The following is a 72,089-nucleotide window of genomic DNA, read 5'->3' as shown; positions in this document are numbered from 1 at the left end:
CAATACTCGAGACGTCTCGTGTCTCGTTCCACCTCTAGTCTCAGGCTAGGTTGAAGTGAAACCAGCTTATTATGGAGATACTCTTAGTTTAATCATAATTTTTGGGTGATGTCAGTATTTGTACATTTTTCTTCAATTCTTCAACAATATCCGCCGAAATGTTTGCCTAAAATTATCTCCGGTCTAACTTTAATGAACGATCATATTTTGTCCATGCTACTACGTGGTTAATTTGTCACGGCTTCAGTTCTTTGCGGGGTGAAAAGTATTCACTAAAAATTTAATATTGAAGAAAATAATTAAAAGTAACATGATAAAATATTTTTCAATATTTGTATTAGCAGCAGTCCCAGTTTACTATTATCTTGCTGTATGTCCCTACGTGTAAGTGCAACATACTTGTTAAAGCCTTCATCATGCCTTTTGAACACCTACAACTTCCAAAATCATCTACGAGCTTGAGAATGAAAAAACATGCTTATCAGTAATAAAAAAGTGGTTTTTAAAATCAATTTCTATTTCCCAGATTTTTACTTATCAGGTAGTCCCGAGTAACCACAAAAATTAGGGGTTTCTATAGTCTTTCATCCAGTACTGTGACCTATACACAACCTTGTGCAAACTATTTCTGAAATCGTATTGGCTATAGAGTCATGGCACAAATAAATTGTCAAGTGTTTTTTAATAATTACAGAATTTTAGCTCATGACTGAGAATTTTCTAGCATATTTCTCACTCTTGTCACGCCCAAACAACGTTATCAACATATTAATGCACCTTTAGTATAACATCCATTCTAAAGGGTTTCAGTGTACATAGATTCTGATGTAAGAGTTTATTTTAAGTAGAGTTGGTGTCACAAGAACAAGTTTGAAGCTAATGCTAGAGATAAGCTCTGTTTTCAAAAACATTTTAGCAACTCCGTATGACCAGGAAGCTCACGATGATCACTACTGGGGTGAACATGATGACGATGCCGAATAGACGGATGAGAAGACACAGTAACTGGCCATACAGAACATGGACTGGGATTGAATAAAAGTCTATGGACCTATATATGGTGCAATTCATAGTGTCAAGGGTAGAGGTGGACAATTGTATGCTAAAAATTGCATGAGGATTCGCTTGATCAGCTCTCACAATATAGGCAGTATATGTTCGTAAAAGTTCTGGGCAAGTGCTTTGTTTTTTTTTCGGAACAGCATTCATGTAGTGCACATGTTTGTGCACTACCAGCTTTTTGAAAGAGAAAGCTTTCACATGAGGTTCATCTATGGTTTGCGGAACTGGTGAAGTTGGAAAAAACACCTCTGAAGCCTTAAGTAGGATTTCCGAGCTTGCATGATCAATATAATTTATTACTAGCAAATAACTTGTTTAGTGTAACTACACCTAATATCTAGTATGCATCACTTGGACTGAAACGCACAGTCAAGCCTACACTTCTCAGAGTCGTCAACCCATGATTATTGATTTGGAGTTTCTAATCCTCGTTTTGAGTGTTTTTTTTCTCTCTGTGATTAATAGGTATAACTGAAAAGTTTAATAGAGGTATGATACTTATATTATGTCAATAGAGGCTTGGCATAGGATAACTAGTTGGTGATGATCAGAACGATAATTGTACTCTTATAGATAAAATATTATTTTGAACTCGTCACTTGACAGATATACCGGAGTGAATTTGGTGAAGAGAATGCGAGGGAATATGAACTGGTCCAAAGGAACTGCACAGCGCAAAAGGTGATAAGGCTAGGGAGGACGAAAGAAAGATTACCAACCTACCGGAGCAGGGTACGGCAGCTCTGTTGACTTTCTTAACCCCTTCTCATTTCTAGCTGGTCTATTATGTGACTATGTTAGTCCTATCTCTTCATTTGTGTTTAGTGTGCTATATATCTATGTTAGTCGTCTCTCTTCGCTCCTCGCTGTTCTCTTGTATGACTATTTTGGCAATATTTTCTCATTACTAGCTAGTCTGTTGCATGACTACGTTAGTCCTCCCTCTTCATTTCTAGTTAGTATATTGTATGACTACGTTAGTCCTCCCCCTTCATTTCTAGTTAGTATATTGTATGACTACGTTAGTCCTCCCCATTCATTTCTAGTTAGTATATTGTATGGCTGTTAGTCTTGTCTCCTTATTTCCAGCTTGTCTGTTGTATGACTATAATGGTTGTCTTTCTTCATTTCTAGCTGGTCTGTTATATGACTACGTTGGTACTCTGCAATCATTTCTTGCTTGTCAATTGTATTAGACTGTATGACTATGTTATTAATATTTAGTCTTTTGTAGCTGGTCTGTTGTATGACTATAATGGTTGTCTTTCTTCATTTCTAGCTGGTCTGTTATATGACTACGTTGGTCCTCTTTAATCATTTCTTGCTTGGCAATTGTATGAATGTATGACTATGTTATTAATATTTGGTCTTTTGTAGCTGGTCTGTTGTATAACTATAATGGTTGTGTTTCATGCATAATAGCTATGTTAGTCCTCTGTTCTCACTTCAAGCTGGTCTGTTATTTGACTATGTTACTCCTCTCTCATCATTTCTAGCTTGTCAGTTGAATGACTATGATCGTAATATTTCCACATGATTAGTTGGTTTGTTGTATGGATAGGTTACTTCTCCTTCATTTCTAGCTGGTCTGTTATATGACTGTTAGTTGTCTCTCCATAATTGTAGCTTGGCAGGTGTATTACTATGATAGGAATCTTTCTTCATTTTTAATCGGTTTGTTGTATGAATAAGTTAGTTCTCCTTCCTCATTTCTAGCAAGTCCGTTGTATGACTATGTTTGTCATCTGTCCTCCTTTCTAGCTGGTCAGCTGTATAACCATGTTAGTCTTCTCTGCTCATTTCTAGCTGGTCTATTGTATGACTGTGTTAGTAATCTTTCCTCATTTCTAGCTGGTCAGTTATATGACTTTGTTAGTGCCATGTCCTCATTTCTAGCTAGTTTGTTATATGACTATGTTAGTCCTCTTTCCCCACATCTAGCTTGTCAGTTGTATGACTATGATTGCAATCTTTCCTCATTTTTAGCTGGTCTGTTATATGGCTATGTTAATCGTCTGACCTCATTTTTAGCTTTTCAGTTATATGACTATGTTAGTCCTCTCTCCATATTTATAGCTTGTCAGTTGTCTGACTATGATCATAATGTTTCCACATGAGTAGTTGGTTTGTTGTATGGATAAGTTACTTCTCCTTCATTTCTAGCTGGTCTGTTATATGACTGTGTGAGTCCTCTCTCCATAATTGTTGCTTGTCAGGTGTATTACTATGATAGTAATCTTTCCACATTTTTAGTTGGTTTGTTGTACGGCTAGGTTAGTTCTCCTTCCTCATTTCTAGCTGGTCTGTAGTATGATGATATTTGGGTTCTCTCCGCGTTTCTTGCTGGTTTGTTTCATGATTATGTCAGTCCTTTCTCATCATTTCTAGTTCGAGTGGTGCATGACTATGTTAGTCGTCTGTCCTCCTTTTTAGCTTGTCAGTTGTATAACTATTTTAGTCTTCTCTGCTCATTTCTTGCTGGTCTATTGTATGACTACGCTAGTTATCTCTCCTCATTTCTAGTTGATCTGTTCTATGACTTTGTTAGTCCTCTTTACCCACTTCTAGCTTGTCAGTTGTATGACTATGATCGTAATATTTCCACATGATTAGTTGGTTTGTTGTATGGATAGGTTACTTCTCCTTCATTTCTAGCTGGTCTGTGATATGACTGTTAGTTGTCTCTCCATAATTGTAGCTTGTCAGGTGTCTTAGTATGATAGGAATCTTTACTCATTTTAGTCGGTTTGTTGTATGGATAAGTTAGTTCTCCTTTATCATTTCTAGTTGGTCTGTTATATGACTATGTTAGTCATCTGTCCTCCCTTCTAGCTGGTTAGTTGTATAACCATGTTAGTCTTCTCTGCTCATTTCTAGCTGGTCTATTGTATGACTATGTTAGTAATCTCTCCTCATTTCTAGCTGGTCTGTTATATGACTACGTTGGTACTCTGCAATCATTTCTTGCTTGTCAATTGTATGACTGTATGACTATGTTATTAATATTTAGTCTTTTGTAGCTTGTCTGTTGTATTACTATAATAGTCGTCTTTCATATTTTCTAGCTGGTCTGTTACATGACTACGTTGGTGCTCTGCAATCATTTCTTGCTTGTCAATTGTATTAGACTGTATGACTATGTTATTAATATTTAGTCTTTTTTAGCTGGTCTGTTGTATGACTATAATGGTTGTCTTTCTTCATTTCTAGCTGGTCTGTTATATGACTACGTTGGTGCTCTGCAATCATTTCTTGCTTGTCAATTGTATTAGACTGTATGACTATGTTATTAATATTTAGTCTTTTGTAGCTGGTCTGTTGTATGACTATAATGGTTGTCTCTCCTCATTTCTAGCTGGTCTGTTATATGACTACGTTGGTCCTCTTTAATCATTTCTTGCTTGGCAATTGTATGTCTGTATGACTATGTTATTAATATTTGGTCTTTTGTAGCTGGTCTGTTATATAACTATAATGGTTGTCTTTCATGCATAATAGCTATGTTAGTCCTTTGTTCTCATTTCTAGCTTGTCTGTTATTTGACTCTGTGAGTCTTCTCTCTCCTTATTTCTAGCTGGTCAGTTTACGACTACATGTGATAGTAATCTTTCCTCATTTTTAGTTGGTTTGTTGTATGGATAGGTTAGTTCTCTTTTGTTATCTCTAGCTAGTCTGTTATATGACTATATTAGTACTCTGTTCTCACTTCAAGCTGGTCTGTTATTTGACTATGTTACTCATCTCTCCTCGTTTCTAGCTGGTCTGTTGTATGACTATGATCGTAATATTTCTACATGATTAGTTGGTTTGTTGTATGGATAGGTTACTTCTTCATTTCTGGCTGGTCTGTTATATGACTGTTAGTTCTCTCTCCATAATTGTAGCTTGTCAGGTGTATTACTATGATAGGAATCTTTCCTCATTTTTAGTCGGTTTGTTGTATGAATAAGTTAGTTCTCCTTCCTCATTTCTAGCAAGTCCGTTGTATGACTATGTTTGTCATCTGTCCTCCTTTCTAGCTGGTCAGCTGTATAACCATGTTAGTCTTCTCTGCTCATTTCTAGCTGGTCTATTGTATGACTGTGTTAGTAATCTCTCCTCATTTCTAGCTGGTCAGTTATATGACTTTGTTAGTGCCATGTCCTCATTTCTAGCTAGTTTATTATATGACTATGTTAGTCCTCTTTCCCCACCTCTAGCTTGTCAGTTGTATGACTATGATTGCAAGCTTTCCTCATTTTTAGCTGGTCTGTTATATGGCTATGTTAATCGTCTGTCCTCATTTCTAGCTTTTCAGTTATATGACTATGTTAGTCCTCTCTCTTCATATTTCTAGCTTGTCAGTTGTCTGACTATGATCGTAATGTTTTCACATGACTAGTTGTTTTGTTGTATGGATAGGTTACTTCTCCTTAATTTCTAGCTGGTCTGTTTTATGACTATGTTAGTCCTCTCTCCATATTTCTAGCTTGTCAGTTTTCTGACTATGATCATAATGTTTCCACATGACTAGTTGGTTTGTTGTATGGATAGGTCACTTCTCCTTCATTTCTAGCTGGTCTGTTTTATGACTATGTTTGTCCTCTCTCCATATTTCTAGCTTGTCAGTTGTCTGACTATGATCGTAATATATCCACATGACTAGTTGGTTTGTTGTATGGATAGGTTACTTCTCCTTCATTTCTAGCTGGACTGTTATATGACTATGTGAGTCTCCTCTCCATAATTGTAGCTTGTCAGGTGTGTTACTATGATAGTAATATCTCATCATTTTTAGTTGGTTTGTTGAATGGATAGGCTAGTTCTCCTTTCCCATTTCTAGCAAGTCCGTTGTATGACTATGGTAGTTTTCTGTCCTCATTTCTAGCTTGTCACTTGTATAACTATGTTAGTCTTCTCTGCTCATTTCTAGCTGGTCTATGGTATGACTATGTTAGTAATCTCTCCTCATTTCTAGTTGGTCTATTAGTTGTTTAGTTGTTTATTTTTTATGTTTAGTTCGTTTGTTGGATGGATAGGTTCGTTTTCCTTCCTCATTTCTAGCTAGTCTGTAGTATGATCATATTTGGGTTCTCTCCGCGTTTCTTGCAGGTCTGTTTCATGATTATGTCAGTCCTTTCTCATCATTTCGCGTTCGAGTTGTGTATGACTATGTTAGTCATCTGTCCTCCTCTCTAGCTGGTCAGTTGTATAACTATGTTAGTCTTCTCTGCTCATTTCTAGCTGGTCTATTGTATGACTATGTTAGTAGTCTCTCCATATTTCTAGCTGGTCTGTTATATGAATATGTAAGTCCTCTCCATATTTCTAGGTGGCCTTTTGTATGGCTATGCTAGTCTTCTCTCCTCATTTCTAGCTTGTTAGTTGTATGAATATGATAGTAATCTTTCTTCATTTCTAGCTTCTCAGTTGTATGACTATGATAGGAATCTTTCCTCGTTTTAGTCGGTTTGTTGCATGGATAGGTTAGTTCTCCTTCCTCATTTCTAGTTGGTCTGTTATATGACTATGTTAGTCATATGTCCTCCTTTCTAGCTGGTCAGTTGTATAACCATGTTAGTCTTCTCTGCTCATTTCTAGCTGGTCTATTGCATGACTATTTTAGTAATCTCTCCTCATTTCTAGCTTGTCAGTTGTATGACTAGGATAGTAATCTTTTCTTAACTTCTAGTTGGTTTGTTGTATGGGTAGGTTAGTTTTCCATTGTCATTTCTAGCTGGTCTGTTTCATGACTATGTTAGTCCTCTGTCCTCATTTTCAGCTTGTCTGTTATTTGACTATGTTATTCCTCTCTCCTCATTTATAGTTTCTCAGCTGTATGACTATGATAGTAATCTTTCCTCATTTCTAGCTGGTCTGTTAGTCGTGCAGTTGTTTATTTGTTTATGTTTAGTTGGTTTTTTGTATGGATATGTCAGTTCTCTTTCCTGATTTGTAGCTGGTCTGTAGTATGATTATAGTTCTTTCCGCGTTTCTTGCTGGTTGTTTCATGATTATGTTAGTCCTTTCTCATCATTTCTAGTTCGAGTGGTGTATGACTATGTTAGTCATCTGTCCTCCTTTCTAGCTGGTCAGTTGTATAACTAGGATAGTAGTCTTTCTTAATTTCTAGTTGGTTTGTTGTATGGGTAGGTTACTTTTCCTTTGTCATTTTTAGCTGGTCTTTTTCATGACTATGTTAGTCCTCTGTGCTCATATTTAGGTTGTTTGTTATTTGACTATGTTATTCCTCTCTCCTCATTTCTAGCTTCTCAGCTGTATGACTATGATAGTAATCTTTCCTCATTTCTAGCTGGTCTGTTAGTCATGCAGTTGTTTATTTGTTTATGTTTAGTTGGTTTGTTGTATGGATATGTCAGTTCTCTTTCCTGATTTGTAGCTGGTCTGTAGTATGATTATAGTTCTCTCCGCGTTTCTTGCTGGTTGTTTCATGATTATGTTAGTCCTTTCTCATCATTTCTAGTTCGAGTGGTGTATGACTATGTTAGTCATCTGTCCTCCTTTCTAGCTGGTCAGTTGTATAACTAGGATAGTAGTCTTTCTGAATTTCTAGTTGGTTTGTTGTATGGGTAGGTTACTTTTCCTTTGTCATTTTTAGCTGGTCTTTTTCATGACTATGTTAGTCCTCTGTGCTCATATTTAGGTTGTTTGTTATTTGACTATGTTATTCCTCTCTCCTCATTTCTAGCTTCTCAGCTGTATGACTATGATAGTAATCTTTCCTCATTTCTAGCTGGTCTGTTAGTCGTGCAGTTGTTTATTTGTTTATGTTTAGTTGGTTTGTTGTATAGATATGTCAGTTCTCTTTCCTGATTTGTAGCTGGTCTGTAGTATGATTATATTAGGGTTCTCTCCGCGTTTTTTGCTGGTTTGTTTCATGATTATGCTAGTCCTTTCTCATCATTTCTAGTTCGAGTGGTGTATGACTATGCTAGTCAACTGTCATCATCTCTAGTTGGTTTGAACAACAATATAACTATGTTAGCCGTCTCGCATTTCTAGATGGTCTTTTATATGACTATGTTAGTCCTGTCTCCATATTTTCAGCCAGACTGTTATTTGACTATGGGAGTCTTCTCTCCTCATTCCTAGCTGTGCTGTTGTATGACTATGTTAGTCCGCTTTCGTCAATTTTAGTTGATGTGTTATATGACTATGTTAGTCCTCTGTCCTCATTTCTAGCTTGTCAGTTGTATAACTATGGTAGTCTTCTCTGCTCATTTCTAGCTGGTTTATTGTATTACTATGTTAGTAATCTCTCCTCATTTCTAGTTGGTCTGTTAGTTGTTTAGTTGTTTATTTGTTTATGTTTAGTTGGCTTGTTGTATGACTATGTTAGTCTTCTCTCCTCATTTCTAGCTGGTCTGTTGTATGATTATAGTAGGGTTCTTTCCGCGTTTCTAGTGTTGTATGACTATGTTAGTCTTCTCTCCTCATTTCTAGCTTGCCAGCTGTATGACTATGATAGTATTCTTTCCTCATTTCTAGCTGGTCTGTTATATGAATGTTATGTGAGTCCTCTCTCCATAATTGTAGGTTGTCAGGCGTGTTACTATCATAGGAATCTTTCATCATTTCTAGTTGGTTTGTTGTATGGATAGGTTAGTTCCCCTTCCTCATTTCTAGTTGGTCTGTTTTATGACTATGTTAGTCTTCTCTTCTCATTTCTAGCTTGTGAACTGTATGATTATAATAGTACTTGTTGCGTAGTGATACTATTGCAATTTATACTGCTCATCAACACGTTATGTAACCAGGTTGCCGACCTGGATCAATACTTCTTTCTCTTACCTCGTGGACATCGCAGAGTACACACCTGCATTTCATAAGAGATAATAAACCAAACAAACAGCAATCTAATCTGTCTGATCCTGTTAGTAAATGATAATTGCCAGCTACTAACTGACAGACACAACAATGGCGGCGAGGAACAACAACGGATCTACGTAAAGATAAAAGCTAAGTATTTAAGCATTAATAATTTGAGAATATTTTTTGTTTCACCTTGGGATAGGGAATAATACAGAGTTTAGTGAGCTTAGAGGCCCACCCAAATTTGACTTAGAGGGAAATGCTAACGCTGTTTCCTTGCGGTGGAAACAATGGCTGGAAGAATTTGAAGCGTATGCCGATTGTAGAGGTTTGACAAATAATCCAAATGATGGTGAAAATGATGCAGATTTGACAGAAAAACGTGCTTGACGCAAAGCTTCAATGCTGTATACTGCGGGTGCCAAAGTCTGCACTGTATTTAAAACCTTAGACAATCAGGTTGGAGTTGATAATTATCAAGCCGCCATAGACGCACTTGCTAAACACTTTGTCATAGCCCCTAACCCTACTTTCCAAAGACACTTATTCAGAAAATGCGCTCAAAAATCTGATGAGTCAATAGCGCAGTACGTAGCACGGCTACGGGACACTGCAGAAGGGTGCGAATACGCCAATGTTTCGATAGAAATTAAAGACCAAGTGGTCAGTACTTGCAGGTCAGATATTTTGAGATCAAAACTGTTGGGTAAAGGCTCAGATTTGACACTGGAAAAACTGTTGGAAATCGCTGCCAATATGGAAGCTGTTGATAGCCAAAGTAGGGAAGTGAAGGCAGGCTCAAGTACAACACAAGTGTATCATGTGTCTTCCAAGACTAACAATAGCTATAGGTCGAGTTCAAACAGCACACCTCAGTCAAATGTTGAATGCTACAAGTGTTGTAATTATGGACATGTTGGTAGCGACCCTAAATGCCCGGCTAGAGGTAAAGTTTGCAGCAAATGTGGCGGGCGAGAACATTACGAGTCCAAATGTAAAACTAAAAATGGCAACCAACCTAGCAGAGGTCGAGGTAGAGGGAATTTTAGGGGGCGTGGCCGCGAAAACCGTAACCAGGTACATCAGTTAAGTGACCAGTCCCAAGCAAACCCTAATAACCAAGCTAACCAGCCTAGTAATCAAGACAGTCATGTTGGTAGCAATGGGAATATGTATGCCTTTATTGTCAATTCAACCTCGTCCAACAGAGACAAAATCAACGTAAATGTCGGGGGTGTGGTTATGAATTTTATCATCGACTCTGGCAGTGACTGCAACCTTATAGGTCGAGACCTGTGGGAAAACGCTAAAAAGCAACAAATTCCATGTACCAGTAAAAAGGCTGATAAAGCCATATACCCATATGCTGCTGACCAACCTCTAACCGTAATAGGGATTTTTGATGCAATTGCCAAATGTGAAGGCACAGGTGGTGGAATCCAATCGGAGTTCGTAGTAGTGGACCACGCTGCGGACGCACTGCTAGGTAGGGAAACTGCCAAGGCTCTAGGGGTACTAAAAATAGGCCTACATGTAAACAACTGTGTTGATCTTGTTTATACAGAACTGTGCAACAAATACCCAGAAGTGTTTGATGGGGTAGGCCTACTCAAAGACTATGAACTGAAACTAAAAATAGACAAATCAGTTAAACCTGTCATTCAGCCCTATAGGAGGGTCCCTTTTGGCCTACGAGAGAAGGTTGAACACAAACTCCAAGAATTAGTTGACAGCGGGATAATTGAGAGGGTAGATAAACCATCTGATTGGGTTAGTCCGGCGGTTATAGTACCTAAACCGAACGGAGACATCCGCTTGTGTGTTGACATGCGCCAGGCAAATACTGCAATAAAGAGGCAGATACACCCTATCCCCACTATAGATGAGATGCTTTTGGATATGAATCAATCCAAAGTGTTCAGTAAACTAGACCTAAAGTGGGAATTACATCAAATTCAGCTACACGAAAACAGTCGAGACATAACTACATTTAACACGCATATCGGATTGTACCGATACGAACGCCTTATGTTCGGCATTAACGCTGCGCCGAAGGTTTATCAGAGCGAAATCCATAAGATCGTTGCTGGTATCCCGGGAGTCACTAATATGAGTGATGACTTGGTTGTACATGGCTCGTCAAAGAACGAACACGACCAAAGGCTAAACGACGTTTTCAAACGTCTGTCAAACTGTGGACTCACTCTAAATAAAGAGAAGTGCAAGTTCGGTGTAAGCGAGATGGAGTTCCTAGGCCATAAACTCTCCAGTAATGGGGTGGCCCCAGGTGAAAATAAAGTTAGAGACATCCTGAATGCCACACCTCCAAGGGATGTTTCCGAAGTTAGATCTTTTATGGGCCTTGTTATTTACTGTGGAAAATTCATTCCTAACCTAGCCGAAATCAGGGAACCTCTCAGAAGGCTTACTTGTAAAAACGTTCCGTTTGATTACGGGGTTGACCAGATCCAAGCGTTCAATCTTCTCAAAAAGGCCATAGCAAGTCATGTAACATTGGGATTCTTTGATGTTAAAGCAAAAACAAAGGTCATAGCTGACGCAGGGCCTGTGGGTTTAGGGGCAGTTTTGGTACAGGTCCAATATGGGGTCCCTAGAATTATTAGCTTTGCTAGTAGATCGCTCACTGATATTGAACGTAGGTATAGCCAGACTGAAAAAGATGGTCTCGGGTTAGTGTGGGCCTGCGAAAGGTTTCAATGTTATTTGCTGTGGTTGAAGTTCGATCTGGTTACTGACCACCAACCTCTCCTCAGTATTTATAGTAAGAAATCCAAACCCAGCGCTCGTATTGAAAGATGGGTGCTAAGATTACAACCTTTTGACTTCAATGTCGGTATGTTAGGGGAAGAAACAATATTGCTGACCCCTTGTCTAGGTTAATGACTGTAGACACCAGTAAAACTCTCACTATGACACAGTTAGAAGACTTGGCAGTTCGTAGGGTAGTGATTGATTCCACCCCGCGTGCTTTAACTGCTAGGCAGATTGAGCGAGCCGTCGTTAAGGACGGTGAATTAACAGAGGTGATGAAATGCCTCGAATTCAGAAATTGGCACGACTTTAAAGGTCCTCCCCTTTTTAAAACCTTGAAAGACGAATTGTGCGTCGTGGGGCGGGTGCTTTTGAGAGGGGATAGAATCGTAATTCCAAAAACCCTGAGAAATCAAATCATATGTCTTGCTCATGAAGGTCACCTGGGTAAAGTAGGAACTAAGCAAAATCTCAGAACTAAAGTTTGGTGGCCTGGTATGGAGGCTAAAGCCGAAAAGCATTGCAAATCCTGTCATGGTTGCCAGATCACAGGGCGAGGCTTAAATCCTGAACCGCTGCGTTCCACTCCTTTACCAATTGCGCCCTGGCAAGAAATTTCAGCCGATTTTCTTGGACCACTCCCTTCGGGAGAATACATACTAGTCGTCATAGACTACTACAGTAGGTTCTACGAAGTAGCATACATGAAGTCACTTACCGCAGACAAAACTATTCTCCTCATTTCTAGCTGGTCTGTTATATGACTATGTGAGTCATCTCTCCATAGTTGTAGGTTGTCAGGCGTGTTACTATCATAGGAATCTTTCCTCATTTTTAGTTGGTTTGTGGTATGGATAGGTTAGTGCTACTTTCCCATTTCTAGCAGGTTCGTTGTATGACTATATTAGTTCTCCTTTCTCGGTTCTAGCTTGTCAGTTGTATAACTATGTTAGTCTGCTCTGCTCATTTCTAGCTGGTCTATTGTATGACTAGGTTAGTAATCTCTCCTAATTTCTAGTTGGTCTGTCAGTTGTTTAGTTGTTTATTTTTTTATGTTTAGTTGGTTTGTTGTATAGATAGGTTCGTTTTCCTTCCTCATTTCTAGCTAGTCTGTAGTATGATTACATTAGGGTTCTCTCCGCGTTTTTTGCTGGTTTGTTTCATGATTATGTCAGTCCTTTCTCATCATTTCTCGTTTGAATGGTGTATGACTATGTTAGTCATCTGTCCTCCTTTCTAGCTGGTCAGTTGTATAACTATGTTAGTCTTCTCTGCTCATTTCTAGCCGGTTTATTGTATGACTATGTTAGTAATCTCTCCTCATTTTTAAATGGTCTTTTAGTTGTTTATTTGTTTATGTTTAGTTGGTTTGTTGGATGGATAGGTTAGTTCTCCTTCCTCATTTCTAGCTGGTCTGTTATATGACTATGTTAGTCCTCTGTCCTCATTTTTAGCTTGTCTGTTATTTGACTATGTTATTCCTCTCTCCTCATTTCTAGCTTCTCAGCTGTATGACTATGATAGTAACCTTTCCTCATTTCTAGTTGGTCTGTTGTATGGCTGTGTTACTCCTCTGTCCACCAACCATTTGAAGTTATGAAATGTTGCATGATTACAAACATCAGATTTGTGTTCCAAGTTTCATCTCTTTTAGACCAGAAGAAAGTGATGCTAGAGAACCTGTGACAGTGCCAGCTCAATTGATCTAAATATACTATTACGTTATCCCAGAGTTTGGCTCACCCTGCCCGTATCTATGACTAGTGTGACAGCAAGGAATAAATTTGCATCATGCCCACAGCCTGACCTTAGGTCTCTTGTAACATCAGCACTATTAATCATTTAGCGGTTTTTGTATAGTTCTCTCCAGTTTACTTTATTGGGAGTTATCTTATCAAACAGTGTTTTCACAATCAGCCTATTCTCATAATTACTTAATTTGCAGAAAGAAACTTTACTTTGTTTCAGAAAGAATGGAGTTTTATGAAGATGAGTTGGAAAACTCTGTTGATCATGTGCCAGATAATTGTGAGCCTAATTTCTTCATCAACCCCGCTGTTGGCCAATCACTGGTAAGCACACCCTTCCGTTAATAATTTGAAATCATGTCCAACCAATAGTCCACCACCCTCAACTTCGGCACTGTGTCTCAACTGATCAGCATCCATAAGTAAGATAACCCTTTTCACTATCTAAACCTGATCTGTTAAGATTAGGTCAAGGTGAAAGCATAATGGCACTCCCTAGTGGAGTAAAAAATATGCACCTAATTTGCTATTATGATGTTACTTTGTTTGAGTTTAGTTTACCAGAAATGCAATTTATTCACTGCGAACCTTATTTCTATTGATTCAACTGTGTTTGGCTGAATTTGATAATGATGATATTGCATAAGCTGAGAAGTGTCATATTGTCATTCCATTTGTGTCAGACAAGATTTGGGAATGTCTGAGTTGACAAAGTTTCTTTTGCCTATTGCGTCATTTCATACGCAATGTGTTCATGCAACTTGGTGGCTGGGAGCTTATAACTCTCAAGTCACCCACTCTATTCAGGGTTTATCATTGTTTTGCTAAAACTTAGAGACTATATGATATGTTACTGGTACAGTGCACTTGGGATGAGAATGGCCCTGGCAGAAGTGGAGTTCTTAACAAGAAATACCAACAGATGATCTTGAACAGCTTGACATGGATTACTATCCGGCCTCTGATTCGGGTATGAGGTGTGGGTGGGTCAAGGTGAGACAGTCATAAGAGAAGCTTTTAACATCAAAAGCTTCAGTTAGAATAATCAGCCAAATTGTAAAAATGTGGAACTGAATGGCTTCGATCTGCTTAACTGAAGTCCAGGATTGATTGGTCAGCATGTTATTAGCAGTTACTATATTCACTTTATTGACTTACCATCATAAAGTAGTAAATGACACAACATGTATTTCAAACAACGATTTCAAATAGCACTTTTTCGTTGTAACATTTCACAGAACACTGTTTTTGCACCCACATATCGCTTCATAGTTTTGCTATCAGCTCCTGCTTATTGTCATCATTTCATAGAGAGTCACTACTATTTCATGATTCCTTTTAAACACCATTATATTTAAGAACGTTTATTCATGGCTCCCAGTTTGTGGAGCACCTGTCCGTGATTGCCGTGATATTCTGCTGAATTCCCGTGTCAGGTGTCATCAATTCACTCCAACTCTTTTATGTATAGATTATATATGTATGTATATATTTAGTCTATGTATATATATAAATGTATATATATAGTTATATATATATTTATATACACATGTTTATTCAAATATATATAATATTCAATTTCTGATCAAATATAAAGTTTTGATCTGTGCTGCTAACAAATCTATCTAAATTTGCCATGTCATAGTTGGTATCTCGTAGCAGTTCTGTCTGTGGAAGCTAGTCTAAATCTCTGCACGGTGATATAGAACCAAGTTGCTCTAGTCTCTTACCAGAAATGTTAATGACTTTGTCTTCTAACAAAATCAAAGCTTTGTTGAAAATTTTGTCTGTAAAATCTAAAGAGATCTGTGGTTAAAGTTTACCTCAAGGTTGACTTTTAACAAAATTCACATTACAGTTATTTGGTATCAAAAGATTCACCATGTCATACTCTGTTGTTTTGTAAGTCCCAAATATGTGGGAATGTGATTACAAGCTCTTAATAGCTCAAAAACGAAAAGCCGCCATAAATTTGAATCCCATTATTTCTCCGACGTAGTCGTGAAATATATTTATTGTCTTTATGATATTTATTTATGATGTTCTCACGGTAATTGAAAGGTAATATAAAAAGCTCAATATAAAACTTATAGTAGCACTAGTTTATGAAAATCACTTCGGGTTTCACCGAAGACCCCGTATCAAATATAGATACTCGCTACTTTACAGTTTTTTTTTCGGTTTGGTCTAATCAGCAAGTCTTAATCTGATCATATGTCCCAATACTTCGCAAATAATTTCTGCAGCACTTTTTGATTATCACATGTGACCAACAGGCGCGTCATGATTATCAGACAATGATATGTACTCCTTCAAGCTAAGGCTAAAAAATTACACAATTTTTTACGGTAAGTTACAAAATATCACTGCTAAAGGTGACAGGATTACAATGATGATAAAACAGACGCGTAAGAACAATAGACATGGCTTTATTAAATGTGTGAAGTATATTTATGAAAATATCTCGACGAATAAGGTTGCATGAAAGTGTAAACAGAAACCATCCCCCACAACTAGTCACATTTGAGCCGTTTTGGAAAGAGAATCCAAAAATCCAAACAAAGAGAATCCAAAAGATGTTTTAAAACAAATGTTAACAAAAGATATTTCAGTAATATATGTTGACCCACTACCAATATCTAATGGCAGCACAATTCCAGGGTATAAAAGTGATAAAACTCTTGTACGTGTCAGGGGGTGTCAGCTGTAACTGATAAATAGCTATTTATATTGAGACTGTTTATATAAGGCAGATAAGAAACTAGCAGACGTGATTTTCCACATTCTCTTGCCTATTTGTTTAATGGTTAATGGTAATGATTCTAATGGCAGCACAATTCTAGGGTATAAAAGTGATAAAACTCTTGTACGTGTCAGGGGGTGTCAGCTGTAACTGATAAATAGCTATTTATATTGAGACTGTTTATATAAGGCAGATAAGAAACTAGCAGACGTGCTTTCCCACGCTCGCTCGTCCGTGTATTTGCTTACTGACTGCGTACATTATTTATCATATGCTGATATTAATGGGCAGAAGGGACTATTTTATTTATTATAATTTCTGGCGACTACCTCAAAGAAAGCATCACCTCTGTCAGACTAAATAATCCCAAAAATAACCATTTAAATAGCATTTCACTAGTTGCATAGAAGCAATTTTTCTATTGCAGACTTATCTGTTTGGACCATGACTTGTAAACTTTAGCTGTGATGAAAATGCAATAAAAGCAGATAATCAAACAATTGGTACAAACTGAATCTCTATTTTTTACTGATAGACCGTCCTTAATGAATCTATCAGTTCGTATTTTATTTTAGTGTAACGGTGACACCAACAAGACTAAAAATACATGTAACAATGTTCAACAATTTGTATATGTGTAATTTATGAGTATGGAATACAACAGAAAAACTACAATAAAGGTACAAGTATATACATAAACATTTGACCAGTGTCACTACCAAAAGTTGAATGTTATTACTGTTATCTCTGAGAAAAAGGTTAGAAGAGATAAAAAATAGAAAAGCGAAAAAAATGAAACCTATCTATCGGTTTACTGAAACCAACTCAGTTCACAAAGTTTAGTAGAAACTAGTAGTTCAGCAGTTCAGTATAATTGAAGTATAATCCAAATATACTTGCACAGCTGTTCAAGTATACTTGGTTACTTTGTAAAAAGTAATCAAGTATGACATAGCCCTTCCAAGGCTCACCACTAACTAACCACTAGTCCAACGTCTGCTTATAAAAGACGTTCAGTCTAGCACAACGAATACTGTCAGTGTGTGTGGTCTAAAGCTGTACTTTAGCCAGCAGGTCAAGTGTACTTATAATAAGAGCATCTGTTAGTAAGCTCTCCGTTAGTAATGATAGATATACATGTATATGCATATATACATATATATATATATAAATTGTTTCCTCACCCCGGTTAACCTGTATGGGTGGTAATTTCTGCCATGGTTCGATTCGCCAGTAACTGATGTTTGGCTCCACGGGTGTTGTGCCCAATTCCTTTCTGAGCCCTGGTCATATAGTGTTTCATGTGCTATTCCAGTTTGTCTGCAACTAATCCTGAGAGCAGTTTCCAGGTGGTGGGCAAGCACGTTATTGGTTGATAGTTTTTGGGAATTGGCCCCTGCTTTGGATCTTTTATCAGAAGTAGAGTTCGTCAATTGGTCAGCTATTCTGGATGGTCATATTGTTCTATTAAGCATTTCATCTGCTTAGCCATTCTAGTGTGAAGTAAGTTAATTTCTTCATCCAGAAGGCTTGAGTCATGTCATGGCCAGGTGCTGCCCAGTTTTTTATACGCTGTACTCTGCACTGATGTCCACTTCGCTGATGGTGAGTCCTTGCTGAGCCACAGTGTGTTGATGGCTCTCTTTAAGCCTTTTCAGTCAATTTGCAGTGGTGTTATGAGTAGTCTCTTTCTCCCAAATGTCTTTCCAGAACTCTGACATTGGCCTCTGCAGTTCACCTTTGAACTGTGAATACACTCTAGATGGATTATTGATGAACAGTTTGTTCATTTTCTTTTTATCCCGCTCATTGGTGTACCGCTTCAGTCGTGCCGAGATTGCTACTAGCTGCTGTTTGGCTGATTCTAGAGCTTATATTGTAGCTTCCCTTTTTGGACGCTCCAAACTGTGGTTAGATCTCTCACTAAGCGTACTAACTTTCTTGCGCAAGTCCTTGATCTTATTTTGTAGCCCCAGCTGCCAGGATGGAATGGCTTGAAGCCTTGTTGGCAGTGGCTTAATACCAATCTCCTCCAAGACGGTTGCTGTACTGTAGATTAGGGCATTAGTCTCACTGGTCGATCCAGTTGAGATAGAATCCAGTGCCAAGTTAACGTCTTCTAACAGTTTCTTAGGTATGACCTTGCTAACTCTTCGTAGTGGTACCCTGCTTCCATAATCATTAGCAACTGGCATCTTGTTGATGATATTTTCCGCAAGCTCTTTCACCCTTGGATCAAGGTCAAAGTGCATGTTTTCTTCAAAACTTGATTCAACACAAGATGGTGTATGTGTGACAGTGTGTGTTGATATGCACTCTTCATTGGTCGAGGTTACTTGGGTAAACTGTTCCCTAATTTCATCTACCTCAAGTTCCGATATGAGGTGCCGCTTGATTATGTTACTCCTCTGAGCTACAAGTTGCTTAGCGGTTGGTGGCAATTCAGGGCGCATGTTTATCCACAGTTGACGCATCCTTCCCTTGTAGCCCCACTTTTGAGGTTCACTCATAAAGTAGCACTGCATGAGGTCCATGTTATCAGTTTGAGTCCATTTCATCTGTTTTGAACCATTAGCCCATTTTTCACTGCTTTTTCTTGGTTCAGCTACAGGCAGCGCGGACCTTGTTTGACCGGGCGACGTCTGAGCCGGCATGGCTTTGGTTATGGCACTCATCATAGAGGCTGTAGACGTTATACAAGCAAGGGTCTTGTCTAAGGACCGCCAGGAAGGTGCAGTTGTTACTTGCGCATAATATGTATGTGCATAATATATACATATATATGTATATATATATATATATATATATATATATATATATATATATATATATATATATATATATATATATATATATATATATATATATATATATATAGTGCACCCTGGAGATATGATTACATGATAAAATCACCTAGTTTGTTTTAGCTTTTAGATGTATTGATGTACATACAGGGTTACGATATGAAGTCTATTATATAATGTGTACTTAGTTATATGTACAACAAACAATCAGCTTTCCTTGGTTGATGGTAGTCAAAGTACATAATAATAAGACTTATGACTGTCAGGTAGACTGTCTGTGACCTACTTATCAGTATTATGGTAAGTGAGTAAATATTTGATAGTGTATCTCCTACTTCAATCATACGCAACTGTATGGTAACAGTGGTATTATTAATAGCAAAGTCTGCTCTTAGATAAGGTATAATGTGTGCTAACGTGGAACACTGTTTAGCAAGGGGTTTTGACAGCAATGGATTCGGTTGAAACTGCATTTGTATATTGTACTTCTCGAATGAATGCCTTGCATTGCCTAGGTAATAGAAAGGTTTTTAGACAGAACATTTATTTTCGCTTAACATATATAGCATTTACCATTTGAGACCTCAAACTTCATACTCGACAGAAGTGTTTTTGTGCAGTTCAAATGAATTAAGAAAAAATATAACTACTTCAAATTTTTCAAACTTTTTAAGCAATTGTAACTTTTAAATTTCATGTAATGAAAAAATAGTGTTGTTGAAATAAACTAAAACCAAATATATAACTGTAAAAATGTTTAAATGTCGAAAAGTTAGCAAGTATTGGCTAAATAAAGTCTGTTTTACTGCAATTACAATGGTGAATTACATGTATGTTGTGAGTTTTTGTCAACACCTCCATCAAATTTATTAAACAAAACTGATTGATACCAAAAATTTTATTAAACAGGATGCTGTCTTTGGAAATTACTTGTTGAATTCCCGTTTTCTCTTCATGATTTTAGAAAAGCATTGAGCACCATCTGGTTTCCTCACAACACTAACTTTTTTAGAAATTAATTCTCCTGATTAAGAAAATTTCCATAATAAACAATGAATTAAGCATTTAAGCATATCATTTGTGCTCTATAAATAAACTCACATTAAATGTTGGAAAGACTAACCTTATTATAATTGAGAACTTCAAAATATAAATACTTTTCATAGAATGATTTCAATAAATAGCATTATTATAAACCATGCTGAAAATATCCTATTCCCTGACGTAATTATTGATTCTTCATTAAATTGACACTTTCATGTTGCAAAACTACGGTCTGAGCTTTCATCTACACTGTATCTCCTGACTAAATTTTTCTTAATCTTAAGTAGCTTCTATAATTATTGATTCTACATAAAATTGTTCCTTTCATATCGCAAAGTTATGGTCTTGCATCGATATATTATATAAATGCTATGGGTTCGATTAGCATGCTGGATATTATTGGTTATCGCTCTTAGAGTGTCTTCGAACAGACAGACAGACACTGCTTTTATTATAGCATATATTTCAGATTGTATATAACATCACATAATATAAAACTAGTTGTTTGGTTTTATTCACATAGAGTATCTATATGTAAATAAAATTGAACAACAACTTTTATACTGTCTAAAATTAGTATAAATTCTCAGTATCTATATGAATAAAATAACTAATTTTATACTGTCTAAAATTAGTATAAATTTTTAGTATTTATATGAATAAAATAATTAATTTCATGGCCGATTAGGTGATCATCTTCTTGATTAGTAACTACCTCTCTAACATTGATATGAAGGATGAGAGATTCAAGGTCATTTACTCGGCATCTTCACAATATCGACCCCTTCTCACAAGATTAAAGAAAACATAAAGTTATGCATGCGATAAGTGATGAAAAGCAACATCTTCAACGCAGCAGCAAGCAATCCTTTGGCAAACCAAAAGAACATAAAGGAGATCCAGAGACTTGCCTCTAGTAAAGTCTATTAAAGCTAAAAGTAGACTGCATTCTGTAGAACAAGCCAAAGAGCTAGTTACTTACGAGCTACCTGCTTAGCTTCTTACGAGCCAAAGAGCCTAAGAACTAGATGCGTATTGCATTGCTGTGATAGCTAGAGACAGGTTCACACTATATTACCATACATTAGAGTTGTCCTCTCGACGATTATTTGTCGACTGTGCGCAACGTAAAGCAATGGCTTCGCTGATGTCATCATCGAGGTAATGTGGGTACTTTGAAAAGGGTTGCAACTGTAGAACTTCCCGATAGTTTGTCGAGCATCCATGACAGCCTCAGCAATGCGTACCATTTAGAAAATAATGGTTGGCCTATGCGGATTGCTTGAGCTCTGTTCTATGTTTTGTATATTCCCTTTCTACATGTATATTCCCTTTCATGACTGTTGCTGTAGGACTAGTATTCCATCATTTTTGCAACCACAATGTCTAATGATAACACTATTATACCAGAGCCTATTTACAGGTGCAAAGGGGATGAGTTTAGTGGATAGTGTCATAATGGATAGTATGAATATCATTATTATAGATGATCACCAAATTTCGGCCAAATAATTCTGCTTTTCATTCATGTCGTGAATTCGATCAGAACCAATGAAAAAGTAGGCACAGGTGGCCGTACCTTAAGCAACATGGACCACTTCGGTGATGATAATTACCCATTGCGGCTTGCTTGATTTATGTTTTCTTACATGATCGTTGCTGTGGGATCAGTATTCCATTGTTTTTGTGACCGCAACATATAACGAGAACGCTATACCATAGCCTATTTGCTGATGTAAAATCATATGAGTTTATGATAATATGATTATCATTATTATAGATGATCACCAAAGTAGTGTGTGATTACCACTGACATACCCTAGGACACTTATGTATTCGCGGCATCTAACTTTCGCGTTTTCGCGGTGTAACCCTCTCGCGAAAATTTAATGAGCGAAACTAAACTATCATAACGAACGAGCGAAAACGCGAAGTTAAATAGCTTTGTTCGTTGATATCCACAATAAAATCGTAATATTAGAAATGCAGGCAACTTTCGTCTGTGGTTAGGATAAATGGGAAATTTCTGGTAAACTCATTATAGCTAATACACCAACTGAGCAGCATGGCAAAGCAAAATCAGTTTAGTCACCGAATTTGTAACTGATGAGGATGAAAGTCTGGTAGGTGAAGTCGTAAAATTGAAGAATTATTATTGCTGTGATGAATTTTATTACTATCCAAAAACAATATCAACCCTCATCAGGTCCAACCACATTATCTCTTTCACTGCCGATCATTTACAAATTCGTTACTGGCCTAGTGCCAGCCATTTTACCGAAATTGCCGATATTGCTTCATGATATGTATACAGTATTTTTCAAGTTCTACTTTAATTATTTGTATAATCACAAAAATCTAAATTGTCTGTTATGTCATCAACAACTAATTACCTGTTTTATGACTCGCCCTGGGTAGTTAATGAACTCACAGAAAAATGTTCGTTTTTAGATTATAAATTCTCAAACAAAAGTTTAAAATTGCTTCGTTGTTTTAGGCTGATTTTATAGAGAAATCTTCGGACAACACAGTCAATTTGATAAAACACTTAAAGACCGTTGGTTATGTGGTCAACAAGTAATAAAATCAGGTTACCAGACAATTGCTGAGAAAGTCAGAAAATGCGTTTATGTCAGTGGCCCCTAGAAAACGCATAAATGTGTTTATGGCGGCGTAACGGTTATACAGTTTTGGTTGTGAAGTTGGTTGTTACCTATCTATTTTCTTCTTCTTGGGATTTGAGTGTGAAAGTCACGGCGGGAGGGACCTAGACGTCATTGATAGTCTAAGAAACAAATGGCAGCAAGTGATCAAATTGAATTGTCGATCTCACCCACACATTTCAACCTGTGGTTTCCAAATACGAACTATTCCCAAATTGAATTTTTTTCTTATTAGTGAACTGGACCTGAGGAATGTAATGTTTTTTCCACTGGATTTATTTTCACACCACTATATTTTCACACTCATCAGAGCCGTGAAATTAAGTTGCAGCGAAATTTTACTCTGTGTGCTACTCACGAAACTAAATACTAGCAAAATATATGTGTCCTAGGGAATGGTGATATTGTGTGAACCAACATATAGATGTTGTTGTTAACAAAATATATTTCAGTAATATATGTTGACCCACTACCAATACCTAATGGCAGCGCATATCTAGAGTATTAAAGTGATAAAACTCTTGTATGTGTCAGGGGGTGTCAGCTGTAACTGATAAATTGCTATTTATATTGAGACTGTTTATATAAGACAGATAAGAAACTAGCAGACGTGATTTTCCACACTCGCTCGCTTGTCCATGTGTTTGCTTACTGACTGCATACATTATTTATAATGGGCTGATATTAAGGGGCAGAAGGGACTACTTTAATCATAAACTCTGGCTACTGCCTCAAAGAAATGCATGTGATGGTATGAATATCAATATTGTAGACGATCACCAAAGTAGTGTGTGATTACCACTGACATCTGGTGATATTGTGTGAACCAGTCTTTAGTTGTTGATAGCAAAAGAGATTCCAGTAAGAGTAGTTGATCACTACCAATACCTGTAAGCAGCACAATTCTAGGCTATAAAAGAGATAAAACTCTTGTATATGTCAGAGGGTGTCAGCTGTAGCTGATAAATAGCTATTTATATTGAGACTGTTTATATAAGGCAGATAAGAACCTAGCAGGGGTGCTTTCCCACGCTCGCTTTCTCTAATTGGCACTTTCTCTAATCTTAGCATTTTTCCAATTAACTACAAAATATTTTTGCAGCCATATCTGTCATTACTTTGTTGTGTAAATTTTAACAATAATTATAATGTTTACGAAAATCAAAAATAGCATATAAAACCAATAACAGGGTCATAAATTAGCGCCACTAATGCATCTAGCCATTTATATTTTATCGTAAAACATGACACAAGGCGCAACGTTAAAGCACAAAGTTACAAAGAGTAGTGGCATAGTGTTTACATTTTATATAAATATATATTTATATATACATGTATATATATATACAGTGGTAATACAAAATATGGAACCGCCTCAAATTTTTGTTGCGTAACACTGAATTGGAGTTGTATCTTTCTCATAATAATTTATTTACATAATTATCCTAAATTATAGGTTATTTGGAATGTCACAGTGTTGGCTTTTTGATAAAACTAATTAATAATTAATAATTTTCTATAAAATATTTTTCGAGGTTTACTGAAGGCTGTTAAAAAGTTTTGAAAAGTTGTCATTTCTATCAGTTGTCATTCCTATCAACTAGTGTCTGAACAAAATTAATTAAATGCCTTTTTTCGACAGTGCAGTTATTGTGAACAAAACTAAAGACAGGTTTTAGTGGCTTTGAAAAGAGATGTTTTGGTCCATAAAATGATCAATACACTTGTTTGTTCGACATTTATTGTCAATCACTGCTCGGCAGCGCCTGGGCATACTATCTGTCAGCTCTGAAGCTCTTCAGGTGTCACTACTCGATGCTAGGACTGCACAATCAGCTCCATCAATCTTCTTTTATGACTTGGCGTGTTTTTAGTTACGAGATTGCCTATTATGTTTCAAAAATCCACATTTGTGTTAAGGTCTCATGACTCAGCAGGCTAGGTCAGAGTCCTCACGTCATTGTCAGCAAACCACTTCTTGACTCTTCTGGTTGTGTGTCATCGAGCATTATCTTGCAGGAACAGGCATTTTCTATCAAACAAACTTCCAGCAGATGGTATCATCACATCTTGTAGTACTCCACAATATTTCGTTGCATTTATCATACCATCAACAAAATGTAACCTACTAGGACCAGCAGCGGAGAAACGAACCTACACATAAAAAAGGAACTAAGGTGGGATGCTGTATCGTAGGCAGAATATATTCTGGTTTAAACTCTTCATTACCTTCTTACATAGTTTTTTCCAGAGTGGTTTTGTTCAGTAAATGTGCTCTCATCATTGAATACTACTGCTCTCCATTCTTCGGGTGACCAATTAACATGATCCTGTGCCCATTGTAGACAAGCGTTTTTTGCCGAGATGATAGAAAAGGTTTTCTATTGACTTTATGGCCTCTTATTAAGCCATTATTTCTCAATTATTTGTGAACAGTTGATGGTGCTGACTCTGTACCGGTTGATTGTTTCAACTTTCTGGTCAGTTTTGGACTGGTTACATGTTTATCAGCTAAGGAAAGTCTTACTAGGCATCTGTTCACTCATTTTGTTGCTCACTTTTTCCTTTCTCTATTAGTCGTATTTTCAACTTAACCAGTTTCATTGCATCTGCCTATTGTTGTAATTACGCTTATCCTAGAGCAACCAAGCTCTCTTACAATTTCCCTCTGCCTATGAAGGTGAATTATTACAGCACGCTTTTTTGTGCGATGTTGAAGCATAATGGTGAAAGTCCTAGAAGGACTTTTACCCAGAGCAGGAGGGCTTTTTAATATTACATTAGTTGCATTGCATTATATAATGTCCAATGTCTCACTCAATGAAAGTATTGTCTTAAATGTTTGTTAAATTTAGTTAATGAAGTTTTTTAGAAATCTACACATTCATTAGACTCCTTTTTATGAGATATAGTGACTACTTATAGGATACCCTGACTAGTTTCACCTTCAACTGCTTTAAAACTGGAATTATGTTTGGATGCAAAAGAAAATTACATAATGTGACAGCTGATAAAATTTCCTTTCTATTGATACATAATTTTCTACATCCAGACCAAATACAGCAAATTTGAAAGCCATTATAGCACATTATCCAACAAAACACCGAGGTGGTTTTATAATTTGTATCAATACTGTAAATGTAATGTGAATTTTGTAGCACGCAAACCTTTAAAGACTACTATTAAAAGTAATATTAGTTTAACTATCTGTTTATATTGAATTTCTATTACTGCTAAAATTTACAATTTAGGTACCAAGAGATAAGGCTGCAATGGAAAATAAGTTCTAGCACAGTAGTGGAATGCTATTTAAATGCTTATCCTCGGGTTTGTTTAGTCTGACAGTGTTGATGCTTTTCTTTGAGGTATGATTATTATATTTATAGTTGTAATGGGGTAAGAGCCAGAGTTTATAATGATTAAAGAAGTTCCTTCTGCCCCTTAATATCAGCCCATTATAAATAATGTATGTAGTCAGTAAGCAAACACATGGACAAGCGAGCGTGGAAAATCACGTCTGCTAGTTTATTATCTGCCTTATATAAACAGTCTCAACATAAATAGCTGTTTATCAGCTACAGCTGACACTCTCTGACACGTACAATAGCAATTGTCTTAAATGTTTGTTAAATTTAGTTGATTAAATTTTTTAGCAATCTACACATTCATTAGACTCATTCATTGAAAAAATATTAATATAATATTAATATTAATGTATTAATATTAATATTAATATTATTAATTAATATTAATATTAATGTAAAATCAACAAATGCGTATCAAAGGAATGTTACAAAACTTTTAACTCAAAGAAACAAATCATGTAAAAATGCTGCAAAGGGTTGGCTTTCAGTACATTCACCATAGAACAAATATATTCTCTAAATTTTCTGTAGTTCATACGGTTGTTTCATGCAAATATTCTAACCTCATGCAATGGCTTTGCGTTGTTTGAACCATTATGTGGGCGGGAGTAGTATATAGAGAGCAGATCTACACACAAAAGTGACGGATCCAGCGGGGGGATAGAAAAAGGGGGTTGTGAATTAAATTGGCTAGGGGTGTAGATTGAATCGTGTGGAGTTGAATGAGATGTTGGGGTTTGGGGGGAAATTGTGGTGTAGAGTAGGGGGTTGAATTCGAGGGGTTACGGATCCGCTCCTGGCGTAATCGGCGGATTATCTGTGGATGAGTCATCGGATTAGCGGGGGATGAGTCATCCGATTGAACGCGGATTATCGCGGGATTAGTCGGGGGAATCGTCGCGGATTAGTCGGTCGAATCGTCGCCGATTATCGGTGGAATAGTGGGGGTGAATATCTGGGACATCGAAGGCTGGATGGTTTTCCGGAGTGGATCTCGCGGATTATCGAGGAGAGCGAGAGATTACCTAGCGGATGAGTGAGGGGGTTAATATCTGGGACACCGAGGGGTTGATTTTCCGGAGATTGTTATATATTTGGTTGAATGAGAGATAAGTTTTTATTATAAAATATAAACTATAAATGTTACAAAAAATTCAAAATCATTCTGTCATTCGTTTTAAAAAGGAAAGTTTTGGAATACATCTTTCATCAATTTCTGTGTCACATCGAAGAACTAAAATAAGAGTTGATTTTCCCAAAGAATTGAGAAACTGAACAGGAAGTAACAAATCTAATCCTTCATTATTTCCAATATTATCATATATGAAGGTATCTTTAGGTGTAGTAGAATTTGAAATAGGTTGAAGATTACAGATAAAGTCAATATCTTGAAAATTCGATCCTGGAGGACATTGCAACATTGAAAGAGTAGAGTTATATCCACATAATTCTCCTCTGTAGAATAATTTGAAATCAATTAGAATATCGATTGTGGAATTTTGAACTGAATATTCACATTCAGAATATGTTAGAACTTGCTCCGATGAAGCTGACACTATAGGATTAAGGTATAGGTTTTTTCCATCTGCTTCATCTTCATTTAGTAGTTCTTTACACGCAAATCTGTGATTGCCTGGTAATGGATAACCACAATGAATGTAGTCCAATGGAAATATTCTTCCGCATGTTTCATTATTCTTGTGATATAAAGTAGTTTCTTCGAATGGAAGTAGTAATGAAACTTCAAATTCATTGAGTGTTCTGCTTAAGCAGTTATTCGCATCGGTAACATATTGAATTCTTTGATTTCCATTTATTATTCCCGTAAAGCGTAAAATGAGAAATATTATAATGTGCAAATTCATTATAGTCATAGTGTCTTTTTAAAATACTACTCTCTTGACTGAAGTAGGCAAAGAAAATGCATAAAAAAGTATGTCAATATAATATATATAGTTCATTCTTCAAAATTATCTTTAAATACTATACAAAAAAAAGTTATTCAATTCTATTTGATGAGTCAATCCTTCTTGGATATAAAGTGATTAAATATAAAGAATTATGCAAAGTCTAACTGTGATGATTATCAATTCTTCCCATTGATATGTAGGAGTTCACTGAAGTAACGATTTGTAGCATGTTGATCATCGGCTTCTCCTCTCAAATATGGATAAAGTCTTGTTTCGGTTAATATTATGTTTGAAGGTGTGTTCCAATCAAGTGAGGATAATAATGATAGTTGGACTTTGCCACTCCTTGGTCCGATTTGAGCAGATTCCAAACACGTTCCAATATCGAGTTCGGCAAAAGTCTCATGAAGTTCTTGTCGAGTCAATCTTTCATTTCCATATCGTATTTGCATTATTCTAATACAATATTGACATCCTCGAGCTCCCTCGAAGCATCCACACCGACTTTCTAAATATGTTACGAAACGTTTATAGATATAGAATCCGATAACATAGTAAAAAGTTTCTTCAGTAACTCTTCTGATGAATTTTTTTGTGTTTTTCTTTACAACCACTCTTGATAATTGTCCATCCTTAAGATGAGCTGGAATAAACTCCTCTAGAAATATAACCGACATTGTTTCTGTTTTCTTCGTTTTTTTTTTTTGGTCCCTTCACCAACAGAGCTAAATTGAAGAATGGTGGAGAAATCTAGAGGAGTAGACTTAATATCATTCCGAATCTTTTTTTTTTATTTTCATCCAACAGATTTTTCATCTATAATTACATCATCAATTTCATGCTCGATTTCCTCTTCCACGCTTTCTCCGATTAATGGAAATTGTGCTATATGAATGAGTCTTCTAAAGAGCAGTTGTTTCGTTTCATCACGTTGAGTAGGATGAGTCATGTAGTGCCGAATTCTATTCCAAAACACGGTTTCAAAAATCGTTTCTTCCATCGTTTTAAACTCGGTCGCGATAAATCTTTTAATCCATTCTAAATCAACCTCTTTTCCAATTTTACCTTCTCGAATGGTAGCTTCAAGATCAACCCATTCAAAGGTCATCTTCAAATCTGAGGGTGTTATCGATATTTCTTTTACACATAATGTTGATTCCAAACATTCCCTGCATTCCAACGCACTGCAGACACAGTTGGACTTTAATCTTTTCAATGACACAACTTTTCTAAAAGCAGCTGATCCTAGAATGTAGTATAAACATTCCTCGGTAAGATGAGTACGAATTTGTTCATTTTTGTCAAGATGAACCAAGATGTTATCTGGGATTATTTCTGCAACCTCGAATGGAACAAAATCTTTAATCAGAATGTTTTGAGTCATGTTACTATGAGAAAGTCTACATTCGAAATGATTTTACATTGGATAGTATATTGAATCGATATGAGCTTAGTTATATATTATTGATATTGTATATACGAAAAGAAGAGCCAATGAAGAAAATAAAATTTTATAGTAATAATACATCGAGGAGCAAAACTCTACTATCATATATACTTAACAACAAATTCACTTCTAAAAATTATGCTAAAATATATTCTGTGCTCACTCCATCGTTACATACTCATCTTTTTGAATAAAAATATGTTAATCCAGTTCTAAGTTGAGTGTATGAGAACACTCTATTGTCTTTTTTTACAAAACCTTTGTTTACCCCTTCCTTAGGAGATCTTGAATGTAATACTTTTAAAAAAGTGTCTTTTGTAAAACTATTCGTAGTTTTACTTAATCCTTTACTGCTATGCTTTGTAGAATGAGTTTCATCATTCCAGCAAAAGTAAGTCTTAGAATTTAAGGCTACTATTCCATGTCCTGAAAATTCTACTTTGAATAAACCAGGAGTCCTTATATCATATTGATATACTTCTTTGCAACAATTTTGTAATTCCCACAACTTTGTAGGAACAGATTTACAGAGTTGGAAATCATCCGCGTGTCGATCGCAATACATCCTAGGAAACCATTTTCCATATTCTTTGTAGTATATATCAGCGATCTCTTTTCTAACGATATTATCCATAGGTGCTGAAAGAGCCATGTAGGCACTATCTGTATCCATCGCCACATACTGGAAGTCCTTTCTGTCGAAGTATCTAAAATAAAAAATTTCAATCCTTAATTCTTGTTATCTTAGTATTATAATACTCCCATTTCAAAAATTATCATTCAAATGTTTACCATTATACATATTTTTTCTAAAAGATACAAATGAGATTACTTACCTATCCATGAAGTCATAGTAGAACTCCAACATCCGAAGTTTAGCCAGTTGTAATATGGAGAATCCGATATGTACAGGTATATCCATTTTCATCTGAATAAATATATACAGTCCTATTAGATTCCTTCACATATATTAGCTCAAGTAAATTTTTCATTATGATTCAATTATATCAATAAGATAATAAATATATACTACTAACCAAAGGCTTGTGTTGAGTCAACTCATAGAAGCTATCAACGATTTCCTCCAAAGATTCAAATCTGTGTGATCGTATTCTCAAGGATGCTTCATAATCTCCTTGAATATACTTGACATTTCGATGTTTTAATTTCTCAGTGATTGTTTTCCCGTACGATGAATTTCCAATGAGTTTATTGGTTGTGGCTATCAACTCTTGGTCAGGATCTTTGTCACCAGCTCTTCTAGCATTTGAGACAGATTCTCCAAATGACTGGAAAACTCTTCTAGGGGTGTATTCTATGACTTGATATATTTTGGTTATAATCAATCCATGATTAAGATACCATTTTGCTAAAGTGGTGAGTAGTAAAAATTTTTCTCCAAACATACTCCCCACCAAAGTTCGTTGTTCTTGAGGTAGCATTCCTTCCTTTTCAGCAAATTCTTTCATACTTTCACTAAGATGATTTCTATTCAAAGATGTATTCTTGAAAACGGGGCTCATTTCTGAAAACTTTTCGTATAAGTTTTCAGGAACAGATATATCGCATTCAATGAATCCATATATCTCCCCTTTTATAATCTGCTGAATAATCTCATCCTCGGTGGCAAAGGAATTGGAAGGATAAAACTCTTCGTTGAAGATACTAATAAAGTTCTTAATCTCGGTGTTATCCTCAATCATCTTGTTCCATTCACACTCCCAGATTCTTACTAAACGATATCCAAGTTCTTTAACATATTCTTCCTTCTTTATCGTTTCCTCCAGAACTTCACTCATGGGTCGATTCTTATATGGATGTATACTTATTCCTTTGGTATTGTTACAGTTATGTCCATGCCAGAAACATCCATGAAATTGAAACACTGTATTCGATTCTTCACAATATCCATCAACAGGAAGATTATGTTGTCCAATTCTAAATTCTTTATCGTTGTTTTCATGTAAGATTTGAATATTGTCCTTCCAAATCAAAAATTGTAACCATCCATGAGCAGCCATGCTATTTTTTCGAGAATGAGTGTATGCAAATCCATTTTCGAATCGTCTTATTCTAGGGTTTCCAGTAGGCATTTCTTGCATCATACTCCACAAATATAATGCATTTGCATCAACTCCTAGAATAAGTTCACAAAGTTTGGATTCCTTTCCAAACTTTCTTTCTCGAATCAGTGTTTTCTTCGACTCATGAAGTCTGTGAAAAACAATGCTAGGTCCACCTACGATATTGTCCTTGATAGTAAAGTAAATATCTTTATCACTTTCCTTGATCAGACAGACAGGTTGACAAGCTTTGAAATGATGTGATGAGATTGTCTGATGATGAGAACTCATAGGATGAGGAGGCGAATCTGAAAGTTTCAACATCCATTTTACTGCCAATCCAGGAAGTGAAATGGCATCTTTCAACATATCGATTCCCATGGTTCTGTAAACTTCTTTTTGTTTTTCTACGGCTTCAACAAATGGTACTACATCGAGATTGTTGTACCATACTAGAAAATCTTTTAACGTTTTCATCTTCTCTTGTTTCCAAATGTTTAAACAGATTTCATAATCAGCATCCGAAATATGTTCATCTCTCAAAGAACTGTAAAAGCATTCTTTAGCTGGTAGAAACGGTTGTTTCAACTTCTCAAGATCATCCATATATTCATAAGGATAGAATCATTTTGTTGAGAGCATTTGAAAGCTTTGAGATACTTTGCATAGGAAAGTCCTGGAGCAATGAAGTTGGAAATATCCAAGAATTTGAATCTTCTTGATTGAATACAGCTCATCTTGTTTGTTCTTTTCACTACAAAATCAAAATCTTCGTCTTCTGTGTCTTGAAGACATCGAAGTAGAGGTCCTTTCATCACATTCAGGTCGTAGTTTTGTGAATTAAATTCTAGAATCGGAATACATGAGATGAATTTGTCGAAACGATTAAATAAATGACAAAATTCCTCTCTTGAATGGTATACTCGAGGATTGGAAAATTTGCAGGATTTAAATCTTTCTTCAACTTTTCCTTGCTTTTCAGCTTTTGCCTTCATCAACTGTCTAATGTAGTAAAGTTTTTTTTCAAGGATATCCCGGGCTTCATCAGCAATTTGGGAAATATACTGAACAAAAGAAGATATACAAGAATCAGTATCTCCCTCACTTACAAAACACTTTGGATCCTTAAATCCGGGTACATTTGAACAAACTGATATACTCATCAATTCGTGTCTCGATGTGAATGTAACCGAATTGGAATTTGGTGGAAGGTCGGATTTTGGAAGATAACACTCGATATCATAGGTGATTAAAAAGGGATAATAAGTATCTTCCTCAGCCACGGATATTCCTATCTCTCGTTTCAGTTGTTCGAAAATTGTAGGTGTTGCCTTAAACTTTCCTCCTTCGAAGATGAAGTTTGTTACTACTTCTTGACTACATTTATGTCTATTGAAATTTCCTCTTTTTGTAAAGCTCACTTCACAGGAAGGACAACTAAACCCTTTAGTATAAGCATTAACATCCTTGATGAAACTGAAATGAGAGTTCTGCAAATCGAGGAAGAGTTCCTTTCCCTCTTTTTGGGACGATGTCCAGATGACTGTTGAGGTTTCATCAGCATTCAGAGAAAATATGGTTATACGGAGGTCAAAACATTTCTCAAGAGAAATTAAGTCTCCTAACTCAATTCCAGGAAAATTATTCATCAGAACTTTGTTGGATGAGGAAGAAGAAATGTGATTCGAGTACTTTTGAAATAGCACCTTCACAAGTTGCTGTTTTGGTCTTTGTCTGGTGCAACTACATCGGTTTGAACACTTACACATTACCTTCAATGCTAAACATCTGAAGAAACAGAGATTGTCTGTGTAAGGAGTGCAGCTACGAGGAATGTTATGCATAGTGATTACATGTCGATTGTTAAGAATGTGAGTCGGAAGATCTGAAGCCATTCCTATTTGCCCCATTCCAATCAATTTATAGAAATATAATGAAATATTGGTAATTACATTCAATTTCCAAGCTGTATTCGGGCGTTCTCGAATCGCTATAGCAGCAAAATCTTGTCTTGTCAATTCTTCAAATAAATTCTGTAGTTCCGGTCTTGTTGTAATCAGTTTTGCTTTTTTGAAAATTGTAGCATTATTCGATGAAGCATGAAAATATCTTAATTCTCCTGAAGTTTTATGTTCAAGAATGCATCCCACACTACAATTTAACTTAGCTCTTGTTTGTAACCCATTCCAAGTTGTCAACATCTCGTTCCATATTATTTCCGAATGGTTTGGAGTTGGAAGTTCTGCTTGAGGAATATTTCCATTCCATAAATTTACGTTTAACGTTTCAACAACTCTTCCTCGTCGTCTTTTTGTTTTCATAGCATTTCAATATCTTCTTATTAACTCATCCCATTCCTCATCATCATTAACCCTATGCGTACCAAGACCGACCTTTGTCGGTTTACGAGCAATGTCTCAGCGTACCAAAACCGACAAACCCGACATTTTTGCCGTTTTCGATAGACCTTTTTTAAAACGTTGTATTTATTTTAAAAACAACGCTAATAATTAAAATTAAAAATTTGAGCAATTTCAGTAAGTTTTTTACTACTGTTTTGAGGCTATAAATAATAAATTTTATGCGCATGTGCAAAAAGAACACGTTGTAAAGATTTGATCTTTCTTTATGGAAAGCTGATCAACATGTACGTTCGTAATTATTTGAGCTCGGCTAAAAAATATGTTTAGAGGATGATATCGACTGGTTCGAAAGTGAAGAAGAGGATTTCAGTTCAGAAGAATGTGGGGAAGACGATGAAAGTGAAAAAGAAGATCGCCAGAGTGAATTGGATTGCGAAAGTGGGATTGAAACGGCCGGCGTTGAAACAGGGAATAATGACGGATATCAAAGAGGAGCTGATTTAAAACCAAAATAATTACATTTTGATGACAGCATGGCAGGAGATAAGTTCGAATACTTAAACAGGTAAGTATTTTTTATTATTTGAAGCTTTTTATAACATTGGCCATGATAAATGTAATATTTAACGAAACGAATAAATATGGCTTTCAAAACCATCGCGATGCTTCGGAGCCTGTTGATGATAAATATATGTGACGAGTTATTGGTTTAGTTTTGCATATAGGTATTCTCAAAAAGCATACTCTGTTGTCTTACTGGTCCACAATCCTTCATCATCTACGCGGATTTTTAATAAAATTGAAAGTAGAAAGAAAAATAGAAGCAAGTTTACCTTTTACAGACAATTTTGAAGACCCGGCTGGCAATAAATTGTTCAAGTTGAAAAATGTTTTTGCCATGATATGCGACTGGTTATATTCTGTTTTGCTGCCTGATAAATTTCTATCTATAGATGAAAGCTTGCTGGCATGGAAAGGCCGGCTCTACTTCAGACAGTGTATTCCATCTAACAGATATGGATCAAAGTTATTTGCTCTCCGATGCTGTCTCTGGCTATGTGCACAAGTTGTCTGTATACATGGGTGATGAGCAAGTAAAGCTGAAGGTACCGGCAGCAGATTCTCTTGTGGAATATCTCTATGCGAGTCATATTTTGATCCCGACCAAGCAAAATAAATTTATTTACAAATTGTATTTTATTTAGTTTCTGCAAATGCTTCCTCGCTTTGTATTGCTAGCTTTTGTACATACGTTCGCTGAAATGTCATTATCTATTGTATTTGTTGTGTATTGATATGTTGTATTTGATGCCCATTGCTCTTATCACCCACCTTATCAAAAGAGTTCAGTTCTCATATTGCTTTGCCATCTAGCAGAATGATTTCTCCATCATTTGCTGTAACTGCTCATAATAAATGTTGCTTCCTGTCTTTTGCTGTTTCACAAAGTGTGTGAGTACAGGCTCACCACTCAATTCTTGTGCACAACCAGTTAATCCTTGCTGCAGCACACATTGATCTTAGCTGCATCACACCTGAATCCGTGCAATGAGTTTATATGCAAAATTGTTACTTGAATCTATAATTTCAAGAAATGCACATAAATCTGCCAGTAAAAAATCATATCTGTGAATATATTCATCTCAAGTTGCAGTCTCGACAAGCTGCTTGAAGGAAAATGTCTCAGCTTTCAGATGCATATTCATTTGCAGTCTTATGCCAATTTGCACGAGAGTTATAGCAGAGTTTGAGAAGCCATGTCGGGTAACAGTTGCACTGCTTATCGCCATTGCGATATGAGCATTTCGAAGGTCTGCTCCCGCAATGCACAAGCACCTAACTCAACTTTTGATGTGCTTGAATAACCCAATTTTTTTGCTAACTTGTAGACATATGACACCGTGCATATGTTTATCATAAACCAGTTTTGGCAGAGATATTGCTTTTAAAAATATATTTGTAATCGATATTTCATGATAAAGAGGTGACAACTTTGTTAAATCAGATTTTTGACTAAAGTGTGCACAGCCGATTTGCAGGGAATAAATGGCTGTCCGTTGAGAAATTTTTAAGCTTTCAAATGCATATTCATTTATAGCTCCATGCTAATTTGCATGCGAGTTATTGCCAATTTTTAATCGGCCATGTCAAGCCTCGATTTTCGCAGGTCGTTAGGGTCACGCGGTGAAAATTTGGAAAGGCGCTCCTGCATTGTAACGGAGCTCATATCTACACTTTCAATGCTCTTTGACGTCCAGTTTTTTTTGCAAATTGTTGTGAAGATATGAATCTATGCAAGAATTATTTAGACAACACTGTCAATTGCCTTTATCAAATAGAAAAATACAATTAGAAATGACGTACAAAAATAAAAAAATCGTTGCTTCAGCAAATTGAGACTTCTGTTGGTAAATATTTGCAAGCTATCTACATAGAAGAAGCATCAGCTTGTAGATAAATTTCTCAGCTTTCCTATGCATGTCAATTTATGTAACTGCCACAATTTTGATGTAAGTTACTGCAGTTTCTATGCGGTCATGTCGAAAACTCAAATCGCGCCAGTTATTGGCTGGTACGCTAGTGGTTTTTCCATCGTAACCTCGCGGTCGCTAAAGGGTTAACAGGAATGATATCCTGATTATCTTGTTCTCTTTCATTTTCGATAGGAACGATGGGCTCGACTCTATCATTAATACCAACTAAATTGTCATCATCAGCGTCCACTTCATTTTCGTTTCTTTCGATTTGATTTGTAGGTTGATCAGATAAATATCTATTTTCTTCGATTTCATTTGTATTTTCTTCTTCTGATACATCTGATTCATCGGATTCATCATCAGCAAGATTTCGAGTAATAGGAGTTACTGTTATCTTAGATCGACTAAGATCTCCTCTTCCAATTTGAGTTGAAGCAGAACGAAATGAAGAATGATGAGAAACAATCTTTACTTTTTCGAAAATGAAAGGGGGATTGGAAACTTGTATAATAATCGAGGCATCATCATCATCATCATATTCGTGATATTGTTCCGAAGAATCATTAGTTGATGTTGTAAACGATTCTGAACTTTCATTCGATTGGAGATGAATGTGTTTAACATGTCTTTTGAGGTTTGATTTTTTGTTAAATGAAGTCGAACATTCTAAGCAGATATATTTATTAGCTGAAACGGATGATACACTTCTTGCCCTACTTCTGCTTCTTTCTCTATTATCAATTGAAGTGGAAGGAGCAGAATTTTCCGATGAAATTAAATTATGCTCTCGTGAAAGCTTGAACATCTTTGAGGAAGATTTCCAGCTGCCAAGAATTAAAAATCTCATTTTACTATTCTCTCTACATTTATTCATTCATTAAAAATTTTTTCCACCAATTATTGTAAATCAACTCACCTCATCAGATTTGCTCCAGTCTCCTTCTGAATGGGAAGATGCCGGATACATTTCCTTGATGTATTCAAATTTCGGAGATATATAATCCACTGAAACAGAGATAATCCAAAGTTCTGAGAGAAGATTATACATAGATATCCAAATTGTAGAATTAATCCAAACTTTTGTGAGATATATAATCCAGTTAGTTCGGAGAAATATAATCCAGTGAAACAGAGATAATCCAAAATTCTGAGAGAAGATTATACATAGATATCCAAATTGTAGAATTAATCCAAACTTTTGTGCGATATATAATCCAGTTAGTTTGGAGAAATATAATCCAAAGTTCTGAGAGAAGATTATACGTAGATATCCAAATTGTAGAATTAATCCAAACTTTTGTGAGATATATAATCCAGTTAGTTCGAAGAAATATAATCCAAAGTTCTGAGAGAAGATTATACGTAGATATCCAAATTGTAGAATTAATCCAAACTTTTGTGAGATATATAATCCAGTTAGGTATAGAAATAGTTCGAAAAAAACTCTCGATAATGGTGAGTCCATCAAACTTGGCTGTATTTATACTAGTCAAGTTCAAGGAGGTGGAACCTGCACAAAAGCTATAAATCACTTCTAATCCAACTTGTCTCACTCAACTTTCGCGAAATTGGATTTCGCGAAAGTGAATTTCGCGAAATTGGATTTCGCGAAATTACACATTATATATATTATATAGTCAACTTTCGCGAAATTGAATTTCGCGAAAAGTGAATTTCGCGAAATTGGATTTCGCGAAATTACACATTATATATATTATATAGTCAACTTTCGCGAAATTGAATTTCGCGAAAAGTGAATTTCGCGAAATTGGATTTCGCGAAATTACACATTATATATATTATATAGTCAACTTTTGCGAAATTGAATTTCGCGAAAAGTGAATTTTGCGAAATTGGATTTCGCGAAATTACACATTATATATATTATATAGTCAACTTTCGCGAAATTGAATTTCGCGAAAAGTGAATTTCGCGAAATTGGATTTCGCGAAATTACACATTATATATATTATATAGTCAACTTTCGCGAAATTGAATTTCGCGAAAAGTGAATTTCGCGAAATTGGATTTCGCGAAATTACACATTATATATTATATATTCAACTTTCGCGAAATTGAATCTCGCGATTTTCAATTTCGCGAAAAGTCTTCTGATATTATGGATGATGCAACTAAATTTATCAAAACTCATTAATCATTTGATGAGGAGAATTGTATATGACCAGCAGAATTTTACTGAAACGATATCAGTTCTTCATTCAAACTCAGAGAATTAACGCACTACACAACTATGGAGGATAATACTCAATCTGGAGTGATAAAACCTGGATCGAATAGTTCAGTGAAGATGACGAAAAAGAGAATTTCACCTGTAACTCTTTCTAACACGACTCCTTCAACGAAGAAGAAGAAATCCAACCAAATCGAAACGAATTTGGAGCAAAGGGTAAAAGATGTGGCAGACAAGTTAAGAACATTAAGTAAGGCTACTTTAATGGAAGCAAAATCACTGCAGAGAATGTCAGATCTTTCAATAGGATTGATTATGGAGGTGACAAAAACGGAAGAAGCTCATTCGATCCATGGAGCGTGCTGTATCATTCACTTCAACTATGTGGAAAATGGGATTAGTAAATCTACTGCTGTATTTGCTCCAAAACGATTTCTGGATGGATCGCTATCTTATCCAAGTATTATGGTATATCTTGGATTAAAACCTAAGGCTAATGGACAGGGAAGTTACCATGACTTAAGAAGAGTAACATAAGGAACCTCAACTCCCTCAGACATGAAACGTACTCTAGCCAATCTGAGATCGAAGAAACTTGAAAAACTTATACAACATTTCGAGATTCTCAAGGAGTTCAAAGCACCATCTATTTTCCATTATCACAATGTTGGAGCAAATGAATACAAAGATGGTGAAGGCAATGTGGATGTGGTACCAACTGTAGCGTTTTCAACCAAAGTTGATGGAGAGGAAGTTCAAGGAACTGTAACGATGCCTTCGAGATGTGCCCTTTCGTTGAAAGAAAATTATCTGGGTATCATTATATACAAGGGGCTAGTAACATCTCACAATACTCGCGAATACTACGATGTAGTAGTCATGGGACATGAAGAAGCAAGCAGATTTTACGAGAGTTCGGTACAATGCAAAAAGGATCCTTCTATCTCACTTATTTCCGATGACGATGAGTGATTGATGAACAACTCGATACAAACTTCGTTTTAAAGAATGTACATGAACATTTTCTTATATATATTCAATGTTTCATTTATACTATATTATCTTTATTCTGACTTATCTACTTGTACACTTCGTTTTAAAGAATGTACATGAACATTTTCTTATATATATTCAATGTTTCATTTATACTATATTATCTTTATTGTGACTTATCTACTTGTACATTTCATAAATTTCAAGTTAAACATAAACTATTTTATTTTTATTGAAACGAAATGATGATGGAAATAATGAATAATACATATAAATATATCTTTTAAAGTGAATAATTTTGTAATAAAACTGATCATTCATTCAACATATATAAAAAACCGAAAATAAAAAATCCTTAAAATTCTTAACCATTCAAGAGCTTCAACATTACAAAAACATCAAATCTTCAAAAAAAAAATAACTTTGTACATAAACACTTTCTCATATATATTCAATGTTCTCAAATATATAACATTCTCCACTTTGCACATAAACACTTTCTCATATATATTCCATGTTTCAAATATATAACAATCTCCGGAAAATCAACCCCTCGGTGTCCCAGATATTAACCCCCTCACTCATCCGCTAGGTAATCTCTCGCTCTCCTCGATAATCCGCGAGATCCACTCCGGAAAACCATCCAGCCCTCGATGTCCCAGATATTCACCCCCACTATTCCACCGATAATCGGCGACGATTCGCCCGACTAATCCGCGACGATTCCCCGACTAATCCCGCGATAATCCGCATTCAATCGGATGACTCATCCCCCGCTAATCCGATGACTCATCCACAGATAATCCGCCGATTACGCCAGGAGCGGATCCGTAACCCCTCGAATTCAACCCCCTACTCTACACCACAATTTCCCCCCAAACCCCAACATCTCATTCAACTCCACACGATTCAATCTACACCCCTAGCCAATTTAATTCACAACCCCCTTTTTCTATCCCCCCGCTGGATCCGTCACTTTTGTGTGTAGATCTGCTCTCTATATACTACTGGCGGGGTTAGATACCAGCTTATATGTCTCCCAAGCTTGTCAGTATATAAATAGATAAAGTGGGCCTGCAGAGTCATTAGTAGCCGTGCTACGCTGCCATGGCTGTTCTTCTACAAATCACGCTGCTCACTCTGCTAATATCAGCTGCACAATCTAATGTTATTGGACCCGACACGATTGAACAAGAGTTATTCTTTTATCAACATCAAATCTACGCTATACACCAAATATTGAAAACTGAATGTCCGGACCTCATCAGATTTAAACGTGAACTTTACCATGATGAATTCACATCGCTACATTTGAAAGCGGCAAAAATTGCTTACAATAATTTGCTGAGAACTCTGACGTCATGTAGTTCTGATGCTCAAACTAGTCATGCTGTGGAGACCAGCTCATCTACCACCCCAGGTAATACATGTTTCTTTAAAAAATGACATTGCTTTGTGTAGAGCTTCACTGGTTGCTTTTAAATTAATTCCATATTGTACCTACTGTTAAATATTTTGAAGCCTGCTGATAATTTTCTCCAAAATACTGAACTGATACAAACTATCATATTCCAAACTGCGTAACTAAATATTTACCTGGTCTACTAAAATGTAAAGATCAACAGCAGATGTTATAAAAAGACCACAACATTTCGACAAACAAAAATGATTTCTAACCAAGTTCAGAAAAAGAATTTTACACAGGAAACTTAGTCTGTTAAACTTAGAACACTGAGAGTAGTTATGCATTTTTATTGTACTGAGCTTTACTTTAATTTGGAATGTTTAAATGCATGCATAGAAACATTTCATGATTCAAGTAACTTTAAATCCAGTTCTGTTTACAGAAGCCAGGTCGACATTAGCCGCTACCAAAGATGAAGCAGCAACAACAACATTGTCCGTAAGCAAAGGTAATCTCTACTTACCTCACACTCAGCTGCTTCTCTTTATCTAATTAAAATTAAACTCTGTTACCCTGTGATTAATTGCTATTTATGTATTTACTAAACAACGCAAAAAATAATAGTTTTTCAATTAATTTGTTTAATACTTTAATAGATTGTCAGGAGCATTATGAACGTGGAGCAACTACCTCTGGAGTATACCTAATAGATCCATCTACCTACAGCGTAAAACCATTTCCTGTTTGGTGTGATTTTCTTGATGGTCATGGATGGACTGTTTTCCAAAAACGTTTTGATGGCAGCGTTGATTTTTACCAAGATTGGTTGCACTACAAAGAGGGATTTGGCAAGATGACTGGAGAGTACTGGCTGGGTAAGAATATTAAATTTAGTTTCTCTTTAATAATATTATTACTAAATATTTTTTCGTAGATAGTTTCTTGGTTTGTTCAGCGTGAAGTGTTTAAAAAGTAAACCTAACAAAGAGAGCAATATATAACATAACATTACTATTAATTTCTTGTTGCTCTGAATATATAAACATTCTGTAATCTTTGATTTATTCTGTGTTTAACTTTAACAATTATAGTATAAGTAGGTCTATTCAACATCTAACTTTTTCTTTTTCACTGTTAAATATATAATTTAGTAATAAAACAATCTAAAGATCCCTTTCCTATTTTTCTGTGCATCCAAGTCCATTTTCAAACTCAAGTTTGCTCCTATTCAACTCCTAATAACATATATTATTAGTCAAAGTTTTAGCATGACAAATAACAACTGAACTGACCTCTATGAGCTAGGAAACCAGGTAATTTCTTTCATAATGTATTACAGAAGGTCTGCCGCCATATGTACACCATTATTAATTACTACTATATGTGTTAATTTTAGCTTTATGATTGCTATATTTCAGGACTAGACAAGCTCCATGCATTAACTCAGACTAATAGAAGGCTGAACATTCTTATCAAACTCACTAATGGAACTACACAGTCAGGAGCCTGGTCTAGCTTTTTAATTGGGAGTGAGGGAGACAATTACAAGCTAAAGGTTAGTACATAGTACATACCGATATACATAAGTAAACGTATGCTAGCAGGCCTAGTGAGAGAGACAACGTTAATAAAAATGCAAGTGCATAGTACATAGGGACAAATGGAAATGAATGTAAGCTAGTAGAGAAAGAATAAAAGAGAGAGAAAGAGAGCGAGAGAAAGAGTGAAAGTGAGAGGAAGAGAAAGCGAGAGAGGGAAAGAGAGAAGGAGAGAGGAAAAGAGAGAAAGAGAAAGACAGTGACAGAGAGAAGGAGAGGGAGAGGGAGGGTAAAAAGGAGAGAGAAAGAGATAGCAAAGGAGAGAGACAACTACAAGATAAATGTGAGTACATAATGTAGTTCTTAGGTACATATGGAAATGAATGTATGCTAGCAGTGAGAGGACAACTACAAACTGAGTGTGAATATGTAAGGACATGGAGAAATGAATGGAATTGGATAAAAGTGATAAATAGACACACTGTATATTAAGCTGGTAAAAAGAGGTGCATTTGCAAGTTTAGTTCAAGATGACAGTCAATCGACAGTCGGTAAGAATTATATACAGTAGCTCTGATTTGTTAATCTGGATAGAAAATATTGAAATAATTTTGAACACTAAAAGGGATCTACATTATATTCTTGCAAATAAACTGTTCTATAAGCGTTCTCTTACACATAGACATACCTTCTTTGATCATCAGTTAACTTAATGTTGTTGGTCTACCAATAATTATATGTATATAATTGGACCTACCCAGTGAGTGTTACCTCTGCCTCACACTGAGTAAATTATCTGTATTTTATATTCACAAAGTTATTAATAACTAAAACTAAAACTTCAAAACTTAGACTAAGTAAAAACTAGCTGATAAAATTCATGATGAAAATTCATATAATATATTAATAATAATAATATTAAATTAACATTTAATAATATTAATAATAATAATAGACCTAACAAAGAAACATGAGTGGACATATTCCCTTAAGTTGATATCACTTCTCACCTATCTAAACAATGCCCATAACACATCGTAATTAGTATGTGAACTAACCAGTTATTACAAATATATATACTGTAGGAGTTATCTTTTCTCAACCTATTACAACTTTTCTCTTTTAATTTGGGTCATAGTTAGCTTTAGATTATTTATGGTATATATTTAACCATATGACGTGACACACATACTTTAAAAGCATAACTCTATCGAAAAACAATGGTCGTGTCAAAAGACCAATATCAAAGTGCGCTTTTAAATAAATGCAATAATTCTATGTCCCTTTTGCTTGATAAAATATCATAAAAAGAAAATTCTAACTCGCTATATCTGATGTAAATTGAAACTTGCAGCTCTCACTAAACAGTAAATTAGCAATTTGGTTTGTAGAATACCTTTATTCAGTTAGTATTTTCATTAAAAGTGTTATAACGATAAAAACTGATTTTCAATTGAAAAAATATAGCTGCTTGTAAGGCTTCAATTCATACTCTTCTAATGTGCAAAATTTAATAGATTTGTATGCATAAGTAACAAAGGGTTTTAATCACTGGATTTCTATGCATAGAATAGATTCGGAGTTGTCCTCTGCTGACAAACTTGCACTATACCGTTTCCATGATTCAAAGTTGCACTTTATCAATTTTCCAAGACTAGCTATGTACACTTTAAAACAGAACTTGTTAAGATATACTCACTTTTAGGTCTAGGTCACTTTTCCATTAATGCATCATACACTTGTTGTACTAACTCAGCCAAGATATCTGATCAGAATTTTTTTATTATTGATAATATGAGTACCCCTCTATACTACAAAACAGCAGTGGAATGTACTACTTGCTATACAATTATTACATCAAAGGCTGCATGAATGACAATCAGTTTTAGCCAAAAAAATGTTTCAACACTTGAAGCGTGAAGCCTAAGAACAGTGCAGTGGGAGTCGGTAAAAGCAGCAGGTTCATTTGTTTAATGACTTGCGTAATAAAAAAATAAAAATATAATTATCTCATTATTGTTGTATAAGCAACTTATCGTTAGCAATAGTATCTATAATAGACCCACGTGATTGTGTATTGAAATGCACTGACTTTTTTTTACTTCCACCGGGAAAGCTTAATTGGGTAATTGATAAGCTTAATTTGGTATTATCAATTGTTATTAATTCAAATCCATCCGCTGTGAGAGTTTCTGTGATTTTAAATAGTAGGTTCAATGCAAATGCCTTTACACCAATTTTACTAATCAAAATGGCATCAACTTCATTTGAACTTGATTGTTTCTAGGATTCAGAGCAAAAAATGCTCCGATCTGTTCGAAGCATTTAAACCCAGTTAATGCATAGTGCACAGTTAGTTTTAATATAGAGTACATAATGGGTTTAAATGTAAGGTACAAAAAGGTACATTTACACTTTCATAAAATTATCAAAATAATAGAATGCATAATATACAATTTTCTTTGCTGTGGAATTTATAGAGTCATTCTTTAAACAATTAAAAAAATTGTTAAAAGTTTTGTTTTTTATAAAACTTGATCTTTAAACTATAACAAGATGTTTTTTTTTACTAAAATTCAAATTTTGGTAAATAATAAAGTTCTAATGCTCAAAGTTATTATTTCTTTGAATGTACTATTCATGCTAATTAATAAATTATTTATTGTAGATTTGTCTTTTTCCACTATATTAATTTGTATTATATTATGTGCTTATGTATCTTACCAACAGGTTAGCAGTGTAGCATATAATGGGAGTCTTGGCGAGTCCTGTCTCTCCTACTCCAATGGTATGTCCTTCTCTACAAAGGACAGAGACCATGATGAATCGAGTGGCGAATGTGCAACATTACGGCATGGTAGGTATAAACTTGTATGTAGCTGTCCATCTTTTCACAGCTCATATAAACATAATTATAATTATATGTTTCCTAATACTACTATTACCTGATAACTAGTTATTTTATACTATATAAACACTATTAACTCTACAAGGCCTATTATTATAACAGAACTAGTTAGAGTGTCTATCATGGAGTGTATATATCAGGTGATAGCATAAGATAGCTAGTGAATATTTAACTTATTACTAGTAAACTGCATAACGTTGCTATAAATTTAGCAGCTAGGAATGCGGGCTAAGCGAATGTAGTACAATCATACCTCAACAAACGAGTGCCCCAAGATACAAGCAAATGGAGATATCAGCAAAATTTTGAGTCAGTTACTACTTAGAGATACGAGAAACCTTTAAGATATGAACTTACAACAGGTTGTCAATGGTCATCAGATGGCCAAGTATGCGACAGGCTGTGTTCGAGAACAGCATCACTCAATTTATTTTGTTGATTTAGTGAAAAAAGTACCAAAAAGTTGGCTAATAGTTACAGTGAGAGCTCCAAAAAGTCACCGAGCCAGAAGCTGGTAATTAAAAAATTAGGACGATGACAAAATTTAAGTTTATTAAAAGAATAAAACTTAGCTTTAAGTGTTTGACTAAATTCATTTACATTGGTTAACGGCCAAGTGAAAGAGACTTTACAGCTTTGTGTTTGATACACTAGACTAGCATGATGCAGCACGTAACATAACGGAAACTTTAAATTTAAATTCATTTATATGAAATTTAAAGTTCCAGTTATGTTACGCAGCCTCACGCTAGTCTAACTTATTGAAAAACAAACATTCAAGTCTCTTTTACTTCGCTGTTAGCCATTAAATCTGTCTCAAAGTTAAACACTCCAAACAGTACTGTACTCAGTAATGTTACATTTTATTGCAAATCATAACCACTAAATAGGTAATTGTTACTTTGTGAGCATAGATAGTTAATTACAACATTTAAAAAGGTATTTTTTTCATCAATTTTTCCTGTTTTAGGTGTTTGTTCCTTAGTATGCAAACAAATTCATTTTTATTTAGTTAATTTGTAGAGAAAATATTGCATTGAGATACAAGCACTTTGACATATGATTTCACGCCAAATATGTATTAAGGTTGTATGACGCGGTTTGACTTTATATTCAAATAAGAGTAATTGTTTTAATATAGCTTTCGTTACGGGAGTATTTATATTATCATATGACTTATTGAGCTTTATAGTATAACATTATTTGTGGAAACCGTATTGCGCATAATCAAATAAAGAAAACAAATTACATTTAAAGATAATAATAAGTTATTATTGCAATAAATTGCCAACAATTATCGATAAATTCTTAATTATCATTGTTGACAATCAATTGTAACTTGTATCGGCTACTTAAAAGTTGCATTTAATTTATATGTTTAGTCAAAATCCTTATCTATCTGTACCATGATATTGTATGGTGATGACAGCTGGTCAGCTAGATCTGACAGTTGGTGTCTGAATGCAGGTTTGAGAGATTGTATGAGTTTAAACCATATACTTTAAATCATCATATGAACTTTAACCTTAAACATCAAACTATGAATAATTTAAACCAGATTCTTATACAAGTTACCTGCAGTAAAACACTTCCTAGTGAGCAGATACCGGCTGTTAACATTTAAAATTACTAAAGTTTTATTTTAAAATAGCTGTCTGTCTCACTTAAAATTAATAATAAACTCCATAAACATATTAGGAGAATAGCTCATAACTAAATATTTAATGGAAATTAATGCAATGTTATTATAAAGTTAGCGGCCAGAAACACTGGCTACACATTATATATAGCATAAACAGATGAGAGCATTTATTTGGATTGTAAACATATAGAATTGTGTATATTGCAGGTGCCTGGTGGTACAGTGGTTGTGCGTGGTCTAACCTCAATGGTGGATATGATAATAGTGGCGGTGCTTCAATCTTCTGGTATCCCTTATACCAGCTAAAAGAATCAATGATGAGAGTCAGTAGAGATTAAGTTGTATCAACTCTAGTCGATAGACACAACTAACTAGTTACTAAACTCTATTGACTTTATGATGTACAAACATGACTCTGTTGGAACTCTAATATACATGTATTATATTTATAATTATAGTATATGTTGGTTGTCTGATGATGTCACCATAAACACTCTTATAAGTCTTTTATGATTTTGTCTAAAATCAAATATATAACATAACAAACGCACTTTCTCTCACTATTGTAGGTGAAGTTGTATTTGTTGAGTAAAATATGGCTGCTGTCCAAACACCATGCATTCTGGGTAAAGCACCATAAATCAACTTATTAAAATATTCACAAGTTTATTAGAGAGCTGATAGTTTTTTGTCAAATTTAAACTCATTACTACGACAATAATGAATATAATGACAATTAAAATGACCAACAACACATTTAAAATTTCTGTCACTCGTTTTAGTAATGTGGAGACCCTTTTGAAAATGTAAAATCAAGCATCATGCATATGAGCATGAATAAGTTATCGATACTCCAATAATTTAATTCACTGTATTGCTTTATAAAAAGAAGGACGATTATTTGTTTTCTTTTGTTTGCTGCTGAAACTTGTTTCAGTTAATTTTGTTATCAATAGCAACGTTATGTGTTTTATTGATTTTGTTAGTTTCAGTTTGTTTTGTTATTGCTAGCAACCAAACAGCGTAAAACATCTAATTGAACGCCATGGCGCTCTATTTTTCAACCCTTCTTCTATGGTGGCGGTCAATTAGAGGAGGTGTTCAAAGAGAAGCTGGCGGTGTATTTTTCCAAATGGCTCGTCAGACTTTTTGGAAGGAAAATCTAGCGCTATTGCGGGTGAAACGAACATCGCCTATATTTTGCTCTCTTTTTTCGTTGGAACGATATTAAACCTGTTGGATGCAATAAACTTGTCAACTTGTCTCTAACATGTCAAAGATCTCTTAATAAATGTGCATCGAGAAATATATTTATTAGTTGATATCTATTGTGTGCAATTGACATGTGATGAGATTATAGCCTGTGTTCTTCTTTGCAATTGGCTTGAGTTTTCAATTTTTATTTCATTTTGAATTTGAAGACATATTTTTAATTTACATCTTTATTTGATTTTATGACCATTTATAAAAATGACCATCACTAATAAACTTTTGTGGCATCACGGATCCGGAAATGGCGTCACAAATAATTGTTTTTGTGACGTCACGAATCCGCAAATGACCATCACTAATAAATTTTTTGTGACGTTATTTTCACATTCATGGCGTCACCAATACAGTTTTTGGTGATGTCACAAATCCGGAAATGATGTGACAAATAAAATAAAAGCTCATTGCACTCTTTCATATGTTTGCTTCAATTTACAGCCAAAACTAACTTTTTATGTGCATAATAAGTGGAGTTATGAGCATCGTTCCATCGTAAACCATGTTAAGAAAGCTGCAAGGATATTTATAAATTATACAATAATAATCTATCAAATGATACAAATATTTATATTATGAACAATTGAAATAAATGAATCATACTTATATTACATGCAGAAACAAAAATTAAGGTTTTCAACACAAAAGTATTTCTATCGTTTGCTCGGATAGCTGCGTTCTGACTCTTGCTTGAATGGAACAAACATATTGTAGTTTCCCAATACTTCTTGTAACATCCTCTGACTTCAACTCTTCTTTTGCACTGCTGAACTAGTCGATGTTAGCGTGCAAACATATTTTAGCATAGCTTTCACGCGCTGCATTTAGTACAAACACAACTAGTAAAAGTTTGCTTAGTAAAAGTAACCTTTGGTCCAAAACTTGCAATCGGGTATTTGTACGCATGTCCTTCAAAGGATTAGAACCGCGTTAAGCAAGGACCACTATTAGCTTGAGATAGTAATCACTTCTATAGCGTTGCTATGAAAGTTCATCTACTGTCGTAAAATTAAGCCGTTTTTATATGTAGGCTTCTTCGAAGTAGAAAGACCGTGTTAAACAGAGAACTACTACTAGCCTGAAACCGTTATTGATTATTCCGATGGTGCCGCTTTTAAAGTTTTAACAAAAGAAAACAAAAATCTTTGGAATTGGATAGCGAGATAATAAATTGTTTGTGATATGAACAATTCATTAATAATTCGATTTTGTGTACACTTTTCTACTGGTCAGTTGATATTATGGGCTCGTAAAGATAAAATAATGCCAAAGTGGTGGTCAATCATGGTGGCGTTCAATTGGAGAGTGGCAGTCTATTTTTCAACCCTTCTCTCAGGGTGGCAGTCAATTAGCGGCGGCATTCAAAAAGAGGTGACGTTCAATTAGAGGTTTTACGATATGTTATATTGAATGTTGTTAATTTCACTTTGTTTGGTTATTGCTAGCAGCCAAATATGCTGTATAGGTTGTTGTCAGTTTCAGTTTGTTTTGTTGTTGCTAGCAACCATATATGTTGTGTAGGTTGTTGTTAGTTTCAGTTTGTTCAGTTATTGCTAGTAACCAAATATGCTGTATAGGTTGTTGTCAGTTTCAGTTTATTTTGTTGTTGCTAGCAACCATATATGTTGTGTAGGTTGCTGTTAGTTTCAGTTTGTTCAGTTATTGTTAGTAACCAAATATGCTGTATAGGTTGTTGTCAGTTTCAGTTTGTTTTGTTGTTGCTAGCAACCATATATGTTGTGTAGGTTGTTGAAATTACTGTCCGTTGCAGCGGCAACGCAAATTTGTTTATAGAAGAGCATACGGAAGAGCATATAGAAGAGATATGCATATCACTTTCTACAATAAACTTGCTTGAACTAATGTAAAAGGTTTGAAGTTGTTTTATGTATAAATTGACCTTCCGGCTAACGTACAAATGAAGCCTACACACTGACACTCTTCATACGCTAGACACAACATATTTTATAAGCAGACGCTCAACAGGAGCTTAGTTAGTAGGGAGACTGGGAAGGGTTATGTCATACTTTGTTACTTTACCTACTGAACTGGTTTAAGGAAACCAATAGGTAGGTTTTATTTTATTCTCCTTTATTCTATCTTCTAACTCATCTATCTTCTTCTTCCCAGAGATAACTGTAATAATTGTCAATATTTGGCAGTGTCACAGGCCATGGTTTTATGTATATGTATGTACCTTTGCTCTGTAAATTGATCAATATTATTCTATACTTATAAATTACAGAAATGTAAATTATTGAATTTTATAATTTCAGTTTTGACAGTGTAATGCTTTACAATAAAGTAAAAATTATAGATGTATTAGTGATGATATAGTTATTTTACACACAGTTACTTCTTGATCTTCTTCTCACCCCTCAGTCTTTGTCTCAGTTCCTTATCTTTTCTTTTGGTAGCCCGAGTTCTTATTGCTGGTGGAGCTTTCCTTTATGCTTTCAAGGCTCAGTCCTTTGACCATGGTAGCCAGGTGGTCTGTCGCTATAGCCCTGATCACAGTGCTATGCCATTACACTTCACCAGTGGAGGCCCTGAGGGCTGTCCACTCTGAATTGAGAGGGCAGAGCAGCTGGTGCTGGGCACTGAACTCCAGCCTGGCCACCTCGGTCTCCTCAAATGCCCAGTCTGCTCTTGTCAGGTGCTAGGACCTGGTGTGCTGGTTTTTCTGCAGTGTCATGCGTTGCCACTGTCTGCTGTCTTCTAACAGCTGCAGGGCCCACTCTTCCTGTCTTCCATACAGTTCTTCATCGGCCTGCGGAATGCTGAACTCCAGCCACTCCATCCGGCCTTCAGGCTCCATTGATAAGGCAGAGGTATTCTCTAGCGGCGCCGTCATTTTGGCCGCTTTTTTCCTAAGCAGATCGTCTGCTAAACAGTGTTCCATATTAACACATGTTAAACCTCACCTTACCTAAGGCCAGACTTTGTTACTGACAGTGCCAAGGTTTTCATGCATATTCATCAGATCGAAGAAAGATATACACTATCAAATACTTACTCAGCTACCATAATACTGATAAGTAGGTGACAGACAGGCTACCTGACATTTATAAGTCTTACTATTATAAACTTTGAATACCATCAACAAAGGAATGCCAATTGCATGTTGTACATGGAGCCTCATGCATGTATTATTTAACACACTTTAAACTGTAAGCATGCATGTAAAACAATATATCGAAAAGCTAATACACACAAGGCAATTTTATTGTGGGTGTCTTGAGAAGCGCGGAAAAATTGCTGGCATGTACCCAAACAAACTTGAGTGATTTTCTAGTGAGTGATAACGTAAGCACTCTCACAAACATCAAATAATATTGTCTCATTTTTTTTCAGTTGACAATAAATTTACCTTGATATGAAACAGCGATTTAGGCAGCAACGTAAACAACCTTGACCTTTGTAGAAGCCAATCGCACTTTTACGAATTGCACGCTACAAGAACACATAAAAGATCTTTATATTTTTTAACAGTATTGTTTAAGGAGTTGTGTATACCATTTAACTTACATTAAGTTTTAATGTAATAAAGTTATGCGCAAATAATAATAAAAAAATAAATTTTTAAAATTTTCAAGGTGGTCAGCAATTGAATCCCATATGTTTGTTTTTGTTTCTGATTCTTTGTGATCCTTATGTCTGCATCTTTGTAATCCTTGTGTGTTGTGTATCACAGGACTGTGTGTTGTGTATTACTGGACTGTGTGCTCTTATCAAATATACTAGAAATTGCCGTGTCATACAGCCCACGACCAAAGTGATATTGGAAAAGAAAAAGGGTACTGATGGTTGAGAAGTGCAATATTTGCAGTCAAATGGCCCTGCAGTGCAATATGATAACTGCAATGATAGCTGTAATGTACTGGGTGTTATTATATACAACAAACAGTAATAATGAAAGGAAAAGATTATATGTTTATATCTCTCCCCTTCAATAGGATAAATGCAATATTGGCCAATATTAGAAGTAAAATGCACTGACATTATTAAAATAACCAATATTATTAATATAGTAATACTACAAAACAAATGCGCAATTTTGTTTACAATTCTAAACTTCATAGCTAACAATATCAAGAAGTTGTGATATTGATATAGATTTTTTAGAAGATCTATTTAAAAAGGTGTTTGGTCATGACAAACAGCAATAATGAGAGGAAAAGATTATATGTTTACATCTCCCCCCTTGCAATAGGATAAATGAAATATTAAAAGTAAAATTAAGTAAAAATATTTACAAAAAAATAATAACAGTAACATATTACCCATCATCGATGTTGTTAGTGTGACTATAACACTTCAATAGTCATCCAAACTTATAACTAAATATTGTTACAATCTCATAAGAATCGTTAAAAAAATATCATCGTCATTTCCTGTACTTTCACTGCGTTGGACACCAGTTAGAACACCAAAGTACTCAAAAGTGTCTGAAATATCAGTTACTTTGAAAGAAGAAACGATTATCTTTCAGTACTTCTACATTAATTACAGAAACCTTCGGCAAATCGACAATGCTATAGACTGGTGAAATGTGCACGTTATTTTTTCGTGAAATGCGCACAACTTAATGGTTCCATTCTCTGTCGGTCGGCGTTTCAATTGCCAGTCTTAATTTTGATAAAAGTTAGGTTTGAAAGATTTAATAACAATTTTCTAACAAATTTAATTACAAAGGGTTTCAATGTAGAGTATACAAAGGGTTTTAATGTAGAGTATGCAAAGGGTTTTTATGTGGAGTATACAAAGTGTTTTAACGTGGAATACACAAAGGGTTTCAACGTAGAGTATACAAAGGGTTTCAATGTAGAGTATACAAAGGGTTTCGATGTAGAGGACACAAAAGGTTTCAATGTAGAGTAACCAAAGGGTTTCAATGTAGAGTATACAAAGGGTTTTAATGTGGAGTATACAAAGTGTTTTAATGTAGAGTACACAAAGGGTTTCTATGTAGAGTATACCAAGGGTTTAAACGTAGAGTACACAAATGTGCATTTGCCCTTCTATGAAAAATTATCATAATAATATATTGCATAATATGCAATTGTTTCTTGCTGTAGATTTTATGATATCAGTGTTGAGTATGCTTCACCTTGTTAACCTTTACAATAAAATTGCTAGGAGATCGTAACTCCTATCAGACCAGAAGGAGTGATTGAAGTTGGTCTAGCTAAATGATTATCATCTTCAATGTCCACTTTTTAATATTTTAGTAATAATTATGATACTAGTAATTATAACTTTTATCAGCTACTTAAAAGTTGTATTTAATTTATATGTTTCTAGCCAAACCCCTGTTCTATCTATACAATGGTATATAATGGTAATGACAGATAGATCTGAGAGTTGGTGTCTGACTGCAGGGTTGAGAGATTGTATGAGTTTAAACCAGTAAACTTTAAATCATCATATGAACTTTAACCTTCAACTTTAAACTATGAATACTTTAAACCAGATTATTATATAAGTTACCTGCAGTAAAACACATTCTAGTGAGCAGATACCGGCTGTTAATATTTACAAGTTAAGAAAGTTTTATTTTAAAATAGCTTTCTGTCTCACCTAAATAACTAACTGCATAAACATATTAGGAAAATAGCTCATAATTAAATATCCACTGGAAATTAACACAATGTTATTATAAAGTTAGCGGCCAGAAACACAGGCTACACATTATATATAGCATAAACAGATGAGAGCATTTAGTTGGATTGTAAATATAGAGAATTGTGTATATTGCAGGTGCCTGGTGGTACAATAATTGTCTGAATTCTAACCTCAATGGAGACTATAATAATATTTACAAGATTATTAGAGACCTGATAGTTTTCGACAAATTTGAACTAATTACTACTACAATAATGAATATAATGACAATTAAAATGACCCACAACACATTTTAAAATCTCTGCCACTCATTTTACAAGTGTGGAGACCTTTTTGAAAATGTAAAATCAAGCATCACTTGCGTACACTGCATATGAGCATGAATAAGTTATCGATACTCCAATAATTTAATTCACTACCATTGCGTTATAAAAGGGAAGACAATTACTTGTTTTCTTTTGTTTGCTGCTCAAATTTGTATCTGCATACTGTTGTTGCTAGCAATAATTTTTTAGTTTCATTTTATTTTGTTATCGATAGCAACATTATGTGTTGTATTGATTTAGTTAACTTTGGTTTGCTTTGTATTTTTTGTATTCATCTTGTTAGTTTTGGTTTATTTTTTGTTGCTCTTAACCCTATATGTTGTATTGGCTGTTGCCAGTTTCAGTTTGTTTTTGTTATTGTCAGCAACCATATATGTTGTATAGGTTATTGGTAGTTTCAGTTTGTTTTGTTAATGTTAGCATCCATATATGTTGTATTGGTTGTTGTCAGTTTCAGTTTGTTTTGTTACTGCTAGCAACCATATATGCTGTATAGGTTATTGTCAGTTTCAGTTTGTTTTGTTTGTTGCTAGCAACCATATATGTCGTATTGATTGTTGTTAGTTTCAGTTTGTTTTGTTGTTGCTAGCAACCATATACCATAAAACCTGTAATTGAACGCCATGGCGTTCTATTTTTCAACCTTCTATGGTGGTGGTCAATCAGAGGCGGCATTCAAATAGAAACTGGCGGTATGTTTTTCAAACAACTGGTCAGAATTTTCAGAAGGCAAGTTCAGCGCTATTACCGGTGAAACGAATATCGCCTATATTTTGCTCTCTTTTCTGGTGGAGCGATATTAAAGCTTTTGGATGCAATAAATCTGCCAACTTGCCTCTAACCTGTCAAAGATCTCTTAATAAATGTGCATCGAGAAACTGAAAATTATCTCTATCAGTTGATATCTATTGTGTGAAATTTACCTGCGATGAGATTATAGCCTGTGTTCTTCTTTGCAATTGGCTTGAGTTTTCAATTTTTATTTCATTTTCTATTTGAAAACATATTTATATTTAATATCGGTATTTGATCTATTGGTGACGTCATGAATCCGGAAATGAAACCACTAATAATTTTTTTGTGACGTCACAAATCCAGAAATGACGTGACAAATAGATTAAAAGCTCATTGCATTTTTTGATTTGTTTGCTTCAATTTGCAGGCAAAACTAGCTTTTTATGCGCAATAGAAGTGGCGTTATGAGCATCGATCCATCGTAAGCCATGTTATGATAGCTGCAAAGACGCTATTAATTAAATAACATGCTATAAATCTGCATATTTATAAATTATACAATATCTACTATATAAACGGTTATAAACGAAATCTCCGGTTAATACATGCCTCTATTATACATAACCTAATAATCGTTTGCCGATGTCACACAAAAATGAGGTAATAATTACAGCTTTCTTTTAGCTTCATGATACGCAATGCTTTTTTGTCCTCGATGTATTAGGGCTAATTTATTTTCGGCAAAACGTTATCGACAATAGACTCTTTCGATATTAGACTTTGGCGATTAATTTTTACTAACTCTATGAAACGCGATGCCGTTTTTGTGAACCTCTATTTCTGACTTTTCTTAAGGTTCCATTGCTAGATCGCTGTTAAGGTCATTACTTTTCACACGGACAATTGTAGTACCTCGAAAAAGAATAGCATTTAGATTCTCTCACCTTCGATCAGACAAAGACACTACAATATTTTATTTTTACATAACATATCGTCATACCAGTATCGTCATATTCAGAGTTTTGATGGATTGGTGGAACAGTAACATTTTTATACACACACTTCTATGCAAGAATTGTTATTATTAATTCAACATATTCACAAATTTTATTTTGTTTTCTCAGTTCGTATTAATTGTATCATTACCGAATCATATCATATTGTAATCGTAGCAAAACAGACTCAATTTAGCTATTACTTGCTAATTATTTCACTGTGACATCTAAACCCTTTATAGTCGTTTTATTTTTAAAATTGATTTGACCTGCACGAAACATTTTTCTCATGATATGAAGTTTAAAAGTTGTTTGACAAAGTAAGTTTGAAAACCTGTACAGTTGTTTTAGGTAGAATGGCAAATGTTGTTATATGCTAAATACAAATCAATTTTTGCTCAGTTTTTTGTTACCCTGGCAACGCTGGGTTGTACAGCTAGATGTATTAGCTTACACATCTTTCTTTTTAAACCTAACCAATTAGTTTTTCGTAATTAATTTCACATTTTACCACAAACATTTGTAAGATTACTGTAAGATTAATCGTGTAAGATTGCAAGTATCAGTTATTCTCCCCTCTCTTATATTTACATACATTTACATACCTTGAGAAATATTCATATAGAGAAGATATATAATTTTAAATTTTCTTACATTTAAAAATTTCTTATGACTTTTGAATAATAGGTTTTATAAAGTTTGTATAACTTTTATAATATAGGTTTTTTAAAGTTGGTTTCATCCTTGTTATTATTTCAACTTGCATTATTTTAACATAAATTGAGTATCGTGTTTGAAATTAAAACATTATTCATTTTCCTATCACTGTTATTATTACTTGATTAGTTTCCAATCTTCATTATTAATATTATTCTTTTATTCAACCATTTTTGGCAGAAATTGTTCTAATAAAGCTTCAGCTACAAAATACTATGATATTCTGTCATATTTTTAGTACCGTCTTATTCAATGAATTGATGGATAGTTTCTGGTGGGACAGTAACCTTTTTATACCCACACACTTTTATGCAAGAATTGCTACTATTAATTCAAAATATTCAAGAATATTATTTTTTTCTCAGTTTATATTAATTTTATCATTACCGTACCATCTTTTATTGCAATTGTTGCAAAACCGACTTAATTTAGCTATTACTTGCTAATTATTTAAAATTTACATCTAATCCCTTTTACAATAGTTTTATTCTATTTAATTTATTAGACTAGCAGAAACCCTTTTCCTCAGGATATGAAGTTTGAAAGTTACAGTTGTTTGACAAAGTTTGATAAACTTTACAGTTGTTTTTATTTTCTCTCAAATTATTTCAACTACCCAAAACACTTTTCTCATGATAGGTTATCTATCATGTTTTCTCATGTTACCTACATGTATGTAGTTTGAATGTTAGAATGGCAAATGTTGTTATGTGTATGTTAAAAATACAAATAGATTTTCTGTGCAGACTTCTTTTTTCCCCGGCTACAAGTACAGCTTATGGTGTAACATGTTGGAAAAATACTTTACCGAAGTTGTTTTTTCACCTTGAAGGGGATTGAAATTTACATTATTTCATTTTAGTGGAAAAAATTGTTTCGGATATCGAACTTCTAGAACTGATTATGTTTGAGAACTGAGGTTTCACTATACATTATCAAAAGATATACACTAGGTCGCTGAAAGTTATGAAATTTTAAATTTACATTGGTTTGAAAACCTTTACAGTTGTTTTATTTATTTCTAAATCAGTTGTCCTGCACAAAACTTTTTTTTCATGATATGAAGTTTGAAAGTTGTGGTAGTTTGAAAAAGTTTGAAAACCTTTACAGTTGTTTTATTTTCTCTTTTAATTTATTTCAACTACACAAAACACTTATTTCATGATATGTAGTTTGAAAGTTAGAATGGCAAATGTTTTTGTATGTTAAATATAAATCAATTTTCTGTGCAAAGATTTTTTTTACTACCCGGGCAACGTCGGGTAGCACAGCTAGGCTTGGGGTTGTGGCGTCACTCGGGGATGCGCGGGAGACCTTTTTTGCTTCGAGTACAGCGAGAGTCTCTAGGCGCGGCTTTCCGGATGAATGAATTGGCGAGTGCGAGGCAATTGATTGCAAAGCGATTGAGTGTTAGGCAATTGATTGCGAGGTGATTGGTTGCGAGACGATTGGTTGCGAGAGCAAGGTGATTGATTGCAAGGCGAGTGCGAGGTGATTGTTTGCAAGGCGAGTGCAAGGCGATTGGTTGCGAGGCGATCGATTGCGAGGCGGGTGGGAGGTGATTGCAAGGCGAGTGCGAGGCAATTGATTGCGAGGCGAGTGCAAGAGCGCGATTGTCAACTGCGAGGCGGGTAAAGACTGGTCAGCTGAGGCGGGGGCTCGGCGACAGAAGTGCGCAATCGTCAACTACAAATATAGAAGGGTATGAGCGGATGCATGAATCTACTGTAGACACATGAATCTAGAATATTTACTAGATTTTACACGCATCTAGCTGTAAAATACATTGCAGATTTCCATTGTTCTCCCCAACATTGACATGTATATGTGCATGCATACTCTGAGCAGGACAACAATTTCAGTAGACTGCATATTTGGAGTTGTTTTACAGTATGAAAGACAACTCTCCATAAACCTTGTGCTACGCGTGAACCTGTTCCTGTAGGCGGGTAATGCAGCTAGTTTATATATATATTTCTCAAAGTTGGGAGAATGTGTGTGTATATATGTTGGCGTGTCCAGCTAATATCTTGGAATCTAAATTCCACGTTCTGATGGATTTGAACTACATGTATGAATGCTACCGCAAGTTTTTTATTCAGGCTACATAAGGCATTTTGATAATAAACATTATCATATACTGTATACTGTATGCACTCGCTAAGTAATGTATTATTAAAAACTCCATGAATTCTATTAATTCTATGAAACATGATGCTGCTTTGTGTTTTTTTGAAGTTGTGGTTACGATTTTTCATTAGGTTCAAATGCTATTTTGCGGTCAAGGCCCCTTTTTTCACGCAGACAATTTTATTATCTCTGTAGAAAGGGCCTTGAAATTCTCTCTCTGTTCGGTCAGACAAAGAGAATATGATATTTCATTTTTACATTTGTACCAGTATCGAGAGGCACCAGCATCGTTGTATTCAAAGATCTGATGGATAGCTTTTGGTGGTGGGCAGCTTGAGACGTGGGCCTGGCTGGTTGCTCTACCCATGTTGTTTAAATAGATAATGCCTCTACTGGATGGGAGTGTTTGGTGGACACCGGGCCATGATGTTGCATTTCTTATTTTATTGTATGTATTGTCCTTTTTATAATATCGTTGTTTTACTCGTTATGCTATCACTTATTGTCAGTTATGTTGTTGTCATACCAACGCACTGGTGATCTTATTTATTCACTTTGTTAGCCGGTATTCTGGCCGTTAGCCGTTAGCCGGAACGGGTGATATTATTATATATAAAGGAGCTCGCTCATTTAGTTGAGAGAGCAGATAGCTGTATGCTCCTCGGCTAGTGGGACTTCCGTCTGTAATAAAAACTGAATGAAATCACACAGATTTTCTTTCTTTATGAAATAGTCTAGACCAAGCTAAGTAAAGGCTGGCAAATTCCTTAATACTGGTGGCAGCAGATGGATTGAGCCAAACCGGCAGGCACCATGTAGAAATTTGGAAATCAAACTCCGGCAGGCCTCTTGCCCTTTTTGCAAAAGCAGCCTCAGTAGAAGAAAACCAGAGTAGTATGGCAAACACCAGGGGTTTCGAACTTGGCCAAGATAGCTGTATGGCTATCTCCCACATTCGTAGAAAAACCTGGTGTTTTGGAATAAGCAAAATTATTTAGCACTCCAGAGAAGGGTTGATGACTGGCACCATGCCAACCATCCCCATTTCTGTAAGGCACCCGATACTGCCAAAAAGAGGCTTAAGCACTCCAAGTCAAGCTGCGATTGTCTATAACGGTACCTCTCACTTGAGAGAAGTTCAAGTCATGTCTCAAAGGAGGGCAAGGAGTGTAGACCGGGACACGGATCAACTAGCTGACACTGTTGGGCAACTGTCAGATTAAGTCAGAACCCAGAACAGGCCTCCCAGTTCAAAACGTCTTAGTAAAATGATGTTGAAGACCCAGAATACTTCGTTACCAGGTTTAGAAAAATTGCAGCTGCAAATAGGTGGGCTGAGGAGGCCGGCACACTGCACCTCAGAAAGGCAATGAAGGAAGAGGCAGAATCCCGCAAAGGGGCAGTCGGGATGGCAGCCATCTTTGAAGCCATCCGAGCCTGATTTGGACTATCTCCCCGACAAACCATAGCAGAGTTGAACAGTTTAAAAAAAGAAACCCTAACCTCCCTGCAAAAACATGCAACCGAAATTGAACGGCTAGTCTAAATAGCCAACACTGAACTACCTGAACCATTCAGAAGTAACATGGCAAATGATTACTTCTCAAACTCCCATAAACAATCCCGCCCTACAGCGACATTTTCTAGCGCTACCCACAGAGACCCTCGTGGATGCAGTACGAGCTGGAGGCAATTTTCTCCAGATCAAATCTGGACAATAACCGACTCTGGGCAGAGCCGTCCAAACTGTGGTAGAAGTAATAGAAGACTCGGAGGCCAATACGGGACATAATGCAGTACGCAGTGTCGAACGGACACCGTGAATGTACTGCTATCCACAGTAAAGCAGCTGGCGGAACAGGTCAAGTAGCTGCAAAACCAGCAAATAGAGCCTTCAGAAACTAAGCCTGTCATTTGTTGGGGATGTGGAGGCATGAGACATCTCCAAAAGGAGTGCTCTAGTCAAAAGAAAAAATTATTCTTCTAATCAACCATTTTTAGCAGGCATTGTTTTAATAAAATTTCAACTACAAAATACTACAGATATTCTGTCATATTTTTTAATATAGTCGTATTCAAAGAGTTGATGGATGGTGGGACAGTAATCTTCTTATACCGTATCATCTTTTATTGTAATTGTTGCAAAACTGACTTAATTTAGCTATTACTTGCTAATTATTTGAAATTTACATCTAATCCCTTTTACAATAGTTTTATTCTATTTAATTTATTAGACTAGCAGAAACCCTTTTCCTCAGGATATGAAGTTTGAAAGTTACAGTTGTTTGACAAAGTTTGATAAACTTTACAGTTGTTTTTATTTTTTCTTAAATTATTTCAACTACACAAAACACTTTTCTCATGATAGGTTACCTATCATGTTTTCTCATGTTACCTATGTAGTTTGAAAGTTAGAATGGAAAATGTTGTTATGTGTTAAATACAAATCATTTTTGTGTGCGAAGACCTTTTTTACTACCCGGGCAACGCCGGGTAGCACAGCTAGGCTTGGGGCCGTGGCGCCACTCGGGGATGCGCGGTAGACCTTTTTTGCCCCGAGTACAGCGAGAGTCTCCAGGAGCGGCTTTCCAGATGAATGAGTTGACGAGTGCGAGGCGATTGATTACAAAGCGATTGAGTGCTAGGCGATTGATTGCGAGTGTGAGGCAATTGTTTGCGAGACGATTGGTTGCGAGTGCAAGGTGATTGATTGCAAGGCGAGTGGGAGGTGATTGCAAGGCGAGTGCGAGGCGATTAATTGCGAGGAGAGTGCTAGGCGATTGATTGCGAGGCGCGCAGGCCGATTGAGTGCGAGGCTGGTGCAGGCCAATTGATTGCAAGGCGATTGATTGCGAGGCAACTGCAAGAGCGCGATTTTCAACTACTCGGCAGGTAAAGACTGGTCAGCCGAGGCGGGGGCTCAGCGACAGGAGTGCGCGATCGTCAACTGCAAATATAGACGAGGGTGAACGGATGCATGAATCTAGACACATGAGTCTAGAACATTCACTAGATTTTACACGCATCTAGCTGTAAAGCACATTGCAGATTTCTATTGTTCTCGCCAAAATTGACATGTATATGTGCATACATACTCTGATCAAGACAATTTCAGTAAACTGCATATTTGGAGTTGTTTTACCATATGAAAGACAACTCTCAATAAACCTTATGCTGCCCCTGAATCTGCTCCGGTGGGCAGGTAATGCAGCTTGTTAATCTATAAAATGATACAAATATTTATATCTATGAACAAGTGACATAAACGAATCATACTTATATTACATGCAGAAACAAAAATTAACATTTTTAACACAAAAATATTTTTAACGTTTGCTCGGATAGCTGCGTTCTGATTGTTGCTTTAGATGGAAGAAAAATATTTTAGTTATCCAATACCTCCCGCTATATCCTCTGACCTCAACTCTTCTTTTACTGAACTAGTGTTGATATTAGCATCGCTGTATTTAGCAATAACACAAAGTGTAACTGTTTGCTTTGTAAACGTAACCTTTGTTCAAAAACTTGTGATCTGGTTTTTGTATGCCTGTCCTTCGAAGTTTTAAGATCGCATTAAACAAGGAACCGCTCTTAGCTTGAGATAGTTATCTTTTCTATAGCGTTTCTTTGAAAGTTCATCTACCATCATAAAATTGAGCCGTTTTTTATATGTAGGCTTCTTCGAAGTAGAAAGACCGTGTTGAACAGAGAACTACTATATACTAGCCCGAGATCGTTATTGATTATTTCTACGGTGTCGCTTGCAAAGCTTTAACAAAAAAGAGTAAAAGCTTCGGAAATGGATATCGAGAGAATTAATTATTATTGATATAAACGATTCATTAGTAATACAATTTTGTAGACACTTTTCTACTGATCAGTTGATATTATGGGCTCGTAAAGATCAAATAGCGTCAAAGTGGTGGTCAAATGGAGGTGGCGTTTAATTGGAGAGTGGCGGTCTAGTTTTCAACCCTTCTTTCAGGGTGGCTGTCAATTGGAGGGTGTGTTCAAACAGAGGCTATGTACAATTAGAGGTTTTACGGTTTCAACACCAGGGAGTTTGCTATACAATGTTCCATATTATCGCATGTTAAACCTAACCTTATCTAAGGCCAGACTTTGTTGCTCACAGTGCCAATGTTATCATGTAAATGCGTCAGATTGAAGTAAGAGATACACTATCAATTACTTACTCAGTTACCATAATACTGATAAGTGGGTGAAAGACAGTCTACCTGACATTAATAAGTGTTACTATTATAAACTTTGAATACCATCAAAAAATGAAACTGTTAACTGTTGTATACAACATGTACTGTTGCATGTATTATATAACATTCTTTTAATTTTAACGATGCATTTAAAACAATATATCTAAAAGCTAAAACACTCAGGACGATTTTGTTGTGGGCGTCTTGAGGAACGCAGAAAAATCGCTGGCATGTACCCAAACAAACTTGGGTGATTTTCTAGCGAGCGATAACGTAGGCGTGCTCATAAACATCCAATAAAATTCTGTCTCATCTTTTTTTAAGTTGACAATTAATTCAACTCAATATGAAGCCTTCAGCAACGATGTAGACAGCAACGTAAACAACTTCGACTTTTGTAAAAGCCAATCACACTTTTACGAATTGCTCGCTACAAGAACACATAAAAAAGATTTTTATATTTTCAACAATATTATTTAAGGATTTGTATATACTATTTAACTTACATTTAGGTTTAATGTAATAAAGTTTTGTTTAAAATTTTCCAGATTGTCAGCGATTGAATCCCAAATGTTAGTTTTTTTAATGTTTCTTTGTAATCCTGTAATATCTGCATCTTTGTAATCCTTGTGCGTTGTATATTACAGGACTGCTTGTGCTCTTATTAAATATATGAACAATTTACTGCTCATTTTGCTGCCGTTTCAATTGTAACAAAATAGCAAAATGGTGTGGCTAAACATTGGTAAACAACGACACAAAAATTAGAAGCCAGAGCATTGCATTCTTGGGAAAAACAACTAATCAGAGTGCACCTTGAATGTGAGACAATTCTGATTGAGTAAGTCTCACTGTATCACTCTGCATCAACTCTCTCAGCGGAAGCTGGCTAGAGTAGAGCCATGCAGCATGATATCACACTAAATATCACCTAGCATGTTTTTACCCTTTACTGCTGATCACCAAGTACCTCATAGAGCACCCTGCAACCAACTACATTTATTACATAGACCATAGCTTTTGTTTAGATTTGATGAGTTATCCTATTGGCTTTCTAACCAACCATCTAGCTCTTCCAGAGGTGAATGTCTATATTATACACCTTTTCTATGGTTGTGGTAATTTTAAAATAATATATGACTCATATGAAATGAAGCAGGTGCACCTTCATGTCAATTTACATCAAATTTTTATTCTTTTTTAGACGTCAAAGTATATTTTGCAGAAGCAGAATAATAAACAATGTTTTATAACTCTAAAGCAAAATCAAACAAAAAATATATCTTTACTACAATAAGAACGGTTTCTCTCTGTAAGTTTAGACGGTAAATGCATAACATTGCTATTTAAACAGTAAACAAAACAAAGAGAAAAAAGCAGAGTCAACAATCACAAACTTTCGATGAGAAGACGTTGCACCAACAAGTGATCCATCAATATCTTGTTTACAAAAACTTCGAACAAGTCCTGTTAGACTAGGTTCCTCGATGAAATCCCAATGAATCTTGGACACAGCTCAAACATAACTTTGTCAAGTACTTACTGCGAAACATCAATTTGATCACCACCTTTGTTTCAACTCCACCTCTAATAGAACACCGCTATAGGAGTTAAAAATTACCGTGCCACCCTTTGAGTGAACGGCACCTCTGTTTCACCAATGATATACAAGGGTCTGTATATCATTGGTTTCACAGCCACATTGACGTTCTTTGATTTTCACAAACTTACATGTATATTACCAAATTAATTGTTTTCTTATAAATTTTCCACTAATATATAGATATGTATCATAATATACATCATAACTTGTTGTCATTAAACATCAGAGTGTCGACTTTTGTTATTACATGTAGATCTTAACAGTGGTTTGTCTTGCCTTCTTTTGGGTGTTTTTATTAAGCCCCCATCTTTGGCTAGCTTGCCGTTAGCTCATAAAGGAGCTCCTCATACATATGCTCCTTACACATGGTTAGTATAAATACACATTGTAAATATATATTTAATCAGGATCAAGTTTGTCAGTACCCTTAAGATCCTATAACCTGTACTGTCAATGTTTGTTTACGGCACCAACATTGACCTTTAAGAAACAAGATTGTAATCTCATAAATTAAATCTTTAGAAAATCCTTTATCAAATATAGAATAGTTATTTGTACATGAAATTGTTTGAAAATCTTGAACCTATTGCATTCCGCAAACTGATAACTGTTGATTAAAATGATGGGTTAAGGGTTATCTTACCCTGGCAATTATGAGACTAGAAAAAAGTATGTTAAAAATCAAAATATTTCTTTGGGTTATTAAAGCACACAAACTTTATGCTGCTATTAATGTGTGAGTATGAGTTGCCTTCTCTTTTATATTAAAAAGGAAACGATCATCAAACACTCTAAGACAATGATAGATAAAATATTATGAAATTCAACCTAACATAAATATAATTAGTAAGCTGCAATAACAATTGCATAATAATTTTTGGAGTTGCCTACTCTGATTTCAAATAATAGAAAATCTGGTCAAAGGTAAAGCATTTCTTTAAGGCACTTCTATAAAAGTTATCTTTTCCTTACAGGTAATAAAACAGAACAAAATCTTCTGACAGGATGCTCCACTGTTCTAACACTTCCTTCATACCAAACATTCACTAATTGTCATGGAAATGTATGACTACCTGCTTTGACACGTTATTTAACAAAGCGCCAACTTTGTCTCCAGATTATTGTTTTAGAAAATACTTCAAATTGTATTCAGCATTGACCCTTATGAACATTTGACAGTGGCTTGTTTAATCTGTAATACCTAACAGCATTCATAGATCAAGAGAGATTGTTTAAGCTATTTTCTTGAATAGCTGGCTGACGATGCAGTAAATCGTGAAAATAACATAAACGATAACGTAAAAACTTTGTTCTCTTTCTCCAAAGACCTTCAAAAATAAAGAAAATATGAATGATCCAGTCAAGCCTCAGAGAAATTCCTCCTTAGAGAGTTTCTATAGACATCGATTGTGGTCATATATTGACTGTTATGTAAGTAGAGACAACTCCAAATGGCGCAAGTAGACGCATGAACATCCAGCAGAGCTGTAACTCAGTCAAGAAAGGGAGCAAGAAAATTGCTAGCAGTCACAGACTTTTTTCTCAGTTTTAGCCTGTTGTCTTTGAGATCGACGCAGGGCAGCATCACCATATTGTATTCCAGAGCCCATCCTTTCTGGATCCAAGTCTCCTATATACATAAGTAGAATGCTATCAAGAACAACATTTATGAGCAAGTCAGATTTACAAAAGATTAAAACAAATCTGTTTTCAGCCTTCTGTTCTGCTTATGGCCAACACTTCAACTTAATAAGAAAACAGTATTCCTTGCTGTAGCCTTTATCAGCCCTGAAAGATAAACTTACACAAAATCATACTAGATTTTACTGCTGATGGATCGCCAGATGTGTCGACAAAGCAAAGAATAGGATAGCTGCACAATTGTTTACAATTACACAGGCAATTGTTTGGCAAATGTGTTACATCATTGGTCCACCAATCAAATATCACGAGGTGGAGTATCGTCAAAAGTTATCTTTTATCTTAACCTTACCTCCTTGATACAGATAGATGAAAAACGTGTAGTACCACTTTTTGTAAAACATTTTGTTTTTTTTTGCTTTGTCGCAGGCGTATAAAATATCTATTATTAATTTTACTTTGCAGAGTACACTATGATGTTTAGAAAAATAAGCAAATCATTGTAAATGAACGTCAAACATGTACGTTGCACATCAATTTATTGTAAAATTACAGCAATGATGGTCTATAAAACCAGTGAAATTGATCACAAAAGGAGAAAATTTGTCGGTGCAAACCAATAATACTGCAGTAATGGTAAAGCCCACAAAGTAAAAAAGTTACATCAAGTTTTTCCTTTTTGTATGCCTAAAGGGTGAATTTGGAAAGATCTTAAAACGGATTAGTTCATTTACATGTATTTTAATGTTCTTATAATGTAAATTCATTACAATGTAAACGCTACTGGAATGGATTATTTACGTTATAGGAGCACATACTGTATAAATGAAGCTGTGTGAATGGAGCTGTATGAAATGAATATAAAAAAATGTGTGTAACAAAAATAAAAAAATACAAAATTCACTTTTAGGTTGAACATCATTGAAACCTTCTTCATGTTCACATTGTTTACTGTTTGTACCTACATGTTCCCATGATGACATCTACACAACATGGAAGTGAAACTGTATCGCCTGAATATGAATGCAAATACCACAGGTTATAACTCGAATAGTTACTGTACCACGACGATTGGTTGTAGTGATGTTACAAATCACTCAGTTTGTGACAGTTTCAATCAGAGCCTTGTTCGGTACACCTGGCTTGGTTGTGCACAACAATCTGGTTACATTATTCTGAATATAGTGAAAACTGGGTCTGAGGCTGAGAATGGATCGGTGTAAATCTGTCTATATTTCATGTTTACATTCTCAATAGAGAAGTACACAGCCCTAGCTATTCTCATTTCTTATGAAACCTTATTAAAAAGATAACTGAACACAACTGCTAATTGTGTAGGCCAATGAAAAGTTAGAAGGATTTTAGCCAAAGTTGTGATTGGCTGAATTGAAAGCTAAAGATTGTAAAAAAGTAAGCTAAAACTTTTTATTTTTTGCTGAATTTAGTTAAAAAACAAGATGCTTTTTAACTAAATTTTTAACTTTTTAATTAGCTTTGCTGTCATGTGCTTTCAGCATATGACAGAGAGATGTAGAATTTGAATTGATGGATGCTGTAATTGAGTTTTCTAAAGGCCTTTTAAATCAAAACACGACTAGTTACTATTTACTAGTTAAATCAGCCTTACCTGACTCAATTTTGGCGAGAATAGACCGAGCACATTTTAAAAAGGTTTCCTCAATGTTCTCTCCAGTCATTGGACTAGTTTCAAGGAAGAGCATGTCTAGAGAAATCAAATAGTGTTTCCTCATATAAATCTTAGTTTAACAGTAAACAGAGTTGCCTAGCAACAAGCAACGATCCTCAGAATACACAAGCCTTCATGAGAATCATCTAGTACTTAACAATACATTAGAGGGAATGGGAATGCTTGTTGATGCTACATAACCAACACTGACAGGTAATGATCGCGGAGATACCATGACAGGTAATGACAAGTGCTATTTTTTCCATGATTTTTCCGTATTTTTTCATTGCAGTCATGAAAGTATGCAATATATAACAACAGTTCAAGGTCAAAGATGTATCAATAAGGTTTAACGTTCTCTCATTCTCAATCGCTGATTCATCTATTTTACAATAAAGTTATCGACACAAATCTATCGTAATTATTCACTTAAACCGTTGAGCCTCAGAAGTACAAATCTGCTCCATACAGCAATATTGGTGTTGTTGTTGCTCTATGGACACCATCTATACTTGTTATTGGCTGTAAACTTTGACGATATTTCACTAAACTATTGAAATTACAGTAAAACCTCTATTTGAATATCATCTATATTTTAGCATCACCTATAAAGGAAAGTTTGTAGTCCAACAACAGTAGAGGTCATATCACCAGTTTACAGACAGCTCTGCACCCAATTTCCTTTCTTAACATTTTCTTGTGCAAATCTGCTCGTCTTCAGGAATTTTACTTCTCGCTCAGCATCGAGGTCTTTCTTGTCTCCCATGAGGAAGATGACTAAGCTTGAGCTAGCCAAGGTTCTTGCATCTCTCAGCCAGTTGGTAAGGGCGTTATATGACTCCCGACTGCAAAAAGAACAAGATAATACAGAATGAATTTCTTGTATTAACTAACAATAACTTCCCATCTATTAGGCCAACATCTATATGACCATTAAATTATATGAGCATTAAAATAATATAATATTATTTTATATTATATTATACTAGGTGAATGCCCGGCGTTTCCAGATTAACAAAAGTCTTGGCACAGAAAATTTCTTTATTTTTAACATAACAACAGTTACCATTTTAACTGTCAAATTTTATATCATGAGAACAGTGTTTTTCACAGTTTAAATTAATTAGGAGAAAAATAATACAAGCGAGCAACGCGTAACTCTCAGTAACCAGTATATAAAACCAGTACACAAATCACCAGCAAATCAAATCAAATTGACAGTGCCAACAAATTGCGAGAAGAACACAGGCTATAATATCACCGCAGGTTAATTGCAAGTAATACATATCAACGAGTAGATATACTTCTCGGTTTCTCGATGTACATATATTTATCAAGAGATTTTTGACAAGTTGGAATTAAGTTAGCAGATTTATTTCACCCATAAGTTTTAATATCGCTCTACCAGAAAATAGAGGGCAAAATGTAGGCGAAACTTGCTCTACCGGAAAAAGGGCTAATTTTATTTTTTCAAACTTCTGACGAGCCTTTTGAAAATACAACGCCAGCCTCTATTTGAACGCCGCCTCCATTTGATCGCCACTACAGAGAAAGGGTTGAGAAATAGAGCGCCATGGTATTCAATTAGAGGTTTTACGGTATATCTGTAAAAAAAAATGGGAGCCAGTCTTTTGAGCAAATTGCAAAAAATGACACGTTTCTTATTTTGCAGCCTGTTTTAGTGAACCAGAGAAAACCTCATCAAACGTTGCATCTGTACTTTAAATGCTTCAAATCTTGCACAGAAATTTCTGTTGATTTTAAAGAACTTTAGACTGAAACTTTAGGGTAAAAACTATAGCTTCAACAACAAAAATACTGACTGTTCATCAGCTATAAACTTCTTAAAAACAAGTAATGCCATCAGAACAAACAAAAAATCTACAGGGAGAGTAAAGTGAAAACGAAAATGAGTGTAATGAGAGTTATCCTATCCTAGCTATGACGAATAGACAACTCCATTACTAATAGCGATAGGGACCTTTATGAATTGTATCATGAATACATTAAGTATAAATGTCATAGTTCCACACTTGACTATTCGTTTGGAAATAAATAATATCAAAAGAATTTAGCTCAAATCATTACAAGCAAAAACTTTAACAACGGTCTCACAGTCTAAAACTTCAGAGATGGTAGTGATTTCCTTTTAAATATTACAAAAAATTAAATTTAAGTTTGCGGCTTTTGAGGTAAAAGCTGGTTTAAGCATTAAAAGTACATTAAATATTATATTATAGAATATCTGCAGCTACCTATGAGCCAGCTTGCATCAGCATATTATAAAAGTTTGAAAAACTCAATTGTTTGCAGAAGTTAAGATAAACAATAAATATTACAACAGCTCTATCACACAGCAAAGAATAGACTTCAATACTCAGCTATGATGACCTTGAAAAATCAGAAGATGTGATCTATTTTTCAATTTGAACAAGGTGCTTTAAAAAATGACGAACTAATGCATGGGCAGGTGAAAATAAATTGTGCCTTAATCAGTTTTGTAAAACATTTAGGCTAAACAGGACCTAACAAATGAAACAAACAATTAACAAATTATAAAATGACCTTGGAATATACGTCACCTTTATATGACTTTGACATGCTGACCAACTTTAACCATAGAAGTAAATTCACGAAGTCGATGATGAATTTTCCAATGTTTTATGGTCATTGGTTAATAGCACTAAATAAAGATGACAACTTACGACAAGTGTCTTCGAGTGAAGAGCTACCTGTGACACCTGTCACTCACCATGAAATGTCATAAGCTAATAGAGCTCCAGCACTTCCTCTGTAGTAGCTCCTCGTGGCCGATCTAAAACATTTAACTAATCAGAATGGCTCTTAAGATTGTTGTAAAACATATCTAATCTGAACTCAGTGAGGATATATAATAAGGATGTGTAAACTCAGACCAACACCAGCCACACAACGAGCCTTTCTATTAGGCTCATTGTGTGGCTGATGGTGTTACCCAGTTATCAATGTAACACTATAAGTCTTTTTATTAGGCCATCGAGTTAACTGACAAAGTTAAAGATTAACCTACAAACAACTTCAGTTGGTTTTACTGAACAATTTAATAAATGTTAAATAAAATTATTAAATACACTTAAAAATATCTTCCATTCATTTCTGATTGCTGTTGATGTTTGAGGGTAGCTGACTGCCAGGATGCATCAAGATTAAAATGGACTAGACTTGCTCCCTGTTAAAACGCTTAGAAAAAAATACGTGCTCATAATGACATCATTAGCCGCTACTGGCTGTTGCTTACAAGTTGCAGCGCTATGCATTTCAATTCTCTCAGCCTCTATGCAACTATTAGACATCAAAATCACACTTTCACTTGATCTGAGCATTTTAACCACGTTAAAGTCTTGTCTTGAAACATCCTGACAGTCAGATCACTTCACGAGGCTCACAAGAGAAATACGTGCTAAAATGACTTCACTAGTTGATATCAGCTGATGAGTACATGTTGCAGCATTACACTTCTATATCCTGTCAAACTCTTTGTAACTCCCAGCTGTACAAAGAACAAGGGACTAAAAGGAATTTCCTGTATTAGCTAATAAAAGCAAAGCATCTATTAGGCAAATATCTATTTGACCATAGCACAAAAATAAGATAATATTATTTTATATTATACCGCGATCTGACGGCAAGGATGTTTCAAAATTAAAATGGTAAAATATTGATTTAGTTGCTATCATTGCTATAGTTCATATTTGCTATTGTGTTCAAGTTACATGATTACGAGTCTCTACTCTGTTGGACTCTTTGCAAATATAGCTGAGTGTTTTAATCGTGTTCAAGTCTTGTCAATTTTAATTTTAAAGCATCCTGGCATTCAGACGGCTGAAAACATAAAAAAAAACAATCACAAACGAATGGAAAATGTTTATAATGTCTGATACAACCAACTAAAGTTTTGTGTTTGTTCATCATTGACCTTGTCGGTCATATTAAATACCTAATAGAAAGACTCATAGCGTTACCTTGATAGCTGGTGGTCTGTGTTTACAACTCTTGTTTACATATTATCACGAGTTTTGATTGAATAGAGTTCTTTACAACTATCCTAAGAGCCATTACTGATTGGCTAAATGTTTTAGATCAGTCACAAGGAGCTACTGCAAATGAGCTTCTGAAGCTTAACTAATTTATGACATTTCATGGTGAGTGGCAGGTGTCACA

General features: G+C 35.3%; 2 protein-coding genes and 1 long non-coding RNA gene across 3 annotated transcripts; 2 read left to right on the top strand and 1 right to left on the bottom strand.

The window, feature by feature from the left end:
- The first annotated feature begins 1,391 nt into the window (after positions 1-1,391).
- LOC137396902 (uncharacterized) lies at positions 1,392-14,842 on the top strand. Its single transcript, XR_010978652.1, has 4 exons — positions 1,392-1,794; positions 13,301-13,458; positions 13,615-13,718; positions 14,257-14,842. It is a non-coding gene; the product is annotated as an uncharacterized lncRNA (long non-coding RNA).
- A 19,970-nt stretch (positions 14,843-34,812) lies between these two features.
- LOC137396751 (ryncolin-2-like) lies at positions 34,813-50,785 on the top strand. Its single transcript, XM_068083060.1, has 7 exons — positions 34,813-34,942; positions 41,305-41,370; positions 41,519-41,737; positions 42,281-42,417; positions 45,131-45,257; positions 47,158-47,277; positions 50,634-50,785. The coding sequence occupies exons 1-7, from the start codon at positions 34,813-34,815 to the stop codon at positions 50,783-50,785; spliced, it is 951 nt and encodes a 316-aa protein (XP_067939161.1).
- Positions 50,786-65,571: 14,786 nt separating this feature from the next.
- Positions 65,572-71,185, bottom strand: LOC137396750 (ras-related protein Rab-4B-like). Its single transcript, XM_068083059.1, has 5 exons — positions 71,167-71,185; positions 70,642-70,717; positions 68,581-68,734; positions 67,830-67,926; positions 65,572-66,191 (listed from the first exon to the last, which is right to left on the bottom strand). Exons 1-5 carry the CDS (start codon positions 71,183-71,185, stop codon positions 66,082-66,084), a joined length of 456 nt encoding a protein of 151 aa, XP_067939160.1. The 3' UTR covers positions 65,572-66,081.
- Positions 71,186-72,089: the final 904 nt, after the last annotated feature.

This window comes from Watersipora subatra, chromosome 5 (assembly GCF_963576615.1).
Source record: "Watersipora subatra chromosome 5, tzWatSuba1.1, whole genome shotgun sequence".
Taxonomy (NCBI): domain Eukaryota; kingdom Metazoa; phylum Bryozoa; class Gymnolaemata; order Cheilostomatida; family Watersiporidae; genus Watersipora; species Watersipora subatra.
Note: the sequence above shows the minus strand (reverse complement) of the source record. Positions and strands in the feature narration are given on the sequence as shown.

Excerpts from the sequence above, each read along its gene's own strand:
- LOC137396750 (XM_068083059.1), bottom strand. Across the intron at positions 68,735-70,641 it reads TTAGCTTATGACATTTCATG|TCGGGAGTCATATAACGCCC; the intron begins GTGAGTGACAGG and ends TTCTTTTTGCAG. Across the intron at positions 66,192-67,829 it reads TCTCGCCAAAATTGAGTCAG|GAGACTTGGATCCAGAAAGG; the intron begins GTAAGGCTGATT and ends TTATGTATATAG.
- LOC137396751 (XM_068083060.1), top strand. The coding sequence starts at position 34,813 with ATGGATCAAAGTTATTTGCTCTCCGATGCTGTCTCTGGCTATGTGCAC. Across the intron at positions 41,371-41,518 it reads AACATTGTCCGTAAGCAAAG|ATTGTCAGGAGCATTATGAA; the intron begins GTAATCTCTACT and ends ATACTTTAATAG. Across the intron at positions 47,278-50,633 it reads AGAATCAATGATGAGAGTCA|CCCGAGTTCTTATTGCTGGT; the intron begins GTAGAGATTAAG and ends TTCTTTTGGTAG.